Genomic DNA, 72,089 nt, shown 5'->3' on the forward strand with positions numbered 1-72,089 from the left:
GGACATTGAGATCTATACATTAAAGATGCAAAATTAACAACTCTAAAATGACTTGAAAAGAGAAGCAAATTGCAGAGAGCTTCAAAAAATCTAATGAGGACATCAAGTACTTTGAGTAGCTACTGAAATGACTAAGGGAAAGTAATGAAACTCTAGGAGTAGGTTACATTAGCATTAAACAAGGAGAGTCATCCAAAATTATAGAAGAAAGGAGTAAGAAAGGTAACAAGACTTGTCATTTCTGTGGTAAGAAGGGACATACCTCTACTATGTGTAGGAGTAAGAATGCCCATCAACATGATAAACCTAAGAATGCAAGTCATTGTCATAAGTGCAAAAAGCAAGGACATCAAGAACATGACTATAGGACTAGGACTATCAAAACACCAAAATTTGAAGGTCACAGCTGAAATTGCAAGAAGTATGGACATAGATCTTTTGAGTGTAGATCAAAACCTATGTAGAAATAAAATCAAACAACAAGCGGAGGTAATCATGGTCATCACTACAATTGGGACTACAACACTTTGTATAGTTGTCACTACTATCAAGAATATGGACACATTCCTAAAAATTGCATAAGAATACATTTTATAAGGAACTAAAATAGATGGCTGAGTCAAACCACATGTTTAAGTTGCTTGAAGATTGGTCATATCAGAACAAATTTCCCAACCAAGTCAAAGGCACCCAAGTCAAAGAACTATAAAGGTAAAGAGAAGGTAGATGTTGAACACATCAAAGGAGAAATAAACAAGACATGGAAGAAGAAAGATGGTTGTATCACATTAAATGAAGGGATCACTTCACCTAATAGGTCAAGTGGTCACAATTCATCAAACTAAGCAAGAGAAGGCATGAGGGACTGATTTACAAAGTTTTAACATACATTAGTTCCTAGACAAGAAAGTACTAAAAAGAATATATTAGCATGAACAAAGATGCAAAGTCAAAAGTTCAAGATTTCACAACTATTGTTGACTTTCCCTTTGATGCCGAGTAAAAATCTAGTAAAAGCTAAGTTGATTATCAATATTATAGGAGTTGAATAATTAGTAGAAGTTGAGTTGGTAGAGGAAGCCAAGTAAAGAAGAAATCTCAGTTGAGGCCAAGCAAGTAATACTCCAGTGGAAGCCAAGTTGTGGAAAGACAATGGAAGCTAAGTAACATAGAATCCTTCAGTAATTGAGTGGAGAAGTGTAATAGTATTGAGAATTATATGCAATGAAAATAAGGTATATTATCATATTTTCAATCATTTTTCCTCATTGTGAATGAAGAGCAAAGATAAGAAACAGTGTAGAGTGAATCTAAAGTAGAGAATCTAGTGTATAAGAAGATTTCAACAACATTCTAACATGATTCCATCAATTTTAAGGTATTTACGACTATGTCAGGCTTCGTATTCTCATGTTTACTTCATGTTAAAACCCTAGATTATGTAAAATGGCTTCTAGGTCTAGAAAAACTTAGGAGAAGGAAACATTTGAAGTCCAACTAGTGTCTAATGAGGTTAGATAACTTGAGTTATGTCCAATACCTAAAGTTGCTTATAAGAATGACAAAGATGGAGCCCTATCCATCATACCGCCTAAGGTTGTAATGGTTCAATATGTAAGGAAATGCTATAATTTCAAAATTAGATCTATAAGTGACATGGAAATGAGGGAGGCATATGATAAATTATGTGAAAATAGAGTGTTGAAAGAAGAGTACAAAAATTGTTGAAAATAAGGGTTTAACATGTGCCCTAGAATTCCCTACAATATTCAAGATAGACTGGATTAGGCTAGTATTGAGAAAAATGCATGATGGTAGCTTTTCATGTCCCCTTTTCAAATAATTAAAAATAATAATCTTTGCTAAGGTAGGCAAGCCCAAAAAGGTGAAGTTTCAACAAAGGGGGATAATCTTTGGAAGTGAATGGACTAATAAATGAAAATTATTATTAAAATATGTTTCATTAACCCCTCTTGGACGTGAGTTAGGGTTATGCCCTCTTTGAAAGGGTTTGGAGGCATTTTGAGCTCATTCCAGAACTTGATTTTGCTCATTTCTTTGTTATTCTTCAGAGGCTGCCAAACCTGTGGAGGAGACCCAAGAACGGGAGTTTGCAGGTTATAGGGAGACCCAATAATGGGAGTTTTAAAGTTTCTAGGAAGGCTAAGGATGGTAGTTTGAAGCCATTCCATGTGCATGCTCATGCAGAGTTTGCCTTTGTGCTGAACAGTGCAGATTTGTGAGTTTTCGGGTGTATTTTTTTTGTAAGAGTTTGGTGTTTTCGGTTGAGTATTTCATATCAGTTTGGTATTCTGCTGTATATTAGACTTTTAAATGTTAAAATAGAGCTGAAAATATGTATTTGGATATGATTATACTTCTATGATAGATTATTAAGTTTTTGTGGTGATTCTGGGCTATTTTGTGCTATTTTCGGGAGCTCGATGAGTATTATTTTTGTCCTCCGTTTGGGAGATATTGTGTGCATGTTATATAGGTCTAGAAATTTTATTTTATAGGCTTTTATTCTGCTGAAATTTATATAAAAATTTCCATTTTCAGATTTATTAATAATAGGTGAAGCTGTGAAGCTTTTGGCACTATTTCTAGCATACCCGATTTGGGGTTTCTTGAGAAATTTGGTGGATCTTTGTGATATTAGTTGTTTGATTTTGAAACTATGATTAGAGGCATGAAATATCATTTCAAATCAGTAAAAGGATATTTTAGTGGTATCAGAGCCATGATCTTTCCAGCTTGAGGGTTTGTAGAAGTTTGCATGTCAGTTTTGACAACTACCCAGATCTTGCATGTCATAATTTATGGTTGCATGTTGCTTCTAATCAGTTGCATGTCAAAATATATGGTTGCATGCTACTTCTAATCATTTGCATGTTAGTTCTTGGTGAATTTGGTTGTTGCATGTTTCTTGTAATCAGCTACATGTCAAAATTTATGGTTGCATGCAACTAAGTGAAAGAGAAAAGAGATATTTACAGCGAGAAAAGACTAAAGAAATTTTATCAAACCTCTAGTTGAAAATAAAAGTATAAAATACAAGGAAGGAAAAAGTATGGCTAATCTAGATGAGATGGCAAATAAATTCTTTTAAGACATCAAAAATACTCAGAAGCAAATAGTGGATAGTTTGGCAGAAACTAGAGAGGCTTTGCGAATATTGACAGAAAAACTACAAGGAGTTGCATCTATTAATGAGAAAGGGAGCACTTCAAAGGAGCCAAGAAATCTGAAATCCACACCATCTAAATCAACCAAAACTATTTTCTTGCCTGCAGATGAGCCACCAGTACCAAATCCAGTCATTAATCCTGTGGAAGAGGTTACAGGTAACTTGATTACATTAAGAGCTACTTACAATAGCTTAGATGTTGACTTTCATAGTTTGGTTCCTTTTAGAGAATATGTGGATATGATGAACACTTGGATGCCCAAGAAAGCATACAGAACGGAGCATGACATAAGTGGAAGAGAGCTCAAAAATAAAATAAGCAAGTTTATAGCACCTACTTTTGATGGAACAAATAAAATTTCAGCTAGAGCATGGCTACAAAAATTACAGACCTTCTTCACACTTAACCCCATGAAGGAGAGTGATGTTGTTCAAATTGAAAGTCTACACTTGGAAGATGTAGCCTATGATTGGTGGTATCATGGAATGACTACTCAAGGTCATGATCAGGTAACTACATTTGATAATTTTAGTCAAAGAGTGATAGATAGATTTGACCTCAAGGATGATGATTATGAGGATGTTGTTGTGCATGATGGTGAGATACCTAGTAGAGATGAGCAGACATTAAGCATTCATGACTTTTTTGAGAGGGAGTACCAGAAAAAATTAGATGCTTCATCACATGAGGTTGAGGCTAGTAGTACTTCACATGATTTATCCCACTAGCTGATGGTGAGTGAAGACAATATTGTGACTACATTATCTCATCATGACAGGTATGTGGAGTTAGTTGGTATTGGTCATATTACTCAGGTGAGGAATTTTTTTGAGTTACCAACTAATTATAGTTTACGTATATGGACTTGAGATTGTTATATTGGCATTTGAGATTCAGTTGACTGGAAATCTTTAACACTTTTTGGTAGCAATGATTATTTGGGTGCTATCATGGATTTGATTAGCAGATTGCATGGTGTTGTCTTTTCTTGTGCCAGGAGCTTATCCAATGTTGGTATTAGTTTTTATACACTAGTTTTGGGCTTTGTTCATATATCCATTCAACCATACTTGCTGGAATGTGTTGATGATCTTTCATATTTGGCAGTGTGTACAAATGAGTTCCAGGATCATAGTGGCATTGATGACATCCAGGAGGATGCAGTGGGCAGTTTTGAAGACTTAGTTTCCTTGGGTGCAGAGGAGTTGGAAAGTAGTGCTATAGTTTTTGATACTCCATATGTTGATATGAGCTTTAGAGTTGATTCACAAGATATGGATGGTAATACTCTAGAGACTAGTAACTTTGAGGATACTCCTTTAGACAGTGCATTGGAGGAGTTTTGTAGGAGATAGTCAAGCCATTGCCATCATGTGTCTAATCAGTTGAGAGTTAGTGACTAAGACATTGCTATCACTTGCCAGCATTTCGATGTTGCTCATCAGTTGTTATTAGTTTATGGATTGGGGTTCTCTTACTAGTGATGAGCAGGGAGGCAGTTATCTTTCCTTGACAGAGTTCCACTCTTTATGGGAGGCTATCCAGATTTTGAGATAGGATTATATGCAATTGGTAGCTGATAGAGATTATCTTATGGAGAGGGTCAGTATAGCATATGATGCATTGTTGGACAAGGAAGATAAGATGAATGAGCTTACTCAGTAGCTTGAGGTGACTTTTGAGATTCTTGAGAGTACATAGATGGCTTTCAAGAAGTCACAATTTCATTTGGCTAAGGTGACCATGGAGTTAGAGCAACTACAGTCTTTACCAAATTCTGTATAGTCACAAGTGGTGGTGTCTAATGATCCGAGGATGTCCATGGTCGAGATTGTCAAAGATAGTGGAGATGGGGATGCATCCATCCTTGATACTAACATTGGAATATAAAGCTCATCCCCACTAGAGTCAAGTTTAGTTGAGTTGGGTGCTGCAGCAGATTGTTGTGGTATGCCTAACATGGTGGTGACCTCTAGTACTAATGGCATGAAGACTAGAGATGTTGTATCAAAGACCATGTGTGATGTTGGTGAGATGACAGTTGGCATGGTTATTGCTAGTAATACTACTCCCTTGGCAATGTCTTCAGAGGTAGTAGTCAGTTCCAACTTGGTTAGTGATCGATTGTAGTTAGTTACATATGGATTGTAGTTTGAGCCACTGACTGAGATTGGTGCATTCTATCAGCATTACACTGTGAGGTATGCTCATCAATCTACCTTTGATGACCATGTTGATGAGATGATGATACAGAGATGTACTTTGGTGCCTAGGGATTATCATCAGTTATGGGACAGTTTGATGCCTCAAGATGAGAGTTGTGATGGACATGATATGGTGATAGGTTTTGCAGTTGAAAACTTGATAATATGTGACTTAGAGAAAGAGTATGGGAGTGATGCTTCAGTGGGTGTTTTTATTGATTCTACTCCTTTGGCTATGACATCTCCTGACTTAGCTAGTGATCAGTCACAGTGGGTTATATCACTTGTTCATGGTGAGCTGTTAACTGAGGTTGGTTATCTTAATCAATATTATATTGTAGGGTATGTACATCAGTTAGCATTTGATCCTTGTGTTGAGGAGTTGATGGCAAGAAAATTTGGTTTGGGTTCCATTTCTTGTTGTTTATCTTGTGATGGCTTTTCACCATCAGGGGTGAATGGGAGTTATGGTTATGAGATAGTGGCCGATGATCTACAAATTTGTGTTGACTATAGGAGTTGTACAGTGTGTGGATTCTCCATACTTGGTATAGTTTCATTTGAGAGCATTCACCATTTTTGTAGAGTTGGATTGTACATTCCATATAGGCCAGTGGGATGCGTTGATGGTATTTATTGTGTTGGTAGTTTGATTTGTCCACTTTACTTAGGTTTTGATGTTCTAAGAGTTTGTGTCTCATGGGTTTCTAACTATGGCAGTGGTGATTTTGGAGTTTGGTTGAGCTGTAATTGTCAGTTTGATTATGGATTCCTCTTGGTCATATTGCAGAGTATATTGTAGGAGCCTATGTTAATTGGCAGTTGTATAGTTCATGACTACATTTGGGATCCAGGTGGATTGATTGGTTTATTTTTTAGCCATTTCTTGAGGACAAGCAATATTTGGGAGGGGAGGACTTGTCATGTCCCATTTTCAAATAATTAAAAATAATAATCTTTGCTAAGGCAGGCAGGCCCGAAAAGGTGAAGTTTCAACAAAGGGGGATAATCTTTGGAATTAAATGGACTAATAAATGAAAATTATTATTAAAATATGTTTCATTAACCCCTCTTGGACGTGAGTTAGGGTTATGCCCTCTTTTAAGGGGTTTGGAGGCATTTTGGGCTCATTCCATAACTTGATTTTGCTCATTTCTTTGTTATTCTTCAGAGGCTGCCAAACCTGTGGAGAAGGAGACCCAAGAATGGGAGTTTGCAGGTTTCTAGGGAGACCCAAGAATGGGATTTTTTAGGTTTCTAGGAAGTCTAAGGATGAGAGTTTGAAGCCATTCCATTTGCATGCTCATGCAAAGTTTGCCTTTGTGCTGAACAGTGCAGATTTGTGAGTTTTCGGGTGTATTTTTTTGTAAGAGTTTGGTGTTTCCGGTTGAGTATTTCATATCATTTTTGGTTGCTTCTATATATCAGAATTTTAAATGTTAAAATAGAGCTGAAAATATGTATTTTTATATGATTATACTTCTGTGATATATTATTAAGTTTTTGTGGTGATTCTGGGCTATTTTGTGCTATTTTCGGGAGCCCGATGAGCATTGTTTTTGTCCTCCGTTTGGGAGCTATTGTGTGCATGTTATACAGATCTTGAAATATCATTTTATAGGCTTTTATGCTGATAATTTTTTTATAAAAATGTCCACTTTCAGATTTATTAATAATAGGTTAAGCTATGAAGCTTTTGGCACTATTTCTGGCATACCCGATTTGGAGTTTCTTGAGAAATTTTGTGGATCTTTGTGATATTAGGTGTTTTATTTTGAAAATCTAATTAGAGTCATGAAATAACATTTAAAATCAGTAAAGGGACATTTCATAGCTTGTGATTGGAGGATGGGCCTATAAAAATCACAAAGATAATTGTACATAGAGTGATAGGGTACCCAACCCTAGATCGGCCGAAGACTCTTAGGAGTGATGCCAAGCAGGCAATTGAGAGAAACATAGGTGCTAAGTAGAATAAGAGAGGAATGAAAATTGAAACTATCCAAGATCCTCTAGTTGATTTTTCTATCAAAGTCATTACACAAAAATTTTACCAATCCAGCAAACTCAGTAGTGTGCCTTGCATTGCAATAGATGTAGGATACAAATTAGTGAAGAGAGATCATACCTATAATCTTGCAAAACTACAACTGTAGTGAATAAATGAGAATCTAATAGCTATCAAAAGAACCAAGGGAGTCCAATGTAAATTTGGTTCCATTTTGATATGTATTTTCTTTTGTGTTCAAAATGAATTTCCTTCATTTAGTAAAGTTGCATAGAAATCTAATAGGTCTCTTATAGCTCAAGTCAATGAATACATAGGGTAGATGGGAGCTAATTTCTAGACATTGATGACTACTTATTTTGAGGACTGTAAGAAACCAATGAAGTAAAGGCTTATAATTACTAGTTTCCTTAGTAGAAAAACATGTGAATGATGTATGTTTCCTTGTAGATATATACTATACATACATACAGGCTGCCATACGAAGAGTGAGATGATTAAGACCTCTTGGGTATAAAATAAACATAGATGAAGCATCAACAACAATAACTAAATTATTGGTAGAGGAAATAGACAAGGATGCACTACATTTTGGAACTTATGATTTGGTTAGATCAAAAGTGGATATGAATTTGAAGACTGTCTCCACTTTGAGAAAGAAGGACAAGCTTGTTAAGAAGTTGACAGCAAAATTTGGGGAAGGCACTATAGAAGAAGCTAAAGAAGAAGTTAAGATGCAAGGGTGATGAAGAAGAACAAGATAAAGGGCCACTTACCTTAACACAAGGTATGGGGGATGATGTAGATGAAGAGGAAGGCACTGAGTAGGAGGCACTAAAGGCTGGGCCAAAGAAGATAAAAGCTCAAAAATAGCTAGCTACATAATCCAAGGGAAAGAAGAAGGCTACAAAGCCAAGTCCAATGAAGCTAACTACAAGGGCTAGCACTAGGGTTACAACACAAGGGGCAAAAGAGCAGGAAAAACAAAAGCCAACAGAACAAGAGGGGCTTATAGAGCAAAAGAAAAGGAGAAGATATCTTGCACCCCTAGAATCAAACAAGGAAAGAACAGAGTCTAATTTGGATCAATTTATATTGGTAAGCTATTCTACCACATCTAAATTGGAAAGCATTTGTAACAATATTAGAGACAACGCTGATTTAACTAGTCTAAAGACCATAGATTTCAATAATTTTTCAAAATAACAACAAAACATAGTGGAAGAATCCATCTACACCATGATGGCTAAGTTCAAGACCACCCCAATTGAATTAGATAATTCAATGCCTAAGGAGCTGACCTCATTAGTTGAGAATAAATTGCATTACTATCTCAAAATGGAGAAGGAAATGAGTTTTAGTGATTTAATTCTCCATTATTTACTTAAAATAGAATGAAAAGTCTTCAATCAAGATGAGACACATGGTGCAATCTTATTTATTTTCCACTTGACCTTCTTTACTATTTTTCCTTGTAATCAGAAAAATGTCATGATTAAATGTCAACAACTTCATGGGCCAATGAGATCCAAAGTTCTTGTTGATGATGCCTAGGTCCCACTTGTCATTACCATGTTCAATCACCATAGGAAAGGTCTAAACTATGATTGAATGTGTCTCATTGATTTCTTCTATGAGGTTTTGTAGAGAAATAAATGCATGTGAACATAAGATCTTTCCTTAACATTTTGATACAGTAGTCCCTCCTTCCTCCACATGTTCACATCTCACGTGTTCACTATGAGTGTTATAAGATAGGGTTGTTGTTATACCAAAAGATCAACCTATACAAATGCCTAATACAACTACTAGACTTATAGAACATAGGAGGTGGTTAAGCCATGTCATGAATCTCATAGGATAATGTTGGCAATTAGTCCAACAATCCCCCCCTCAATATTACCCAAGGAGAGTCAAACATGTGACCAAGCTCTAATACCACTTGTTAAAAACAACAGTCCACTAAGATAACTTAAGGGGGGGGGGAGCACTAAATAAGTTATCCAACAGTGAAAATTTTTATCTTCCTTAAATAAACTTAACCATTCAACTAAATTAAATAGCAAGCATACAAATATGCACATAGACAATTACACTAGATATGTTGACTAGGGAAACTCTTAATTAGAGGGAAAATCGTAGTGGGAATGATGCCCACAATATGATGCATTAATATAAATATTCCTTGTTAGAGGATGGACCATATAATGAATCTATTACAACATTCATTACATATGAGGCACTATTAAGAGATTCCAACCATGTTAGGAGTTGTAGTACAATGTATGCAAGATGAGCCCACCACACAAACATGCAATTTGAACTACAAGAAGAGCTCACTACTCAAAAAAGTAATTTACTTTTATGTTCTTCTTTCCTTTATTTTAACCAATTGCTATCAAACCTTTTAGACCAAGTCACAAACCTCTAATCGAATTATCATACCTTGGATCACTTAGCAAAACATTGACAATGAAGTTTCCTTCACTTCAGCTCTACTCTGCTCAACTTTGCATTCATTCTCTCTACTCCTTACAATCACCTCTTCATAAATATCATGATAAAGGAAAATTTCCTTCCTTTATATTTATTCCACAAAACAATTCCCTAAGTTAGTTGTTAGACCTTCTCAATTAATTATTATAGGATCACATTAAGAACACTTTACACTTAGCAATAACATTAATCTTCTACCATGAAAATTGAATAACTTTCCATACACATAATATTACAATAAGAGAACTTATCCATTTCATCATCAACATGTCTTCTTCATATCCACAACCTCAATTTTTAGAATTAAAATTCTACTAGGAGATATAACAAGTTTACCAGAACATGTTTCAGTAAACTCTATCTGAGAACAGACATCATCAAAACTTACATAATTTCTTCTAGACTTGTCATATCTTCTTCCAACATTAACTACATATACTAGATACTTATAATTATCTCCCATAAACTCAGATAGTTAGAATACTCAACTAGCCATCCATACCAACTTGATCTTTTAGTTATTCTTCTATTAGATACCATAGAAGATTGCTATGTTGACATCAATAACAAAATCAGTCATGAATCTAACATATCATTATAGTAACATATCTACAATAATCCCCCATAGGAATATAATTAGCATTCATGCTTCCAACAATCTCTCAACAATCTCCCACTTTGAGATTAATGGCAACATAGATGAAAAACATCTAGTTCGAAGAATACCAATAAAAGATTGTTCATCATACTTTTCAAATCCTCTTCATCAATCATTCTCCCCCATTGATATACCTCAATATGCTTTCCATCAAACTAAAATTTCATAATGTGCTTCTTCTTTATTTTCTTGCTTTCTTCCTATGATTTTCTTCCTCGTGATGTTTTTCATGCTAAACTTCTCCCCCATTGACATAAATGTCAAAGGTTTTAGAAACCATCAAAAACTATAACAATTGATTCTTACTAGGTCAAATATCCAAAGATATTGTTCAAAACAACATCCAACAAGTGTTCTAGATGAATATGTCCATCATAGATACTCCCCCATATAGGAAGCATCAAAATTCAATCAAGACAAATAATGGTGCTTTATTTCACTAGACTGATGCACTCTTGCATCATGTACTCTAATGTAGGAAGGGGCATAAACCCTAACATACCTTGCAAATACTCAAAAGTATCTTTGCAAAGAGGCTTAGTGAATATATCCGCAATCTACTCTTTTTTGCTCACATACTCCAATCTAATTTCTTTTTCTATATATTTCTCTCTCAACATGTGATACTTGATAGAAAATTGCTTAGTCTTCAAATGCAATACTAGATTCTTAAACATATTTAATATGCTTGTGTTGTCAATAGGTTCATTGATTTCTATCCATATATCCTTTAGCATCTATTTCATCCAAATAACTTCATTGCAATTGTTTGTTGTTGCAACATATTCTACTTCCACTATACTTTATTACATAAAATCCTACTTCTTTCTTAACCAAAAAACCAATCTTTCTCCAAGAAAGAAGGCTCCACTAATAGTGCTCTTTCTGTCATTCATACTACCTACCCAATTAGCATTATTAAAATCATTAGATTTTTCATAGCACAATCTAAATTCAAATGTTACTTTTAGATATCTAAATATCCTTTTGACTACTACATAATATGATTCTTTGGGATTAGCTTGAAATCTTAGAATAATTCCAACTACATTTTCTATATCTAGCCTTATGTGAGTTAGATATTATGATCCTCCAATCATAGATTTGTAATTTTTTTCTCAATATTATGTGTCTCATCCTTTGTAGATAACTTGTGTCTAGGTATCATAGGCATTCAAATGGATTTACATGTTTTTGAACCAAACCCTTTTAGAAAATCATTCAAATCATACATTTCTTTCTAGTATAAACTATTGTCTATGTTACCTTTGTTATATCCAAGCTTTGTCCAATGCTTGTCCAACCTCGCATACTAGGTTCTAAGTGCTTTCTTTAAGCCATACAATTCTTTCTTTAGTTTGCACATTCATCTATCAAAAAACAACCTTTAGGCTGCTCTATGTACACTTCTTCTTCAAATGCTCCATTCAAAAATGCTAACTTGACATCCATTTGATACACTTAGAATTTATTTTATGCTACATAGGCTAAGAATAATCTTACTGCTTCTATTTTATGCATTGCACAATAGATCTCATCATAGTCTATTGCTTCCTATTGTGAGTAACCTTTACATACCAATATTTCCTTGTTCCTTACAACTTCACTATGCTCATTTATCTTGTTCCTAAATACTCTTTTAGTTCCTATAATATTCTTGTCTATTGGTGTAGGAACCAATTCCCATGTCTCATTCTTTACTATTTGATCCAATGTTGGATACAATTGATTAATTATGTACTATCTTTATGTTACACAAATATCATATCATTATCAGTCAGTGTATGCCAAGCTCACTTGGGTAGTAAAGACAATTTTTTGTGTCTATCGAGCATTCTTATGTTTTCCTAGTTCAGAAGATAGTATCACCTAAGTTCACTCAAGTGTCAAAGGAGAGATTAGAAAGGATGAGTGTTAAACAAGATCACTCAGTTAGTAAAGAAAATATTGGATATAACTAGTGTTAACCAAGCTCACTCAGTTACCAAAGAATGTTCACAAATATGCAGTGTTAATCGAGCTGTGTTGGGTAAAGAAGGATTTTTTTATTTTGACATATTAAGTTTAATTGATTTATCTATTGAATCTAGCTGACTGAGGAGATGAATAATAAATATTCTATGTTGTATATGAGCCAACTTGACTATATAAATGATATAAGTATAGGGTGAAGTTGAGAATTTGAAAGTGTGTAAGAATGTGAATGCATGGATAATTTTAAAGACATAATGATGTAGTAAGGTAGCAAATTAGAAGGATAAGAAGAATATCCTTGTGGAGTAGAAAAGATATGTTCAATTAGGAAGGATCAAGTAAAGCCAAAATCAAGATCTGCAATTACCAAATTTAGTTGCATTGAAATTAGGACATCCCATTTTTACTCTCTAACCATTGTAGCAATGATCTAAATCTAATAATAGAGTTGGCTTAACCGCTATTTTTAAAACCTCTAACAAGGTGGAAGTTTTGTTGAATTGTCAAAAGACCTCTAACAAGGCCACTCCTAACAAGGTGATTAAATCTTCTAATAGGGTCACACCTAACATTTTTTTTAAAAAATTTTAACAAGGTTGGATCCTAATAGGGCTCACTTCAAAAGAGTGAAAATAAAAACTAGTTGCAATCAGTGGTTTTTTCCCAATTGAGTTTCCATGTTAAATCTTGGTGTCAAATGTGTTCATTCTATTAACTTTTATGTTCTTGCAACTAAATTAAGATAATGGTAATCATAGACAACATCTAGGATTTGCATGTTAAGTACTTACCAAGCATATTTAGCATTTGCCAAGTTATAGAATTTTATGTGTATAATATTATATATATATATATATATATATATATATATATATATATATATATATATATATATATATATATATATATATATATATATATATATATATATATATATATATATATATATATATATATATATATATATATATATATATATATATATATATATAACAATCTATATTTTTATCTTAGTATAATTATGATATTTTATATAAATTATTGATTATTAAAATTATACTCTTTATGTATAATACCTTTTAATTAGTTAATTTATATGCCAAAATGGGGATATCATAGTTTTCCAAGCATCAATAGTATGTAGTTTTCAGAGTTTGTACTGACATCCAAGGGATTTGAGATTTATTTTAGTAGTAACTAATTCAGCCCTTCCCTCTTAGTTGCTCCTCTTATATTTCAAAAAATTGGTATCAAAGCTTTTGGTGCTTATATAGAAGGTTTCAAGGACCTAAGCTAAAGATCGGGATGTTTTACAAAAGAGAGATTCCCAAGCTAAATAGAGACAATTTTGCAGCATGGAAAGGACTTATGTAGTTACATCTAGCTACTATTAGTGACTCAAGGTGCAAATATCTTGATGCTAAATACAAGACTCCCACTAAAACATTATCAATTGAAGATATTATTGAAAAGAAGAATCATAACATCATGATGGTTGATATTGCATCTGCTCTTAATAATGCCAAATTTGAGGAAGTTAAAGACTATAAAATAGCTCATGAGATGTGGAGCAAACTAAAAGACATATATGGAGGAGATGACAATGTAAGAAGAGCTAAGGCTAAAAGTCTTAGAGGTCATTTTGGTCAAATGAAAACAAGAGAGGATGAGAGCATTACAAAATATGTGGAAAGAATTAAAGCAAGTGTAAGTGTAATCAAAGAATCTACAAGAGATATTGAAAAGAAAACAATTGTAAACAAGGTACTTAGAACTCTTCTTCCTATTTATAAAATTAGAGTGTCTAATATTCAAAAGATGAGATGTGATCAAAATAATAAAATATCTTTGGATCCTCTAGTTCAAAGACTAACAACTTTTTAGTTAGATAACTTTTATAACTATGATCCTAGTTCAAAGGTTATTGAGTCTATTGAGTCTACATTTTAAGCTAAACTCTCACTCAAGAAAAAGAGTAAGAAATAAAAATTCAATCAATTCAGAAGTGAAGAAGAAGAATCCAAAGAAACTTTAGATAATGATCTTGAAGTTGTTGAAGTTGTACTTACAAGAAATTATTCCAAAGGCAAAGGAAAGTACAAAGGTAAAATTCCTCTAATCTACTTTTCTTGTCAAGAAGTTGGTCACATTGCTGCAAGGTGTCCAAACAAAGAAAACAAAGATGAAAAGAAAAGTAATAAGCACAAAGGCAAGAAGGATTCAAAGATTTGCATTAACTACAAGGAAAAAGGCAAGAAATCTTGTTTTATGGCTAAAGATTCTGATAATAGTGAAGATGAATCTAACAATGAATGATATAAAATGACACTTATCTCTCATATTAGAAAAAATAATATATGGATTATTAATAGTGGTTGTTCACATCATATTATAGGAGACAAAAAAAAAAAATTGAGCACATAGAATATTATGATGGAGGTAGTGTGAGGTTGGGAAATTTTGAACCTTTTAACATAAATGGAAAATGATGTATTTAATTATCTCAAGAACTTGTATGTGACAATTCTTATTAGGTTGAAGAACTAAAGAGTAATCTTCTGAGTGTGGCATAATTCAATAACACTAGATTTAAGGTAAAATTCATGAATGGAAAGGCCAAACCACTAGATCAAAAAGGAAATCTAGTTAGATCTGGCAAGAAATCAAAAGATAATCTAGTTTGTCTTGATCTTAGTGAATTTTCATGTTTTATTGCTCAAGTAGAAGAAAGATGGTTTTGGCACAAAAGACTATGTCATGTAAACTTTGATAATCTGGTCAAGAAAGTAAACATAAAAGAGTAAGAGGTATTCCTAATTTGAAGAAACTTGACATGGGTTAATGCAAGAATTTTCAAATTGGTAAGATGGGAAAGATTAGTTTCAAAAGAAAAAACTATTAGTTAGAAGAAATTTTATAAATTGTTCATACAAACTTATGTGGACCTATTGGGATAGAGAGTTGCAATGGAGAAAAGTTTTTCATTCATTTTGTTGATGATTATTCTAGAATGATGACTATAATATATCTAAAAAATAATAAGAAGCTTTTCAAAAGTTCAAAGGCTATCTGGCAAGAGTAGAATTGTTTTTTTGAAAGAGATTTAAATGTTTAAGATTAGACAAAGGAGGTGAATTCATCTCCAATGAATTCAATAGTTTTTGCATTGAAAGAGGAATAAAAAGACAAGTATCATCCCCTAGTACTCCCTAGTAGAATGGTATAGCTAAAAGAAGAAATAGATCCATCATGGATTATGCAAGAACATTGATGATAGAAAATAATTTTGTAGTCAAATACTGGAATGAAGCTATCAACACTATAGTTCATAGCTTGAATAGAGTTCAATTGAAGAAAGACTCAAATCAAACCCCTTATGAACTATGGTATGGCTACAAACATATTTTAAGTTACTTGAAAGTATTTGGTAGTGAATGTTATATTTTGAAAGAATCTAGAAAAGGTGATGAAAGGATATTTCTAGGATACTCTTGCAAAAGTAAAGCTTAAAAATGTTTGAATCTGTCTACTCATAAAATCATAGAAAGTGCACGTTTGAGAATTGATGAATTTGTAGAAAAGAGTGAAGAAGAAATCTGCAAGAAGCTAGAGGATTATAGAAGAATTTTTTTACTATGAACTGGATACCCTATCAAACATATCTAAAAAAAAAGAAACTTCATCTCCCAAGTCCCCAAAATTTCTTATAGTTATTGAGTTGAAAATAGTGCTACCTGAGTCATTGTCTAAGGGACCCAAGTCACATTTAGAAGCTACCGAGCTAGTTCAAATCAAGCTTGATAGACCTGAGTCACAAATAGTGGAGCCTATTTTAGCAAGATATGTCAAAAGGCATCATGCACTTGATTAGATCATTGGAGACAAGTCTAATGGAACAATGACAAAAAGAAAATTAAAAAGTACATGATTACTTGCTGAATTTGAACCAAGATATATTAAAGATGCACTAGATAATGAAAGTTGGGTTGAAGTAATGAATGAAGTGATAGAATAGATAGAAAAGAATAAAATTTGGTCTCTTGTTCTAATACCCAAGGATAAAAATATAATAGGCACAAAGTGGGTGTTCAAAAATAATTTGAATGAAGATGGAAAAGCTTCCAGAAACAAGGCAAGACTACTATGAAAAGGCTATTCTCAAGAAGAAGGTATTGATTATGGTGAAAATTGTGCTCCTATAGCAATATTTGAATCTTTAGTAGCATATGTAGTGAACATAGGATTTAAATTATATCAAATGGATGTTAAATCTACATTCATGAATGGAATTCTTGATGAAAAAGTCTACATTAAAAAATCAAAAAGTTTTGTAGATCCTAGAAAAAGAGACATGATTTGCATATTACACAAAACATTATATGGTCTCAAGCAAGCTCTCAAAGCTTGATATGAAAGACTTCATAATTAATTGATATGGATTGGCTTTCAAAGAATAAATTATTTTAGTCATCTGTATATCAAAGAAGGACCAAACAAGAAGATTGTGTTGGTATAAATATTTGTTGTTGATAGTATATTCATAGGAAATGAAGAACTATGCAAATCATTTTCAATAGAAATGAGTGAATAATTTTATATGGCCATGTTTGGTTAAATAAAGTTCTTTGTTGGGTTGTAGATATAGTAGAACAAAATGGTATCTACATTACTCAATCTAAGTATATCAAGAAGATAGTAAAGAAAGTTGGAATGGAAGATTCAAGACTAGTTGAAACCCTTATGTGTATTGGACATAAGCTTTACAAGAATGATGATTCCAAATAAATAGATTAGACCACATACAGATCAATGATTGGAAAATTGTAGTATGTACTGCATACAAGGTCTGATATTGCATTAGTAGTTGGTATGGTGGTAATATTCTTAGCAAATCCTAGAGAAAATCACATGATCACAATCAAGAGAATCATAAGATATCTAAAAGGTACTAAAGACTATGGATTATGGTATAAAATTGGAGGCAATCTAGCTTAAAAGTGTTTACTAATGTATATTGGGTAGACAATATTGATGATAGAGAAAACACTAGTGGTGTAGCATTATTTCTTGGTAAAAGACTAGTCTCTTGGACAAGAAAGAAACAAAATTGCATCTCTCAATCTACAATAGAGGTAGAATATGTGGCAACAATAGTTAATTGTTCTAACATTGTTTGGTTCAAATAGCTATTGGAAGGAATAAAGATAGAGATAAAAGATATAGTAGATATATACTATGATAACACTAGTACAATCAATATATCAAAGAATCCAGTGTTGCATACCAAAAAAAACCACATTACTATAAAATATCACTTCTTAATAGAATTGGTGCAAGATAAAGAAGTTAGATTGGAATATGTAAATACAAAAAAACAAATTCCAAACATATTCACTAAGCCATTACCTAAGGATGCATTTCTATATCTAAGAGTTAAGCTAGGGGTCATTCTCCTATCTGATGCTCACTAAATGAAGTTTAGTAATGCATCAATCAGAGCAAATTGAAGATTAATCGGTTGGTCCAATATTGACAAGGTCATATTGTAAATGAATCAGTACTTAAGGTACATTGACATTAATAAAATTATTGTCTTTAGCATGTGTTATCAAAGAGGGAGAAGTTTACTACCAGATCTCAAATAAATTTTAATTAGAAGAAGTTTGTTGTAAGAGGGAGAAGTTTTCTATCATAGAAATGTCTAAAAGGGAGAATGAACTTGGCAAAAGTTTCTTGATAGAGGGAGAAACCTAAGATAGGAAGAACTCACACTAACAGAGGGAGTTCTCATTGATAAAAATAAAGATATGTTCCTTACTTTATTCTTGTTCCAAAATTTCATTATGTTATGACATGTTGTGTTTCCATCAATTCTAAAGAGGGAGATTGTTGGATACAATTGATTAATTATGTATTGTCTTTGATGTTGTACAAATGTCATATCATTATCAGTTAGTGTATGTTGAGCTCACTTGGGTAGTGAAGATAATTTTTTGTATCTACTAAGGATTCTTGTGTTTGCCTAGTTCAAAAGGCAATGTCTATTGAGTTCACTTGGGTGTCAAAGGAAACTCTACAAAAGATGAGTATTAATTGAGCTCACTCAATTATTGAAGAAAATGTTAGATGGAACCAATATTAACCAAGCTCACTTGTTTATAAAAGAACCTTCACAAATATATAGTGTTAATTGAGCTTCTCTTGGCTAACATAGGAAATTCTTTTAGAGTTAGTGTCTATTGAGATGGGTCAGCTAACAAAAGATTTTCTTATTTTGGCATATTGAGTTTAATTGATTTATCTATTGACTCTAGCCAACTAAGGAGATGAATATTAAATATTCTAAGTTGTATATGAGCTGACTTGACTATATGAATGATATAAGCATAAGGTCAAGTTGAGAATTTGAAAGTGTATGTAAGAATCTGAATGCATGGATGTTAAAGCACAAACCTATGTCACTATTTTGTAAACAAAAAGGCTAACTAAAGTATAATTATTCACCTTCAATGACATAAAATTGGTATTATTATATTGAATTTAGAAATAAAGTAAACTAATGAAATGTACAGAATGGATGAATTTTAGGAGTATAATTTTTATAATTATTTAGAATAAGAATTGATATATTTTCTTAATTTTTATGGATAATTTTTTAGGTGTTGAAAAATGCTAAAAATTAGGGGTCTAGTTTCCACAACAAAACTATATGCAAATAGAATCATTTCCTTTTGATCTCAGACTATATTATAGATAAAATGTATATCTAGAACAATCAAAAATAAAAATTGGCTTTAGAACTATATTTCTCTTTTATAAGGATTGGAATTTCAACTCACCTAAAATAAATAGTTTTCATCTCCCACCACATTTTTCAAAACAAATCTATTCTAACTAGGAGAAAAATTATACATTCTAGAAGAGGAATCTCTCCTTTAGAATGTCATATATTTTTAATATTTTTTAGATATGATTTATTATTTTTTTCTTTCTTAAAACCGATATCTTTTTGAGTGTTAAAATACATGGTTGTGAAATTTTTCAATTTCAAAAATACTATATCTAATTAAAACACCATAAACTCTAGATGAGAATATTCTTGACTCTAAGCTCTATAAAATGGTGTTTATATGTTATTAAAAATATATCATAAAAAATAGTAAGAGTTATTGAAATGCCACTTTTCTAAAATAATTTTATTTTTTTAGAAATTGGATACAAACTAGTATAAAACATGCATTTAATAGATATTTCCAATTGGAAAAGTGTGAGACCATATATATAACTTAGCTAGAATGAATTTATCTAGATCATATGTTTAAAAAAATGAATTTATATAGAAATATTCAAATTCAATAATTCTAATAAGGCAGCCTAAAAGGTGATACAAGTCTGTACTTTTACCCATGGATGATTTTGAAGACCTAATGGTGCAGTAAGGTAGCGAATCAGAAGGATAAGTAGAATATCTTGGTGGAGAAGAAAAGATATGTTTAATTTAGAAGGATCAAGTAAAGCCACAATAAAGATCTATAATTAGCAAATTTAGTTGTATTCATATCAGCTCATCTCATTGTTAATCTCTAACCATTGTAGCAGTGATCTAAATCTCTTAATAGAGTTGGCTTAACAACTATTTGTAAAACCTCTAACAGGGTGGTCGTTGTGTTGAATTATTAAAAGACATGTAACAAGGCCACTCCTAAGAGGATGATTAAATCCTTTAAGATGGTCACACCTAATAGTGTGCTTTGTAACCTTTAACAAGGTTGGCTCCTAATAGGGCTCACTTCAAAAGAGTGAAAGTAGTAACTAATTGCAATTGGTGGTTTTTCCCAAATTGGGTTTCCATGTTAAATCTTAGTGTAAAAATGTGTTCATTCTATTTACTTTTATGTGCTTGCATCTAAATTAACATAATGGTAATCACAAATAACATCTAAGATTTTCATGTTAAGTACTTACTAAGTATATTTAGTATTTACCAAGTTACAACATTTTATGTGTATTTTTCGAGCATCAATACTATTGAATTTTTAGAGTTTGTATTAACATCTAAGGGATCTGTGATTTATTTTAGTAGTAACTAATTCATCCCTCCTCTCTCAGTTACTCATCTTATATTTCAAAAAATCTAGTAACTCTTTTATAGCTTGTTTCCAATAATCATCTTTACATACTTCATCTGCATTCTTAGGTTCAACTTGAGATATCAAACATAGTTCTTCATTGACTCTACTTCTATTCTCACACCTTTATCTTTGCTTCAGATGATCTTCTTAGATGAGTGGTTTTTTATCATATTCTTTACCAAAGTAGGAGTTGCTATCTCAACTCTTGGCCCTACCGAATGTTTTGAGCTTTGTTACTACCTCAAGTCTTCTTCATTTTGCAAATCAATATTTGTCTCAAGAAATTTTTCATTATTTCTTGGCATAGTAAAAACATCATCATCTAAATTTTACTCAACTATTCTCTCCTATATCCTAAATTTCTCATCAATTCTCACATTTTCACTTTCCATAATAGTCTTAGTTCTTAGATTATATAATCTATAAGCCTTGATTTTCAATGAATAACCAATAAATATACATTCATCTCTTCTAGAATTGAACTTACCAATATCATTATCTCTTTTGATATAACACTTACTCCCAAAAATTATGAAATACTTAAATGTAGGTGATTGACCAAACCACAATTCATAAGAGGTTTTGTTTGTGTCTTTCCTGACTTGTATTCAATTCATATTCTAGACTATTGTATTCATAGCTTCTCTCCAAAATATCTTGGATACATGATTCTTATCTAACATAGCTCTTGTTTCTTTTGTAACTTACTTGTTCCTTCTTGATGCAATGCTATTCTATTCAAGGGTTATTAGAGGTTATAATTGTCTTTTGATTCCATTTTATTTTCAGAAAATATGTTAAACTCATTTGATTTAAATTCTCCTTCTCTATCTAATCTTTAACACTTAATATTCATACCAAATTCATTCTCAACTCTATACATAAATATCTTAAACTTGTCAAATACCTTAAATTTTTATTTAAAAAACTCAACCCACATTATTCTAGAAAAGTCATCAACTAGACTCATAAATTACCTTTCACCATAGAATCCTTTAGTCTTCATAGGACTATCAAGATCTGTGTGTACAATCTCCAACTTTGTTGCAGTAGTAAACTTCTTGCAGAGAAAATAAGTTTTATTATGGTTTTCCAACACACATTCCTTGTAAATTGTGTTAGTAGGTTTTATAATCTTAGTCAAATCTCTAAATGCAAACATACTACTAGTCTTCACAATACTGTCAAAGTTTATATCACAAAATATCTTATGCCATAATCAACTGCCATCTACCTTTGCATCCAAACTTGTCATTTCAATAGGATTCAACGAAAATAAATTACCTCTAGATCTAGCTCCTATTCCAATTACCTTTCCATCTTTGTCTCTAATCATGCATGTCTTCTCTATGAATTGCAATTGATAACCTATTTCCACTGGTTGTCCAACAATCAAAATATTGTGTTTCAAACTATCAACAACGTATACATCCACATTGTTAGTTTTACCATCAAGAGTTAAGATCCAATCCCTTTAACTTGTCATGATTCATTGTTTCCAACTCTGACAATGCCATCATCCTAACTTTCGAAGTCAAAAAGTTTGTTCATATCACTAGTCATATGATTTGAACAACCACTATCAATTATCCAATTTGATTTCTTTTCAATTTGTGATACTAATGCTACTTTTTCTAGGCTTTCTTCTTTAATTTCCACAAATCCAATTTCATCATCACTAGCACTTACTGCTTGTTTATTAGAATCATTTTCTTGATTTTCATAGAAACACTCTATCCTTTCTAGATTTGTAATTCCTTTTATACTTTGTATCTCTTTTGGGACACTTAGATGCATAATGACCACATTCATCACAAGTCCAACATTTAAAGATTTTCTTACCTCCTTTTTCTCTTCTTACCAAAAGGGCTACTCCTTCTTCAATCTTTCTATCCTCCTTAGATCCACTACTACTAGCAAAATCTCCTCTAGAACTTGTGCTCCTTGACAAACTAGGCAATATATTCAAGGTATTGAAAGTTGTCTCTATTTTGGTCAATTCTCTAGATTGTCTAAGCTCATTCTCAACTACTTCAAGTATTCTAAACAATGTTTCCTTTTTAAAATCTTTGATACAAGATATCTGTTGGGGCTCAAAATTGCATTCTCATTTTGAGCTTTTTTTTGTGATTTTGAGTCAAATCATGCCCCATAAATACTTTTTGATGTCTACGTACCTGGCTATGCCTTTAAGGCCTAAGAGGTGTTCAATGCTTCTAGCACCTTCCATTCAGCCTAAGCATTCCATGAAGTTAAATTGAGATTCTGAGCCATTTCGTGACATCTTGTTTTAAGCATTTGTCAAATCTACATTTTACCCTAAGTGTCAAACAGTGACAGGAGGCTATGTTTGCAAGTAAATATCTCACACCTAGAAATGTTTCATGATTTTCTGATTTGTAAATGTCTAGTGTCCATACTTGAGAGCCTATGTTTCATATTTTGAGCCATTTTGAGTCCGTTTGACTAGGTTTTGAATCCCTCAAAGTTGGTCATTTAATGTTGTCATGCTGATGCAAAATGTTTGGAATTCTGGGAAGCCCTGTTTGACCTATAATAACTTTTGATCTATTGATCCAAATGTTGAAATTCCTTTCGTGTTGCATTGTAGACATTAGGGACTTGTTATGTTTCAAGTTTTAGCTTACGACGAATCCATTTGATTAGTTTTCAAATGCGATTCCAAATAGAATTTCTAAATTTTTACTAGTGTTAGCATTTGTAAATTATTTTTTACCCCTATTTGGGACATCATAACTTGAAATCCATGACAGGTGAGATTCAATGAATTGTACCACTATATTTTCCTCTAAAAATACTCTAAGTATGTTAGGTTTCAAGTCATGATGCATCCATTTTCACACTTTTTCAAGTCAATTCCATTTGCAACAATTGATTTTCTAACATTGTTTCAATCTACAAAATCCAAGTAGCCTACTTTGATCACTTTCTATTTGCGCCCTATTATTCTTCATGAGCCCAAATTGAGTCTTTATAATGTCTTAATGAAAAAGAACCAATGCCCCAAGTTTCATCTCCCCAAATGTCCATTTGCCTAGTTTTCAAAGCCAAATCCTAACCTAGTTTATTGTTTTCTAATGTGTTTACTTGCAAGTAATTTTGAAGAGGCAACTTTGATGGTCAATATCTTTTGACCTCAATTTCTTCATGAGATGAGATTTGATAGGGTAGAAGTATGTGTAACAGAGAATTAGTATGTTCAATCTCAGGGCCTGGTCAGGTGTTCAGATCAATTTTTAAGGCTAGTCAAAGGACCTTTTGGCATGGAGTTGACTAGTTGCAGAAATATATAAATTAAGTTTAAAATATTGATTTAGTGGTCAAATTTGATTTGAATTTGTATCAGATGGTGAATAGATCAATCCAAAATTTCAATTGTCTGAATTTTTTTTATTTTAGTCAGACCCATTTTAGGGGCCTGACTAATCTACAACAGATTTCTAAGAGGATTGATTTCATTAGCCATTCTAACTACCTTGAAGAAGCTTTAAATATATCATCAACATGGTAATCAAAGCTGCACCTGTTGTGTAGGTGTATTTGTTAGGTGCCTCCAGATGTCGATAGGTGGAGTGATGTTCAAAGGATGAATAGAAATTAGAGGACAAGTATTCATAGATAAATAGTGTCATCAATTCCCCCACACTGTTAATCAAATGAAGATCAATATTTGACATGCCAAATTCACCATATAAAGGGTTGATTGTGTTTCCTAGAAAATCATGTACTATCTACAGACCTTGAATTTAGAGGTTTGGATGATACAGAGCTTGAATCCACATACACAATGAAGAATTTTAATTATGGATAATTAACTTTGAGTTAAGGGAATGGGGGTGTGCTATAAGTGTTTCTATAGGGAATCCCTTTTTAAAAAGAAGTATTCATATTCCTTACCTTTTTTAGATAAATTAAGCCCATAGAAAAAAGGCACAGGATGACTTCTAAAGGAAAATAGGGAGCATAAGACAAAGTCATAGTCAATGCTAAAGGTAGGATAGTGCAAAAAGAACACCGAGTGTTTGAAGAAGACACACAGGAAGAGATAAAGATTCAAAAGTAGTCTAATACTAATTTGGACCTACAACTAAGGAAAACACAAGAGTCCAATATGGAATTTATTTTCACTCTCCAAGAGCTAGAGGAGACAATATAGTAGACAAAATAAGCATTCACACCATAAGAAGACAGTTGAGTAGATGGAAGCATAGGATTACCAAGAAGACTCATGCAATAAGAAAGAAGGATTTTTTGATAGGGAAGGTGTGTGTAGGGTAGATGCCATGGGAGGAGGAAAATGTAATAGAGGCAGCATGCAAGGTTAAGAAGAAAAGCTCCACCCAGAACAGCGGTAGAGCCCGTAGTGTAACAAACAATAAAAACTTATAAGGAAGCACATGTATTCAAAAGGCACCACAACATAATAAGATGATGGAACTCTCACAGATTCATGAGAAAAAGATGCCAATCAAAGTTCAAAGTAGAAATCTCCATGCCAAATAACAAATGCAAGTCTCCACATTGAAGAAAAGGGTAAACGACAACTGAGATAGCAGATCCCATATTAAGAAAACATGAAGAAATTGAAGGAGTAGGTGAGGCATGGAATCGAGAGGGAAGCCATTAAGTTGAGGAAACATGAAAGAGAGCCCTTCACATCAGTATAAAATGCAGAAACAAAATGCCCATGCAAACTAGGCAAGGCAACTAATTAAAACAAAGAACAGGCTGAAAAAATGAAGAATGTGGCATGTGAGAAGGAAGCCACCATAGTTTTTAAGCCAAGGAGATGCCATTAGGAGGAGACCCTACACAAAAGAAAAGATGAATCTCACACCATGTATGAAGGAACAAAGCAACAATTTTTAAAAAGGAGCCACTCACACTTGAAGAATGCCCACAGTGCAAAGGAACCCATAGGCTAGAGAAATAGAGAAAAAAACATTGAAAACCAGTTATCCCACATTGTTTACATAATAAACCTTTCGATTTTTTAAATAGCCCAATGCTTAGTTAGCAACTGTCTTAAGATAGGCTACCTTTTGAAAGGCAAGTTCACATGGGGTCTAGTGGCTGACTTGGGATGTGAAAGATAGTTAGAGGCACATGAAGTACAATTTTGAACTAACACATAGACTTGAATGATGATGTCAACATGGATAGCCAAGACCAAAAAAATAAAAAATTTGGCTAGTTGCTACCTTGCTAGCCAGAAAATCTTGGGTTTTCTAGCTAGCAACATAGCGAATCACCAGAAAGTTTCAAACCCAACAAGAATTTAATAAATCAGTGTGGGTCCTAACTACAGGTTTGATGGTGAATTGGGTAGTGCCAAGTGGTAGCCAGGAGATGAGTCAATGATGATCATACATGATGTAGTGTTTTAGAACAATCACTACGTCCCACCTGGCACAAAATTTGAGGCAAGTTGTGATGTGGTGGGTAAGTCTTAAGAATGCACTAGATCGTTCCACATGGTTGATCCAACACACGTCACTATGTCACTAAGGAAAAGTTGTTCACCTATTAGCATAGTGACATAGCGAGTACCTAAGTGGTAGGACTAGCTAGAAATGAGGTGGTGATGATGTGGCATCCATTTGTATAGTCCTGAGCCAATCATGTGATGACACATGGCAATGGGGTCAAACCAAGTTTAATTCGAATGGAACTTGTGAGGGAAAATTCAAAAGTTTTTTAAAAATAATTTTTAAAGATTTTCCTCCAAAATCATGTATAGGTCAACATTTTAAATAATGTTTTATTTATTTATATAGTCAAACTATGTAAAAAGGAATAATTTTTTGCATTTTTAAATGGAAGCCATGAACGGAGACCTGAACTTCAGACGGCCATAACAAGGACTATTTTCATCGAAAATGGGTGCTCCAATATACCACTAGAACTAGGAGAATCGAAATTTTCTATTTATAGAGTCAATTTGTGCACATGTATTCACTAGTTTGTGCTATAGGCTAGTTTGTGTTTTTTGGGGCATTGGCGGCAGAGTAAGCAAGTTTGATCATTGAGCATTAGAGTTGGTTACAGGGTGGATTTGGAGACTTGTTAAGGCTTGAATGTGGTAAAGATAAGCTAGAAAATATTATTTTGCATTCTTGAGGCAATTTCAATTGATTTGTTACTTTTACCTTGTGAATTCATTTTAACATCAAAATCAGTTACCTTCTTTCATCATTATGCTCTGAGATATTTTTGCATTTGGGAGGCTATATGATGAATATTTGATTCACCTATTGAAGAGAGAGGGTAGAAAGAGGTTTCTTCATCTTCTTAGGAATGAATTTTGAGTGGACACATGTTAGTTTGAGATCAAATCTGGGAATTCATTCTTTCCTATATCGTTCTTTCTTTCTTTCATTGTAGGGGGTTGGCAGTTTTCTCTAGGTAATACCAATAGTGTTCTAGTGTTCTTCTCTGAAACCATGGATGTGTTTGGTTTTTATTTTGGTCTATTGAGTGGAGCTCTAGTAGTGAAGGTGACACACCCACACTTGTGTAGATTTTCAGTTCATTCTCATGTATTGTTTTCTGAGATAAATGGAGATTGATTCTAGATAATGTGAATTGTCTAGAGTTTCATTTAGTGTTTCCAATTTGTGTATTTGGTCTTTCCAAGGATAAATACAAAAGGGGATTTTAAAACATTATCTAAGTTCCCTATTTTTGTCTCCTAATACTTCATGTGCTATTAACTTTGAGATTAAATGGATAAGGTTCATTTGATTTAAGACAACTTGGATGAGTTGTCTGTCAAAACTTTTGTTGCTTTTGACTCAAGGAGTTAAGTAAATGCTTAATTGTTCTGATAGGTTTTCTAGGTGTATGAAGGAGATATTGCATAAGAATGGGATTTGGGGATTTTAGTTGATAAACTTGATTGTAATACAAGAAAGTTAGGTCATCCTACTGGTAATGACTCTATGTTTCAATGGATAAGGCACTGATCACTAAATCAAATGCAAGCTGATATGAATGTCATTTGCACAAAATTTTTTATTCAAATAAATTCAATTTTTCATGTCTTGTAGTGGGCTAAGAAGAACTAGCCCTCACTCATCTTGTGAGATTCATAGATTTGCATTTAGCTACTATACATCTATGTCATTTCATGAGTGATTAGGAGATATAAGGGGTTTTCGTCTATAGTAAATAGGTTTAGATTTATGGTTTAATTGCACTAGTACCATTCTTTAGAACCTCAAGGTTAACTTTCCTAGCTCTTATAGAGCATAAAGTGAAGAAGGAGTTATGTCTTATAGTTGGCCCAAGACTATAGTCAGGTGAATTCATCATAAGAAGTTGCTAGCCTTAGATGCATTGGTCTAGTTTCTTGGTTATTTATGAAATTGTTAAATTAGGAGCGAACAATATGAATAACTATATCATTTGAACTACTATCTTAAATGGTGGTCTTAAGCTCTTTAATATCTTCCATATAACTTCATCATCTTCTTTGGTTCCCCCTTGAGATCTAATCCCTGTAATAATCTTTGATATTCTACTTACAAATTCATCTTCCATCATTTTAGCATCTTGAAATGCGCAAACCTAACTTTGTACCCTCAATTTCTAAGAATGTTCATCACCTTAAAAAAAAATTCAAGGCTTTCCAAATCAAATGTGAAGTAGTAAGTGAATTTACCTAATTGTATTCAATTTCAGGAAGTGTGCTCAATAGTGCTTCAATAGTTCTCATGTCACGCATAAAAAGATCTCTTTCTACCTTGGTTTAAGTTTTGAAATCCTTTTGAGAAATGATTGTCTTAACTGATTTTGTCAAGATCCAATATCCTGGACCCATATACAATAGATGTGTCTTCATCTTTTTCTTCTAGTTGTCATAATTTGTTCCATTGAAGTTTAGACTATCTTTCCTAAACATGCTCACCATGGATCTCCCAAAGTTGTTAAACTTTATCTTCAAGCACATGATGCTTTGATACCAATTGTTACAAGCTAGGATTTCCATTGCACCAAAAGAACTACCTATTAATGGCTGATACAACCACTAGACTTATAGAACATAGGAGGTGGTTAAGCCATATAACAAATCTCAAATGGTAACATTGACAGTTAGTCCAACAATGAGGAGCTATCAGAAATAAGATATAGCCTGGGTCATTGGATCTTTTAACCTTTATCATATGCAAAGGGTGGGGGCCCAATGAGAATATTTAAAACTTAGGATAAAGTAGGGATAACCAATTCTTAATGAGGGTAAAAGCACAAACCTAGGTCACTCTTTTGTAAAGGAAAAGGCTAACAAAAGTATAATTGTTCATTTTCAATGACATAAAGCTAGTATTATTATTTGGAATTTGAAAATGAAGTAAACTAATGAAATGTGTAGAAATGGTTGAAGTTTCAGATTATAATTTTTAATAATTATTTAGAATAATAAATGATATTTTTTTCTTATTTTTATAGACAATTTTCTAGTTGCTGAAAAACACTAAAAAAAAGGGGTTTAGTTCCCACCACAAAACTATATGGAAATAAACTTACTTCCATTTGAAGTCAGAATATGTTATAGATAACACATATAGCTAGAACAATCAAAAATAAAAATTGACTTTAGACCTATATTTTCTCTATTATAGTGATTCAAATTTAAACTCACCTAAAATTGATAGTTTTCATCTCCCATCACATTTTTCAAAACAAATATATGCTAACTAGAAGAAAAGTTATACATTCTAAAAAAGGATTCTCTCCTCTAGAATGCCATATAATTTTTAAATTTTTGATATGATTTAATATTCTTTTGTTTCTCAAAGTCAACATCTTTTTGAGTGTTAAAATACGTGTTTTTGAAAATTTTTAATTAGAATATACTATATCTAATTAAAACACTATACTCTATATGAAAATATTCTTGACTTTGAGCTCTATAAAATGGTGTTTAAATTTTACTTTAAAAATATTATATAAAATAGTAAGATTTATTGAAATGCCAATTTTATGAAATAATTTTATTTCTTTAGTAATTGGATGCAAACTAGTATAAAACATGCATTTAATAGACATTTCTAATTGGAAAAGTGTGAGAACATATATAATGTAGCTAGAATGAATTTATCTAGATCATATGTTTGAGAAAAATTGATTTTATGATAGAAATACCCAAATTTAGTCATTCTGATAAGTCAACTTGAAAGGTGACACAACTTTGTACTTTTACCCATGAATAAAAGGAAACATGGGGTCAAGACTTGAGGTGATTAAACCTAACCCACAGGGATTATCTTAAAAGGAAAAAGGGATCACATGGCTAGGAAAAAAGGTAATGATGAATTAGAAGAGACTTACAAAAAAATTAATGAGGGTTCATCTCTTCTACATAGGGCTCAAAATTTAGGGTTTTTCTAGGGTAAAATCTACACATGAAAATTACAAACCCCAATTACATAGAATAAAAACTATATTTTCACAATATAATTCTCAATATCTAAAATAGGTAAAAATACAAGCCAATACAGAGATTGAAAACTAAATGAAGCAATCAAGCACTCTGAAGACATGATGAAGTCACCTAGAACAAAATATACCTCTTGACTTGGATACATCAAGCAATCCTCATCAACTAAAAAGGGATAATCATCCAAAAGTGGAGAACAAATGAATACAAAATCAAAATGCAAAAATACATGTCATTGTTGTGAGAATATAGGACATACAACTAAAATTTATAGGAGCAAAAATGGTAAGAATAATCCTAAACCTAAGCATATTAGGATATTTTGTTCTCCAATATAATTGAGATTGGGGGGGGGAATAAATTAGTTATCCAACTATTATCAGAATTATCAACCTTAATAATCCTAAACCATGTGAATGAAATAAAAATAAACCATAGTAGTAAACTCATTCAAAATAACACTAGATTTGTTAACTAGGGAAACCCTTGATCAGAGGGAAAACCCTAGTGGGGAGGATACCCATAAGATGATGTAGTAATATTAATGTTCCCTGTTAGAAGATTTACCCTATTATGAGTCTATGAATACATTTAGTACATATATGAGTCCCTATTAGGAGACTTTGAATCCTTGTTAGGAGATTCTAACCCTACTAGGAGTTGTTCCAACCTTGTTAGGAGCTATGGAAGACAATTAGACCAAATGTCCAGATAGCTTCAGGGCAAGACCAATAAACCCACTATCCAAATTATCTCTATCGTATCCATTTTAGAATAATAGATGTGAAATGTACTTCCTTTATCTCTATCCTCTCAACCAAACCTCTTTTCCTTCTTATCTAGTAATCGAATCACCAATATCACATTCAATAATTGCTTGGATCACTTTTACACATTCAATCAAAACTCTTCACCTTCTCATACTTCATAAATACAATTTAGTAGATACTTGATACTCTTTACAATGAAGGAAAACATATTCCCTTTATAGCATATCTTCATAATAATTCCTTGAGTGTCATGCCCTAATTTTTACAAGGCAAAACACAACCAACAAATTTTATTTTTTTTGACAACATTTAAATATACAATATAGATTTTTCATTAACAATGAAAATAAGTTAAGGAGTTAATACTAGCATTAGGTTAAGGTTTTCCTATAATTTTGACTATCATGACTAAGAGTGCAGCTATCAAGTTTCATAGACTCATCGGCCATTGATTGAATGCCTCCCAAGAATCACAATCATCATATATACATCAATCAAAATGGCGCAGAACTTTTCAATACATCACTAAATAATCTAATTCTTACATTGAATATGATCATGACAATGAGGTAAGTCTCATATGGTACCTTCAAGTCTATTCCTAGAGATAATGGGTTCATTCATTTTGCAATAATCTGACTTACATTTAGTATAGCAACTAACACTAAGTGATCCTATGAGGGGTGCGACCCTTCTAGTACTTTATCATTACATCTTCATTGCAATTGACCTATCATAATTACCAATTTCTACTATAACCAATACCTAGTACCATAAGGTTAGTCATTTGTTCTGCAATGCTTGTCAATAAGTTCGTATCCATAATCGATTCTAATTATACATTTTAATTTTGGAGGTAGGATAATGTAGATGACTTAGAACCTTTGACTCAAGAACAAGATATATATCTAGTTCATATTGGAATCTTTAACAAGTATTTTAATTTCATTGTTATATGCATAAGTGGAATTGAGTTTTGCAAGGCATAAATACCTTTACATATGATCTTCTACATAAAACATCTCAATGTTAAGGTCACAAGTGGAATTCCTATATAGATATAACTAAGCATCAATGGTAATTAATCCTTATGTGATTACTTAGATATATATATACATACATGCATATATACATATATATTGATATATATACATATATATAGATATATATACATATATATATATCCAGATATATATATGCATATATATACATATATATATATATATCACAATTTCTATTGCTACTATTATTATGTTATAATTATATTTTTATTTATTTATCCCATTTAAATTACCTTTACCTACCATCCTTATTATATAACTTTCATTTAAATCATTTAACATTATGTTTATTTATTAATATATAAAAATTACTAAATTAAATAATAACGTTAATAAATAATTTGATAGTACTATCATATTATCCTATATCTTCCTCTCCAATAGAACATCCCATCTTACTTGAAACACATATCTTCATTTTACTATTAAATAGTGATGACTATTAAAATAAATGAAATAGATGATTACCACGAAATACATAATCCCTATATTTTAAATTAAATTCTCACTTACCACTCACTAATTCTTATTTGCGTGAATTACTACCACACAAAAAAAGATTCAAAACTTAATTATGAATCACTATCTTAACACAATTTGTTAACTTAAAAGAGTTTAACTTTTAAATTCTCTAATTCAAGAGCTAATATGTTTTACTAAATTATACTTGATATTCACATTGAATGCTATTATCTTATTAATAAAACTCTAACTCCTAAAGAACTAACGTGATCCTAGACTTAGTTAAACCCTATCTCACTTCCTACTACTACCCTCTCATCCCCATATACATGACTTTCTATCTTATTAAACTAGTCTCCCTAAATTACAACTAATAATAATTGGTAACTACTTGATTTATAGTACTCTATTATCTTACTACTTCCCCACTCACCTAACTCATCCCATTTCCAAATTTACTTTATTAAGACCTAGACATATTTTATTTAAAATATAAATACTACCCATCTCTACTACCCATGTGAATTGACTTGACTGCCACCTTTTTGGGCACCTATACACAAGGGTCACCTCAAAAGATTAGGTTGTAGTGTTTCAAGAAAGTGGGGAAAGAAAAATCAAATCTTCTATCATAGGTTAGAATGGATATTAAATCCCATGTGAATTCCCTTTGGAAGGTGGGGCCTCCAACGTGTGTGGAGGTGGATCCCATTTAAAGTACCCAAGTGGTTAGCCTTGGGGTGGACTATAATACTATGTGCAAACTTCATCTTATTCCTAACCATATACTTTAAACCATTCATTGAACTCTCCCTTCAAATGTTGATACTTTTGAAGAAAGGGTCTAACTTATGTTAGATCATAAAAAGGAGTCAACATCACATTTTTTGAATGATATCAAGGGGTGATGTGATTAAGACCATCTAGTGGGCTAGTGCCTCCTTGCTTTAAATGTAGTCTCTTCCTTCATAAGATGGTCACCTAGGTAAGTGGAGGCAAAGATAGGCTAAGTCAAGATTGGCCTATTTAAAAGTTTCTTTAATTAATTTTTTTAGTGTGATACATTTATTAGTTATTTGTCTTTTCTTGTATGCTTGATTATATATATATATTAATATCTTTTAGTGGTGACTTGGGCAAAACTCAGTAGACCTAGGTGGTGTTAACAAGATTTCTATTATAGCCCTAGGTCTTCTAGGCTACTATTAGGGGTATCAAGCATATTCCCTCAAATATTTTATTAGCCTATAATTGGGATGGAATTTAATTGTCCATCCCATAAAAATTATAGAGAATAAAATGGGCACCTATGGAAACTTTATTTTCTATGCTCTTAGACATTCTATGTCATTTATTGAGTTTCTATTTCTAAGGTTCACAATATTTTTCTTAGGTTATTACAATGATAATTTGGAGTTATTAGACTATATATATAGTCTAGAATGGTAATTCATTTAACATTCAAACATTAAAATTTATGCAATAGATATACATTTCATCACCAGGTTACATATGAACTATCAAAATTGATCTTGTCTAAGACTTATGAAGTTAGAAATGATTTACATAAGGATTAGCATTGCACTCCCATGCAAGTTTCAAATAAATACACATGCACAACTATTTTGCATTACAACAGAGGTGATAAAAAGAAATGATCAATAAGATAATCTTCCTATCAATACAAACTTTTATGATATCAAATTTAGTTTGACAATCCTTGCATACCACTCAAGGAACATCAAGTATTTTTAATTCTCTAATTGGTGTTCCTATCCAGGACATTGAAATAACAACATTATTACAATAAATTTCTCTCCCATGATACACTCATGATACACAAAAGGTGGTTAAATCAACATATCAAAATATATATACACAATGAAAAATACTTTTACTACATATGAACACTCACAAGCTTTCCATTTGAAAATCAAAATAAGATAGTAGCTTCCTCTTACAATAGAATTAGACTCACATAACCAGAAGGAGTTTACCATCTATCTCATCTCAATACAATAATGTCTTCTCCTCCTATGCACATGGAAAGGCAACTAGAGATCCAAGTTTCCAACATCATCAAATAAAACCTGCAATGGAGAGATAACAATAGGAAACCATGGAGGCTTACCTCCCAACCTAGGCCTCAAGGAGGCCACCCACTGCATTAGGAGAAACAAGGCTCAACTAGTGTATGCTCAAACAACATGACAATAAAAAGAACCAACATGAACACCATAGTTTAACAACGCATCTAAAATCCCCAACCAAGGATTACACAATGATTTATATATGGAATCATAAAAATTGGGTGAAGGTGTTCTCTTCAAGGAGGAGAATACCATATCCTTGTGAAACAAAAAATCTTTCAATTGCAATATTTCAATAAGGCTTCCAAGAAACATGCCACAAAAAGGATATCAATAATACATGCCTCAACAAGGCTATCACCACTTACTCCTCTTCAAATATCCTAACTTATACCTCCCATAGAAAAATAGAAAGGCATATGGCTTCAATGGAGTGTATACTCCATGAAAACTATCCCCTCTCTAAGAGAAGTATTTCTCAACTCCAATGTAGAGCCCAACTAACCCCTTCACCCCAAGGCTTATCTTTCCTCCAAAAGGTGAGTGAAGCCTTAAAACCCAACACAACATTCAATCCACAACCTCAATCCAATAAAACAAAACCAAATGCAAATAGATTCAACATGCTCACTCACATGCACAACCATTTACAACACATAGATCCTACAAGAAACATTCTTACAATTTCCATCTTCAACTTTCATGAAATGAAAGAAAACATGGCATGAAGCACTAACCTCCCTCCAAGCTATGGTTATGAAATGGTGATGAAGATCCTTCCTTCCTTGGCTTCCAAGCTTCTTCTCCCAAAACCCTATCTATCTCTACAATTAGAGAGTGGGTGAACAACCACTAAGTTTAGCAGAAGCTCCCTAAAAAGACCTCTACTTCCAACCCCACCTACCCCTCTTACACCCTTGTACCTTTCTACCAATAAGAACTTAACGAAGTGGAGGGGTGAGGAAGACAGTCATGTGACACTTTGATTTTCGAATTTGCTTGAAAATGACTAGTTTAGAGGGTCTCCTAAGTCCCCTAGGCCAACTTATGGTGATATTTATTCCCCCAACCTATACTAATACCATGTGGGTGACTTATTTTCAGCAATATAACACTTTGGGAACCCCTTTTAGGCTCTCTAAAGTTCCTATCAAATTTAATTTGAATTCCATCATGTAGGTGACTCATCCTAACACTCTCCAAGGTGGGTTAACTTAATTTCACAATGGGATTAAGTTTAGGTTAAGTGACTTCATGCCCAAAACCCTATATGACATGTTGTTTACACACAGACAACATAAGTGTCAAATGACACACACACATTAAAACACTTTACACATCATGATGACATGTGTCTAATTAATCATGATCTTTAAAATTATAACACCCATGCACCATCACATTACAAAATAAACACATTACAACGAGGTTTTGAATCTTCCAAATATTCATCTTGGATTTACCGTGTTCACTTAGGTTTAAACCTTATTTCCCCAAATAATTTCAATGGTTCAATTTTCCTATGCACTCAACTTAAACATCTGTAGCCTAATGAAATAATATAGAAATACATACAAATAAGTGCGAAATAATCGACAATCACATAATTCACATTAACATGTACAATTAACTTTCATCTAATCATTTCCATTTAATTTTCAAAACATTCAAATATCAAATATGTGTATCAACAGTTATCTATCTTAACATAACCAATTATCATTCTAAATATTATCACAACTCTTTCCAACATAACAATGAAACTCTAAGGTCCTCTTTACTAAATCATGAAAATATATCAATTGGACCTTAGCTTATATGTCCTAAGTGAAAATCACTAATATGTAGACTTGTTAAGTAGCATCCTTCCAATCAAGTTATACATAGTGACATTCCTAACAATATCCCTTTATCGCATTATGAGGGGTTTGTGTGTGAGTTTCTAGGGTTAATTCCTTAGACTATTAGAATGTTCCCATAATTATGTCATAATAATTTAAAACCTATTTTTTAATGTAACCATATGTCTTGTTGTCATTATAACCTACATTCATTGTCATTCTCACTAGAGTGGATGTTAGTTTATCTTTCCTAATTACCTTGTAGATCATACCCTGAATCTTGTGACTAGGTTCTTAGCTTAAACATATTGAGTTTCATTTCATGTGGTCTTGTCTTATCAACCTAATGTTATTGGATATGTTATCATCCTTATAATAATCAAAATCAACATCAGTCTCCAATGGGATCTCATAAATCATTATTAATAACAAAAATGTCAATCATGCCCTAATTAATTCCTAATCATATTCATTCCTTATGGTTTAAAATAGGATACGAGTGTGGGTCATACATTGAACTAGCATTGATGCAATCCTAATTAACTATAATAAAATAATTAATTAATTACAATTATAACAGCATTATTTTCTAATGGTCTAACATGAAACTTCACACGTGTGACTTCAGGACTTGCACACTCAATGATGTCACCACTTGAGTTTCCTCTATCACAGGTTGAGTCCACAACACCTCATTGCATCTCATATGTGAGATAGAAATTAAAAATCAAAATGTCGTTCTCCAATTCTCTATTTTTGTTCTTCTCTTAGTCAATCAAATATAACTTTCATACATCATTGACTTAGACTCTATGCATTAAACCATGTCATTAGGACATAGTCTACCTTAACTATCTGGCACTAGACAGTGAAACCATTATCCATACCAACAAGATCCATGTCTACTACGTAAGCACTCTTCATATAATTAATACTATGTTGAGATCAATGAAAAACATAGTCATGAATGCAACATGTCAATACTCTCTAATGATTAGGATACTTCCCCAAAGTAGTATCATAAGCATTCATGCTAACAATCTTCCCCTTTGGCATTGAAGGCAACATAGATATATCATCTTAAAATGGAAGCGCTTCTATTTGAAGAGTGTTTATCCCTTAGAGTAAGTGGTATGGGGTCATGTAAACCACCTTGAATAGGTCTTTGCATGGATCTAATAGTTTTTCCCCTTTTGGCTTCTCTCTCTTAATTTCTAGCCTATTTCTAACACCTTGTGCTATGAATTTGAGAACTTTGACTTTTTGGGTCAAGGATGACCTAAAGGGTCAATGTCAACCTAGGCCCTAACCTAGTTCAAGGATGACCTTGACCTTGAACTAGGGAAAGGTTGACCTCATCCCTGACCCTAGGTCCAATTTTGAAGTTCTAGGAGTTTTGGGATATCGGGATTCAAAAAGTTTTATTTCCCACTTCTAAGTTAGTTTTTTTGGGTTTCAAAATGGTAGCCTCTTAAATTAAATTTAATCTAGGACTATTTCTAGGGGTTATTTAATTGGGGATTAATTTTCCAATGTCAACTTCTCTATAATTTTTTTCCATAGATCACTATATAAGGAAACCTTCTTCCCTCATTTTGATACCCACTATCTTCTTTCTATCATTGACCATCTAGGAGAAAAGTTATTATCTACCTTATGAAAGCATCCTCGCCCATCCATTCTTACATGTAGTTCAAATCAACTATGCATCAAGCATTCAAGTGTTCAAGCTTTCAAGCATACATGATCACATTCATCAAGGAGGCCCATTGTCAACCATTGAAGGATTGAATCTATATGGAGCCCTCTTGTTGAAAATTTCTCCATCGACATTCATTCAAGCCTCTTCTTATGAAAAAATCTATTCAAAATTGGTGTTGAGGATGTAATTTCATTGATTTGAGACATCCTACATTCATTTGGAGCATTCGTACTTGTGGATTCAAGGATTTGAATCCCCTACAAGGATTTCAATATAGGAAAGGTGAATTGTTTCATTTACTTTGTTTACATTTATTGCAATTTCAATTAGATTTCAAGGTTGATTCCAAACCTCAATTTGACCAAGGAAAACCCCCATCCAAACAAAAAAACAAACTTTTTTAGATGCAAGTGTGGAACAAAAAATTAAATTGCAATTTTGGATACCCTTTTCACCAAATTCATACGATCCATGAGCAAAATTTTCATTGGAGTAGTGTAGGTCAAGGTCAAATTTTTGGGTCGCAATTTTTTGCTAGGGTAAGATTGTGTTTGTTTATCTCGGTCAAGGTCAACCTCCCTTCAAAAGGAAAAAATCTTTTTGGGTTTTCTCTATCTTGACATTTCAAGTCCAAAATAGGTTGTAGAATTCCCCATAACTGCATAAAGACATCAGAAATCAACATTTTCTAGACTTATTCAGCTTCAAGATTAGTATTTTTCTTCTATTTATTAAATATTTAGAACATGCTCAATAAATAGCCAAATTATAGGATCTCCTCCTTTCTTCATATTCTTCATTATTTAATTCATTTGTGTATTGATCTCTTCCTTGTGATTGATCAATTTGGATCATTCCTTTTGGGAATTTGGGTTGAGGATAGGTCTTATTTTCTTCCTATTCAATAGATTAAAAACATCTAACTTCAAATAATATCAAACTCTACTCTATTGCTACCACTTCTCCTCAGCTTCTCTAGGATTGACAACAACTGTTCACAATAAACAACTCACAATAGCTTCTAGTTGCATGTCTCCCCAATAGAGATATTTCTCCTTTTCATACATGAATCTTTCTAAATCTCCCTAACAAATATCTCTCTACCATTTTCATTTCAATAGGTATTTTCCATGTACATATCTTTCCCCCATTAACATCAATGTCAAAGGTATTAATATTACATACCAATTGTTACTATACTTGTTCCAAATCTTGAATTAGCTCAAGTGTCCAAATACACTAATCAATACCAAATACCAAATACCAAGAGTCCTCCATGACTCAGCACATCATAGATACTCCCTTATATAGGAAGCATCAGAATTCAGTCTAGTGTAACAATAGTGCTCTGTACCACTAGATCGATGCACTCTTTACATTGTCTACTCTAAAGTAGGTAGGGGCATAACACCTAACATAACTCTTAGGTACTCAAATGTATCTTTAGCAAAAGGATTCATAAAGATATCTACAATCTGATCTTTAGTATTCACATACTCTAATATGATCTCTTTTTCTGCTATCTTTTCTCTCTAAACATCATACTTAATAGATATATGCTTAGTCTTAGAATGTAATACAGGATTCCTAGACATACTCTTTGTACTGTATTATCATAGTAAATGATAACTGGTTCTAAAAATTCAATTTTAATATCCTTCAACATTTTCTTCATCCACATAACTTGATTATAGTTATTTGTTGTTGCAACATACTCTCTCTCACCTATACTCTATGAAATACAATTGTGTTTCTTACTCAGCCAAGAAACCAATGTCCCTCCAAGAAAGAATGCTCCACCACTGGTGCTCTTTTTTTCATCCATACTACCTTCCCAATCCCATTAGTATATGCACTTAAAGCAAGATCACTTAATCTATCATACCAAATTCCATAATCAGATGTTCCATTCAAATATCTAAATATTCTCTTTACTGCTACTTAGCGATACTCCTTAGGATTATCTTCAAATATAGCTACAATCCCAACTACATTTGCTATATCTGCTATGTTGTATGTTAAATATTGCAATCCTCCAATAACGAGTCTTTACTTCTAAAATATAGATGTCTCATTTGGGCATATGCACCGAGTTGTGGTGCCAAAATGGTGACAAGGAATTTTTTTTTCCTATTTTAAAAAGGACGTACGCGCTTTTAAAAATTAAAAAGTATATATGATGGGCTGCAAACCCACAACCCATCATTTTCATCAGCATTTTCTTCTACTCCTACAGCGAGCAGCGCATACGCGAGTTGAAGACTCAACATTTGCACCACCATTTGCCAAAATGCCTCCTCGTCGACAAAATCCAAGACCACAAGCGCACCCACAACAACACCGTAAGTGATATAAACCTAACTTTGCATTTTTTGATATATTTTTCATATTGTTTTGTAAGTTTTTTATATTCTTTTGTAGGGTTTTTACAAATTTCATTTAGATTTGTTTATTTATTTGAATTTCAATTGATTTTGTATCAATAAATGTTCATAATCAACCAGAAAATACACAAGAACGTCAAAACCCTCAAGAACCCCAAAACCAAAACCCTCCTCAAGAAGAAGAACAAATTCCACATCCCGAACCAATTGCAAGACCTCCTCCAGGCACACAAGAAAATATAAGAAATGAAATAGAGAGAGGCAAAACTGAATTAGAAAGAATCATTGCTCGGTTGAAAGAATCCGGACAAACCAATCCAATGAGGGCTCAATTTGCATCATCCCTCGAATCCATTAACACTTAGATAACCTTATTTAGTGGTCAGTTAGATATTTGGTGGGCTAAGAGGGATGAATAAAAAAGATTTTATGCAAATAAATTGTCATATGAAGATGTTAGAAAAAAGGAAATACCAAAAGGTAGTATATGTGCATTATTTAGAAAACTCGGTGAGAAAAATACTATTAGAGAGGGTACTAAATGATTCCCCATCCATTGGTGCATACATGATGCTATTATAAATAATTTTTGGGATAGATGGTGGATGGTTTTTGATGCCCCTCCTTGCAACAATCACAAGGTCCCCATGTATTTTTTGAAGAAATTATATTGTGAGTTTGTCCTTGGGGAGATCCCCAATTATTTTGATATGTTAGACTCCTAGGGTAGAGGTGGGGGGTCATCATTTGAGAGGCCAGGAGCACGTCATGACCCTAATGTAGTTAGGGCAGCCGTGGTCCATCCACAGCGTGAGCATGTGATTATTCCTTCAGTTGTGAAGGAACATGTAGAGGCCAGCACTCTAGGGACCATTAATGCTTTGATGTAGACCCTCATCCATTCCACGAGCCCATTAGTTGAGGGGGAGCCTTCTATACGTCATGGTCACATGTGCACTTCATGTGGATCCCTATGCACATTTGGCACTCATGTCAGAGATGGTGCAGATGATGGGCTTGTCATCGATCAGTTCCTGAACGAGACATTTGGCATTGAGACATAGGTAAATTACTAATTTGATCACATTTCATATGTATAGTGAATGATTAATTAATTAGGATTTATTGATATTGTTCAAAATTTAGGGTCAAAGTGTTCTTGGGCCTAGCAGGGATCCTCCAAGCCCATTTTTTATCCCTTCGACGAGTCCTAAGGTATGTATCAATTTAATCATTTTAATTAATACATATATTTATTACATAATCATATTAAGGATTGACCAAAAAAAATATGCATGTGCATCAGTTCTCCACAGGACCCTCAACCTTTACCACAGACATAGAGCAGAGACATCATACGAGCTTCACACAGTTACAGTTGTTTCATGTTAATTTAATTCATTTGATTATATTTATTCCATGTTTCATGTTATATAACATGTATTGTATGACATGCAGCTCATGATGTCAGACACACCTCCTCATCTACGACAGTCTGTTGATAGTGGAGTGGCTACAGATGTGGCTAGCTCACAGCCACTGACGGAGGTATGAAAGAATTTTCTTCATTTTAGTTGTTGTTTATAATAGTTAATCTCAAAATTTCTAATGTTATTTATAATTGATTATATTTATTGAATTGTTGTAGGGTCTTGTCATGCCTGATCGCCCACGAGCATTTGAGGTGGACTTACAAAGTGACTATTTGTTGGCGGTAAGAAAATAATTGATTTTGTGAGTACATATATTTGATTTCAACGTATAATAAATATTGATTCATATCTAATTTCTTTGTATCAGTTGGACCTGGAGAAGAGCCTCAACAAGAGGTCAAGTGAGCGTGTCAGGAGGGCCCTGTCATCTCCACTGTCTCCCTCCACATGATGGTAGAGGACATCAAGAGACTTGTTTCCTTCCCCTCGTGGGAAGGAAAAGATGTAGTTGAGATATTTGATACATATATAGAGAGACTTTTTTCCTTCCCCATGTATATATATAGGCATCTGAGAGACATAATGGATACACATTTGATGTACATATGACATTCTATATTTGATGTATGCCATATTTGATGTATGACATTATTGGTTAATATATGATATGTTTGTTCATATATGACATTATTGGTTATCATAATATATTATGTGTTTGTTAATGTATATGACATTATTGGTTATCATTTTATATTATATGTTTTTTCATGTATGATGTTAAATTAGATATGCTTGTGTATTACATTAAATTAGATATGTACATGTATGAAATTAAATTCAATTGCTACAGAGTTGCCATTATGTCTACCAACTAGTAGATGTTCTTTTTTGCTTTATTAGTATTTCTCAAAAACTACAAAGAAGTTGTTTCTGGTGAACAGTTGTAAACAATTGTGATCATCGACTTCATGTACTCATGGTTTTGGCTGTGAACACTTGTAACTTTGGCTATAAGCATCCATGGATTTGGCTATGTACACTAGTGGCTTTGGCTGTGAGCATTTATGGCTTTGGTTGTAGGCACAATATAGCCTTGGCTGTAGGTTGTCTTTCTTGCTGCATGTCAAAATTACCTTCAAGAATATCATTAGTCTAAGATCATTACAATTAAAATACTATGACATAATACCTTGTAAATAATAGTCTTTAACCCATTACTTTATTTCTTAAAACATCATGTACTATCTACTGTAGTCCTTCTACTCAAATATGTTTTCAAAAATACTTAGTATGGTAAAGAAATGTCTATGGAAAGCTTGTCAAATAGGATATTGAAGAACTAAATGTGGATAGTCATTAGTACCCATCAATAAGAACACAGACATCTTTCTCAAGCAAGCCATATGACATTAGCAGGTAATTTATAAATTTCATTTGCAAATAACTAGAAGATGCTATGAATCTTAATATAGAGTTAATCACGAACTCATTATTCCATCCAGGAAGAATATATCACCCTAAGCCAATTAACTGACAGGATAAAAATTAATTCAATTTCATCAAAATTTTGAGTATAACAAGCATCTTAGGGATTCTTACAAGAATTAACACGATGTTCACAAGAGCATTACATTACAAGTTCTTGTAATGCTATTTCACATATTGTAATCATATTCAGTTTTGTATGGCCATTTGTGTTACAAGCATAAATGTTCTTTAAGGTCTTTTAATTCTAGAAATGAATTTTATTATGAAGCATTTTTATGACAACCCACTCAATGCATATATTGTTGTTCCAAATTATGCTAATTTGACTTTCATTGGTTGATTTGGGTCTAGACATGACGTTATTCACTACCTTTTTTATATATTATTTTTTTGTAGTGAGGTTCTGGCCTAAATGAATGTCTTAATCATCGAAGTTGTGAACCTTGGTCAAGATCCTTACAAATATATTTTCAAATTGGACCTCAAATAGTTTTCTCACTCACCCCCTATACACAGATACTGAAATTGTAGTTAATTACAAAATTAATACTGAATTAACACAATTTTAATTGAGAAGTATTATGTACCTCAATAGGCTAGATTATTATTGATCGGGAAGCTTTATCTTAGAGTAGTTGGTTTCCTAAATCTTTAGCACAATGACAGTCTTATGGAATGTGGAATTAGGTCTGCTAGCTAAGGAACATTCTTTAAAAGATAGAGGAAACTCAAGACTCACGTGTTTCCAATCAATATAAATGTTTAAATCGCTTCTCTAATTTTTTCTATTTATGATCTTCTTAAAACTTAACTTTCTAAATGCATTGATGGGGAAATAAATATCTTCTAGGAACTAAAGGCTAATCATGTTTAATACTTACAATTCTCTATTTTTATCTAATAATTTAAAAAAGATTGTACAAGTGTTTTCAAAGAGCAACACTTGTCACTAACATCATAAGAAGGAATATCCAAGGTGACTTACCACTGATCCCCCACCACCAAATTCAAGAGAAAACAAAATTCCACTACTAAAGAGATAGTACCAATGATCATCCCTAGTCTCTCCCTTATCACAAAATGATTACCATCAAAATTTGCATTTCTAATTTCGTCATGTGCGTTGAAGCGATAGTAACATTTTCACTCTCTTACCTAATGTCTCCCATTTCTAAAACTCTTGGGGAAGGGCAAGGCCATCTTCTCAGTACTTCAAAATACAATGAGTTCCATTTTTTCACATATTGATAATTGTTGACTTAAAGTATAGTCGAAGTATTGACAGCCCATAGATATGCCCCGTCAAAGATCGCAGCCCTGTGGCATTTAGTGACCCTTAAGGACATTCTGGTTCAGCATGCTTGAGAATGTTTGAGCACTGAAGACCCGGCCACTCGAAGCTTATGGAGCAGATAGTTTGATCCCACGATGAAAGATGAGAGAGATTTGGCAGTTGGCAACTTTGTACTGGCCAACACTACAAGTTTCAGCATCACCCAAGATGGTATTGTAGAATGAAGGAATGTGATCTCCAAAAAGTGAGAGAGGTTATTATAGGTCTCTACAATATAGTCCTGTAGGAATTGGAATCTCATCCATATCTCGCACAAGCTCTAAGATATGCCCCATCAAAGATTGCAGCCCTATGGCATTTAGTGACCCTTAGGGACATTCTAGTTTGGCATGCCTCAGAACGTTCAAGCACTAAAGGGGAAAATAAAAGGTTGGGGATAGGGTTTACCTGGCCACCTGGAGCTAATCAAGTAGATAGTTTGATCCCACGATGAAAGATGAGAGAGATTTGGCAGTTGGCAACTTTGTACTGGCCAACACTACAAGTTTCAGCATCACCCGAGATGGCGTTGTAAAATGAAAATGAAATGTGATCTCCAAAAAGTGAGAGAGGTTATTTTAGGCCTCTACAACATGGTCCTATAGGAATTGGAATCACATCCATACCTCACACAAGCTCTGAGATATGCCCCATCAATGATCGCAGCCCTATGGCATTTAGTGACCCTTAGGGACATTCTAGTTCAGCGTGCCTAAGAATGTTTGAGAATTGAAGGGGATAGGAAGAGGTTGGGGATAGGGTTTACCTATCCACTCAGAGCTAATGGAGTAGACAGTTTGATCCCATGACGAAAGATGAGAGAGATTTGGCAGTTGGCAACTTTGTACTGGCTAACACTACAAGTTTCAGCATCACCCGAGATGGCATTGTAGAATAAAAATGGAATGTGATCTCCAAAAAGAGAGAAAGGTTATTGTAGGTCTCTACAACATGGTCCTATAGGAATTGGAATCTTATCCATATCTTCCACAAGCTCAAAGATATGCCCCATCAAAGATCGCAAACCTGTGGCATTTAGTGACCCTTAGGGACATTCGGGTTTGGCGTGCCTGAGAATGTTCAAGCATTGAAGGGTACAAGAAAAGGTTTGGGATAGGGTTTACCTAACCACCTGAAGCTAATGGAGTAGACTGTTTGATCCCACGATGAAAGATGAGAGAGATTTGGTAGTTGGCAACTTTGTACTAGCCAACACTACAAGTTTCAGCATCACCCGAGATGGCGTTGTAAAATGAAAATAGAATGTGATCTACAAAAAGTGAGAGAGGTTATTGTAGGTCTCTACAACACAATCCTGTAGGAACTAGAATTGCATCAATACCTCACACGAGTTCTAAGATATGCCCCATCAAAGATCGCAGCCCTATGGCATTTAGTGACCCTTGGGGACATTTCGGATTGGCGTGCTTGAGAACGTTTGAGCACTGAAGGTGATAGGATGAGGTTGGGGATAGGGTTTACCCAGCCACCTGGAGCTAACAGAGCAGACAGTTCGATCCCATGATGAAAGGTGAGAGATATTTGGCAGTTGGCAACTTTGTACTGGCCTACACTGCAAGTTTCAGCATCACCCGAGATGGCATTGTAAAACAAAAATGGAGTGTGATCTCCAAAAAGTGAGAGAGGTTATTATAGGTCTCCACAACATAGTCCTATAGGAACTAGAATCACATCCATACCTTACACGAGCTCCAAGATATGCCCCATCAAAGATCGCAGCCCTATGGCATTTAGTGACCCTTGGGGACATTCTGGATTGGCGTGCCTGAGAATGTTTGAGAACTAAAGGGGATAGGACAAGGTTGGGGATAGGGTTTTTCCAGCCACACAGACATAATAGAGTAGACAGTTTGATCCCACAAGGAAAGGTGAGAGAGATTTGGCAGTTGGCAACTTTGTACTAGCCGACATTGCAAGTTTCAGCATCACCCGAGATGGCGTCTAAAATGAAAATGAAGTGTGATCTCCAAAAAGTGAGAGAGGTTACTATAGGTCTCGAAAAAGAGTGTTTAAAAATGAAAAAATAGTGGGGGGTCCTTTGTATGGTTTGGGAGTTTGACCATTAAAACTAGAAATTGTCCTAGTAGTAAGTGCTGATAATAATTTTGAAATTTGATTGTTGAGTGTTCAGAAACCTCAAGTTTGGGATTTTTCTTTTGGTTTGAGTCTATAATAACCATTTCCATCTAAAAAGTCAAGTGTTGAAACCATTTAAGAAGTATTTGCATCATTTTCCCTAAAATTTGAGTGCATAAAAAGGGGTATGTGATTGCTCCCAAGGTGGATTTAGTGTTTTCTCCAAACAAGAGTTTCATTTTATGTTTGAAGTCATCTAATATAACCAAAGTGAAGGTGTTTGAACCATTTTGGGGTTCTAGAGACATTGCAATGTAAGAGTTCTAGAAAGCCCTAGGGTAAAGGGGCTAGAAAGGAGGGTTTTGTAAAAACCATTGTAAAGTTGACCATGAGACCAAAAAAATAGAAGAATCCTTTCATTTGATTCATGTATTAAGACTTTTTTGGGTCATGGGAGTTCCAAAAGTCAAGGAATTGTCAGTTGCTTTGTAAATGGCCTCAAATTAGGCCTAGTTGCCAGACTGAAATAGCCAGTTTTGAGTGATATTTTACAAAACAAGTGTAGTTTTTTTGGGAGTATATTTTAGAGTGAGTAAAAGGGTATTTTAATAACCCAATATTTTAGGAATTTGTGTGGAAAATTTTGGAGAAAACAACAAATTAGTGATTGGCAAGGGCTAGTTGGAACAAGCCTAGAAGAGGCAAAATTGAGAAAGTGTAAGAGATGAGTTGCTGAGAGTGTGCAAGGAGTTGGAATATGTTAGATGAGATTTTTTGAGATGATCCAAGGTGTTGATGCCATGATATGATGCCAAGGATGAGTTTTGGTACTTGCATAGGGTGTTCCAACCAAGCTACAAATGCATGGGATAGGACCTTGTCAGGTACTTGCAAATTATGGTTCTAATGCCGACAAAATAGATCTCCCACCAAACTTGGAAATTTACCTTATCTTTAATGTCAAGGACTAAGTTCAATATAAAGGGCCTACATTCTTAGAAGGAAAAACAAAATCAAAGGTTGAAGAAGTCACTATCCCATTATAATCTCAGCCAAAAGCTGAAAAGGTTATGGATTCAAGAATCAAGAAGAAGACTTGTCATGGCACCTATATGGAGCATCTTATCAAATGGAAGGATCAACCAGAATCTGAAGTAACATGGATAGATGAGAGTGATTTTGGAAAGAAAGGTATTCCTATGAAATTCCTCCAGATTTATCCACCATTAGTTCTTTGTCACATGGGGAGAATGGTGCAAGAGCACCTAGTGAGTTTGAAAATTTTGGCCTAATTGGGGCTCTAGACCTAGTAGGTCAAGTAAGAAAGAAAAGGACATCTATAATTTGGGTTGGTGAGTGGAGTCTTCTGATGATCAGGAGAGTTTGGAAATATCAAGTTGAGGACCATATAATAACCCTAGATATTGCATTGGGGTTTGTGCCCAATTTTTCTTAGTAGAGAGAAAATGCCTTCATTTGAATATTGGGGTGATTGAAGTTGACATAGTCAATTGGTGTGCATAGATCCTAGGGAAGGGGATAGTTGGGAGATATCCTCTTGGGAATAGGGTCAGGAAGAAACCCTATAGGATTAGAAGAAGTCATTGGTTAGTTTGGGCATAGTGGCCTAAACTAGCAGGGTGGGTCTCCTTACATTACTGTTGGTTAGAGAATTCCAATTTTTATTTGTTCAAGGCTAAGAGACATATAAAAAACTACATTTTCAATTATGATCTCAAGGCCTGCATGGCAATCCAAGTACATGGATGGATGATGAAATAATTATTCTTGAATTGGCTAGACCACTTTATAAGAACAATTCCATGTGGGGTGTTTCTCTCAAAAAGGTGTCTTCTAGTATTTGATGATCATGGAATCCATATGACATGGAAAATAATTGATAAAGCAAAGAAGTTGGGCATAGATGGTGTGTCACTTGTAGCGTATACCATCTATAGGTGTCAATCATTGGATGTTAGTTTTTTCTCACCATTAAAATCTTACTTAAAACATATTTGGAATGTGTGGTTGGCTAGTAACCCTCAAATCAATATTGTTCGTGAGGAGTTAGGAATGTTATCCAAAAAAGCCTCCGATTTGGCACTTACACCCGATAATATAATGAGTGGTTTCCATAGGATAGGGATATGGTCTTTGAATAGGGAGGTTTTAGTGAATGATATAATCCCTAGAAAGTGCTTCATTGTTGACGAGGATGGAAAATAGGGATCTAAACCACAACCCACAAGTAGTGGATCAGAAGAAACAACTACTATAGATGATGCAAATATTGATGAGTTGTAAAGCGACAGGGAGGAAATCACTATTGAATCCTTCATAAAAATAAATGGCTTATTAGATGAACCAATTAACACTTTGTTGAGGAGTTATGGACAAAATATGAAGGGGCTAGGTACAATTGCACCTAAAAATACCCAACCAGAAAACCTAAACCAGCCAGTGGACTATTATAGGAGATAAAACCTTGAGCATACAACAAACATTGATATTAGATTAAGCTTGCTAATGCAAGATTCACAACCAGATTGGTTGTAGGAGGTTGTCACAAAGCTTGGGTAACCAAATACTTGTGGGGATGAAAATGTTTCCCTTTTAATTCCATCCCCACCACATGTTGACCCCAAGGACGTCATCTAATGCTTTGCAAATGGTGGCAACCATGATGAAATAAATAGTTAACAATTTTTTGATACCCAGGCCCAAAATGACTATGATGGAGATGTTGATTCTATACGTTACATACCACTAGACAGAAAACAACATAGTGGTTTACCTAGTAGATTCCTATAGCTACCAAAGAAAAGGATACAAAATTCTAAGGAACAAGAGAGACTAAGAATTTATTTGAGGCTAATGCACTTTACATGAAGGAGAAGATCAGGGATAGGAAAGATGGGAGAGAGGAAAAGATTGCAAGAAATGAGATCTTAGATGCTATAGAGAGGGGAAAATGAGTTGCGGAGAAGGTTGCACTAAAGGAATAGAAGAGGAAAGAAAGAGAGTATAATCTAAATGTTTGAAAGAGATATAGACCAAATATTGGAGGTGCACCTTCAACAACTATAGAAATTATATTTACAACACTAGTGGAAGGAGATGTAATTGCACTAGCCCTAGAATCAATTAGTATGCCCAGCATACCTCTTCTCCCATAGCATAAATCACATTCTGATATGTTCAATGCTCTAATCCCTAGATTAGGAAATATTCTTACTTAATAAGTGTAACCGCAAGCATTGTCACCATAGTTGGAAACAAATGGTGAGAGTTCCAATCAACTAGTGAAAAAAATGACTAAGTTGATGGAGCTGAATCCTACATTACACACATCTCCTAGTAGTGGATAGGAGGATGTTGGGATTGGGAGCATAGCACCTATTCCCTTTCCCAGTTTTATGGACAATTGATGGGAACTCAAGTAGATGGGAGAAATTCCAATTTTTTTGAAGCGATAAAGTTTTGTGATGTATTTAGAATATCTAAGATAGACTTATTTTTTATGTGAACTAAACCATTCTTACATTACTATTTAAATGTATTTTTATTGTTATAATAGTTTGATTGTTGGTCATGGTGTACTACTAGCATACCTAAAATTTTAATTTTTTTTTTTGGTAAATTAAGTCGAGAGATATCTAATTTAAAATATGTAAAGTTTAGAAATATAAATAGTTCATCATAGAGATATTATAGAATTAATTTATTTTAAATAATAGAAATAATCATAAGAAATAGATAGAAATAAAAAATAATAATTTTATACAAAAAGTTTTATTTTATTTTAAATAATTAAATAATAGAAAGATCATAGAATTAATAATTTAGTATAATCATAAAAAATAGACACTAAACAATCCCAAATTCAAACATACGAAGGTCCAACTAGAATAATGACTTTAAATAACCAAATACCAAAGCCAAACAAAGGAAATGGGACTTTTACCTTAAATGAATAAATTACATGAAGAAGCGTGGCTGGCTGTTTGGAAATCTACTTATTTTTCTTCTCTCCCTCTTGTCATCCAAGAGAACATGTAATGAAAGAAAAATATCATCACAATAAGAAAATATGAAAAATATTGTTCTAGCTTTAAAAAAATTAGAGACATCAAAACATAAAATCTATGATTTAAACTAAATCTCATCACTTGCACATCATAACAATACGGTCCATCTTAGTCATGTGAACAGTCTTGGGGAAGAGGTTGTAACAATGTATTTAGATCTAGTTGATCACTCTTTCTCTCTCTCCCTATCTCTATATTCAATCTAATGAGCCAACTGGATCTGCTCGACATTTGAATGTCTCAAGTATTGCCTCGTGGTCTAACTCGCGAACTTTCCAAAGATTCTTATTATTTAGTTTTCCACCATATTTTATCAAGTGGACATTTGATGCGACAACAAGATTTGAATAATGAAGAATCTTCCTCTCTGTTTGCCAATCCTCAAATAACCACAAGTTAGGGTTCTTCATAGAATATCGTCTAAGCCATGTGTTGGTTACAACCACCACACCGACATGGTACTCTAAACCTTCACCATCTATAACCGAGTGACCCAATTTTTTTTTGGCTTGAACACAACGACACAAATAATAGTCTGTCCCTTGTTCATTGTCTTTAGGTGCAATAACAACAAAAACATGGCCTGTAGTGACAAATGTACAAAATGTGGTCATTAATTCAGAAAATACTTGCGTAAAAGTTATAAAGTTACATATTGAAATTACAAAGATATATAAATATATATATATTACCAGGTTGCACTAGATCAGACAAGTGGTCAAAGTCAATAGAAGATTCCATCTGTACCATTTCCAATGCTTGTGTAGGACGATAGGTGTCAATTGGGTCCAAAATTAGTATATCCCATTTGTCCACCCATTCAGTCGACTCACAGTCATCCCAATTTTCCTCTGCACATGATGGACAATACCATGCCATTTTTCATGTGTGGATACTCCATGAACGTGCATTAGAGCTTCTAAAAGAGTGCAACTCACTAGATCTTGTTAGTGTGCAACAATCCTGATATGGTGCAATGTTAGTATTATCTATCAACCAAAAGAATCTATGAACCGTAGACTCACCTTCCTTACCTGGACCCATTGTAGCATTACACCACTGGACGATGGATTTTGCATCTGTCAATATTGCTCCATCTTTGTACTTTAGTTCTTCATGAGCTAAGGCTCTTTTTATGAATGCACCTACACCATAAAATCTCGATAAAATAGTTGGAAACAACCATGTACGAACTCTGTAGAATGTGATCGATCATCGGTGATGTAAAAATGGTACTCTCTCAAAATCTTCCTTTCATCCTCTGTACTTGTAGGTGAATGCATGAATGTTATGTGAACATATATGGAAACCTATTGAGAAGTATAATACTTTTCTTGTACCTCATTTTGTGGTTGTAGTGTGTAGCTCTCTATGAAATCTACAATTGAAACAATGGTATCCAGTTGAAACGTATCCTTGCACAACTTGAATTGCAAATCCAGCCATCGAGCTCTATGGGTATGCCTTGCATACTTGTAAATAATGTTTTCACAAAAAATCTTCATGAACTCATACACTGGAATCTTTTCAATGACTAAATCACATCTTTTACCATGTTTCCCATCTTTTAGAGCATATGTCACTGTCTTAAATTTTCCGTAATCTACTATTTCATTTCCAATTGCATGTGTACTATCCATATGTTGACAAGTTGATAAAAGTTGCAAAGAACCACAAAATAAGCACGTACCATCCAAGCATGATGTCTTGTAAAATTGTTGGCCGTCCTTTATTTCACATAAAATGTTGGATATGAATTCTCTTGAAGATCTTGGTAGCTCATTTATGTAACAATCCTGCAAAACAAACTGAGAATGCAAAATTACGCATATATGCCTAAAAACATCAAAATGGTTAGAAAATTCAATATGTATCCTACAACAACAAGTTGTGTGTGTGTGATTTATCTTCACATAAAAAGGTTTACCCACCTCAAAAAATCTTTGACTTATTCAAATTTGAGGATACATACCAATAAATTTTGCAAAAAATTGTGTCTGAGTTGTGTCCAAAAAATATTTCGCATGTGGCTCGCAATTTTGGCTACCAATCCTCCTTCTTACAACATCTCTTTGATTAGGGTAAACACATGTGTTATTTTTCCAAAAATCTTCGATCAATGATTTCAAGGCTTCACTAATTTCTTTATCCTTTTGCGGTAGTCTACCGCTAAATGTCCATAACTCATTTTTTGTTGGATCTTCCAATCCCTCATGCCTTAGCATTGCTCTCCTTAGAGTACCTCTACCAATTTTTAATGTTTTTCTTGTCTTTCTCATGAGTTGAGCTTTCTTCATTTGGCTACTTAATATTGTCGATGTAAGTACTTGTCTTGTGATATTACTATCTTTGGTGCGTGATTTAGAACCCACTTTGTCATAAGCATTCATTAGATTCTTTACAATGTTTTTTTCATTTGAATCATCCATCATTCTTAGCCCAAGAATCTTCATGATAGGCCTAAATTTTAAAGTCCTCATCATTTCAACAAATAATTGGCATTGACCTGTAATATTTAATTCATCAAAAAATAATCTCCACATACGATTAACTTTTCTTTGACAAGTACGCTTGCTAATCTTGTCAAGCATTGATTTCAAAATGTTACAATCAATATCAATCAAATATTTTGGTCTTCTAAAATGAATTCTAGAAGGTGTTATAATATCTTCAATTCTCTCAACATTTTGAACAACAACATAAGGTTGAGTGTATTTCATACCTTGAACCAAAGCTGATGTGCCTTGGCAATAAGATGCAAAAGATGGAATATCACCTACTTGATGTGTTGGTGTTGTGCCTTCAACATGACATGATGGAGTGTGTATATCGTCGAATCTACAAATTGATGTCTCTTTAACATGAGAGGACGATATGACTTCAACATTGGAAGATGGTGTAGCGGACGATATGACTCCAACATTAGAAGATGGTGTAGCTTCACAATTCAATTGTCTTCTTGAGCGTAACAGTCTCATTCGTTCTCTTTTTCTTTCCAATTCTTCCTCTTTGTTTCTTGGTACCGGTGGTTCTTGATCCTCTTCGAAAGTCAATTCTTCATTATTTCTTTGAAATTTTCTTTTCTCATGTAGTAATTTCATTTTATCTCTTTTAATTGCCAAATCTCTCTCCCTATCTTCATTTGTTTGATTTTTTGGTTTCTTCCTTGGCATGATGATGATTTCTACATGTCAAATTATTCAAACATTTGAATTACTTAAAATGTGTAAATTATAAATTATTCAAATACATATAAAAATTATAATTATTTAAATGAATACACAATATATATATAAAATGACTTATCAAATTTCTAACCATTTCGAAATAACATTTCATTGAAACATACAAATTTCAATGAATTCACTATATATTAAACAAAATGTCAAATTATAGTCAAATTTGTATCTATATATCAACAAACAATATTTAAAATAGATTGCACTAACCTTTTCTATATAAGGAATATGCAAAAAGTCTTCAAATTGTGTATCCAATGATTGAATTTGGTGTTTGCTAGCTTCCAAAAGTGTTTGCCACCTTGAAATAGTGTTTGTTAGCTTGAAATAGTGTTTGCCACCTTGAAAGAGTGTTTCCTATGTTGAAACTTGCAATTTTTGTCAAGATAACAGAGTGTAGAATAGAACAAAAGTAGAGAATGAATGAAACGGGCCCCAAAGTTTCTTTTTGACCATTTTTAGGTGATTTCACATAGTGCGTACGCGCTATAGCGCATATGCACTATGTGAGAACACATCACTCTTCACCCTCCCTACTCTCTCTCTCCCTACTCTCTCTCTTCCTACTCTCTCTCCCCTCTCCCATCCCCTACACTCTCTCTCTCTCCCCTCTCCTATCCTTTACTCTCTCTCACTCTCCCTCTCCCACCACCTACTCTCTCTATCTCTCTCATCCTCTCTCCACTCCCATCCCCTACTCTTTAGATCTCTCACACACACTCCCATCCTCCCTCTCCCACTTCTTACTCTCTCTCTCTCTCTCCCCCATCTCCCTACTCTCTCTCACACTCTCACATCTGCTACTTCTCTCTCTCCCATCCCCTAAACTCTCTCTTTTACAGATACACACTACCATCCCCCTCTCTCTCTCCTCTCCCATCCCCTACTCTCTACTCTCTCTCTCCCTACTCTCTCTCACACACTCTCTCCCATCCCCTACTCTCTCTCTCTCCCATCCCATTCTCTCTCTCTGCCATGTCCTACTCTCTCTCACACTCTCTCCCATCCCCTACTCTCTCTTACACACACTCCCATCCACCCCTCTCTCCCATCCACTACTCTCTCTCTCTCTCTCTCGGGCTGCACGCTCTCTCTCTCCCCTCTCCCACCACCTACTATCTCTCTCTCTTTCCCTCTCTACTCTCTCTCTCCTATCCCCTACTCTTACTCTCTCTCTCTTTAATCCCCAACTCTCTCTCACACTCTCTCCCATCCCCAAATCTCTCTCACACTACCTCTCATCCTTTTACTCTGTCTCTCTCATCTCGTACTCTCTCTCTCTCTCTGCCACCTCCTACTCTCTCTCACACTCTTTCCCATCCTTTCACTCTGTCTCTCCCATCTTGTACTCTCTCTTTTCCACCCCCTACTCTCTCTCACACTCTCAGACTCTCTCCCATCCCCTACTCTCTCTCTTTCATAGACACACACACACACACACACGCACGCGCACACACACACACACACACACACACACACACACACACACACACACACACACACACACACACACACACACACACACACACACATGCGCGCGCACACACACACACACACACACACACACACTCCCATACCCACTCTCTCTTCTCTCCCATCCCCTACTCTCTAGATTTGTCACATGCACTCCTATCCCCCTCTCTCTATCTCCCTCTCCCTACTCTCTCACACTCTCTCCCATCCCCTACTCTCTCACACTCTCTCACATCCCCTTCTCTCTCTCTCACACTCTCTCCCATCCCCTACTCTCACTCACTCTCTACCCCATCCCATTCTCTCTCTCTCTGTCACCTCCTACTCTCTCTCACACTCTCTCCCATCCCCTACTCTCTCTTACACACACTCCCATCTGCCCCTCTCTCCCATCTGCTACTCTCTCTCTCTCTCTTGGGCTACTCTCTCTCTCCCCTCTCCCATCCCCTAAACTCTCTCTTTTGTAGATACACACTTCCATCCCCCTCTCTCTCTCCCCTCTCCCATCCCTTACTCTCTAGATCGCTCACACGCACTCCCATCCCTCTCTCTTCCTTTCCCACTCCCTCTCCCACCACCTACTATATATCTCTCTCTCAAGTGATCTCTCTCCCATCCCCTACTCTTACTCCCTCTCTCTCTCCAATCCCCAACTCTCTCTCACACTCTCTCCCATCCCCTACTCTCTCTGACACTCTCTCTCATCCTTTCACTCTGTCTCTCTCATCTCGTACTCTCTCTCTCTACCACATCCTACTCTCTCTCACACTCTTTCCCATCCTTTCAATCTGTCTCTCCCATCTCGTACTCTCTTTTTGCCACCCCCTACTCTCTCTCACACTCTCACACTCTCTCCTATCCCCTACTCTCTTTCACACACACACACACACACACACACACACACACACTCCCATCCCCCCTCTATCTTCTCTCCCATCCCCTACTCTCTAGATTTGTCACATGCACTCCCATCCCTCTCTCTCCTCCTCTCCCACTCCCTCTCCTAGGTCACCTACTATCTCTCTCTCTCAAGTTCTCTCTCTCCCTCTCTACTTTCTCTCTCCCATCCCCTACTCTTACTCTCTCTCTCTCTCTTCCATTCCCAACTCTCTCTCACACTCTCTCCCATACCCTACTCTCTCCCACACTCTCTCCCATCCTTTCACTCAGTCTCTCCCATCCCATTCTCTCTCTCTCTACTACCCCCTACTCTCTCTCTCACTCTCTCCCATCCTTTCACTCTATCTCTCCCATCCTTTCACTCTGTCTCTCCCATCTTGTACTCTCTCTCTACCACCTCCTACTCTCTCTCACACTCTCACACTCTCTCCCATCCCCTACTCTCTCTCTTTCACAGACACACACACTCTTATCCCCCCACTCTCTTCTCTCCCATCCCCTACTCTCTACATATGTCATGCACACTCCCATCCCCCCTATCTCTCTCCCTCTCCCTGTCCTACCACCTACTAGATCTCTCTCTCAAGTTCTCTCTCTCCCTCTCTACTCTCTCTCTCTCTCTCATCCCATCCCTTACTCTCACTCTCTCTCTCTCTCCCATCCCCTACTATCTCTCACACTCCCATCCCCTAATCTCTCTCTCTCTCTCCCATGCTGTACGAGCTCTCTCTGCCACCACCTACTCTCTCTCACACTCTCACTTTCTCTCCCATCCCCTACTCTGCCTCTCTTACACACATTCCCATTCCCCCTCTCTCTCTCCCTCTCCCACTCCCTCTCCCACTTCCTACTTTCTCTCCCCCATCCCCTACTCTCTCTCTCCCCTCTCCCATCCCATACTCTCTCTCTTTCATAGACACACACTTCCATCCCCCCTCTCTCTCTCCTCTCCCATCCCTTACTCTCTAGATTTGTCACACACACTCCCATCCCCCCTCTCTCTCCCTCTTGCACCACCTACTATCTCTCTCTCTCAAGTACTCTCTTTCCCTCTTTACTTTCTCTCTCCCATCCCCTACTCTCACTCTCTCTCTTCCATCCCCTACTCTCTCTCACACTCTCTCCCATCCCCTACTCTCTCTCTCTCTCTCTCTCTCTCCCTCTCTCTCTCTCTCTCTCTCTCTCACCCCCATCCTGTACAAGCTCTCTCTACCACCCCCTACTCTCTCTCAAACTCTCACACTCTCTCCCATCCCTTACTCTATCTCTCTTCTACACATTCCCATTCTCCCCTCTCTCTCTCTCTCTCACTCCCTCTCCCATTGCCTACTCTCTCCCATCCCCAACTCTATCTCTCTTACACACTTCCACTCCCCCTCTCTCTCTCCCTCCCACTCCCTCTCCCATCACCTACTATCTCTCTTTCTCTCACTCTCTCCCTCTCTCTCCCATCCCCTACTCTCACTCTCTCTCTTTGCCACCCCTACTCTCTCTCACACTCTCACACTCTCTCCCATCCCCTACTTTCTATCTTACACACACTTCCATCCCCCCTCTGTCTCCCTCTCCCACTCCATTTGCCATTGCCTAATCTCTTTCTCTTCCATCCACCCTCTCTCTCCCTCTCCCACTCCCTCTGCCATTTCCTAATCTCTTTCTATCCCATCCCCTACTCTCTCTATCTCTCTCTCCCCTCTCTCATTCCCTACTCTATCTCTTTCACGCACACGCATTTCCCCTCTCTCATCTGCCATCCTCTACTTTTTCTCTCACTTGCTCTCCCTCTCCCACTACCTACTCTCTCTCTCTCTCTCTCTCTCTCTCACTCACTCTCTCCCTTTCTACTCTCTCTCTGCTACCCCCTACCCTCTCTCACATTTTCACACTCTCTCTCTTTCTCTCTTACACACATTTCCATCCCCCCTCTCTCTCTCCCTCTCCCACTCCCTCTCCCATCACCTACTCTCTCTTCCATCCCCTACTCTCTCTTTCATCCCCTACTCTCTCTTCCCTCCCCTACTCTCTCTCAAGCTACTCTATCTTCCCCCTCTCCCATTCCCTACTCTCTCTCTTTCACACACATGCACTCCCATCCTCCTCTCTCTCACTCTTCCTCTCCCACTCTGTCTCCCACCACTTACTCTCTCTCCCCCCCATCCCCTACTCTCAATCTCTCTCTCCCAACTTGTACTCTCTCTCACACTTCCTCTCTCTCCCATCCCCTACTTTCAATCTCTCTCCCCCATCCCGTACTCTCTCTTTGCCACCTCTACTCTCTCTCTCACACTTCCTCTCTCTTGCATCTTGTACTCTCTTTGCCACCCCTACTCTCTCACATTTCCTTTGTCTCCCATCCTATATTCTCTCTACCACACCTACTCCTTCTCACTTCCTCTCTCCCCTCTCCCATCCCCTACTTTCTCTCTATCTCTCTCACACACACAAATAGCCATTCCCTCACCCCACCCCCTAGCTCTCTCTTGGTTTTGGTTTGCAATTTAGATCTCAATAGTGCGTGCGTGTTATAGTGCACCTCAAATTCAATAGCATTTTAATAGCACGTGCACGCTATAGGGTGCACGCGCTATTAAAAGCTTTGCATTAAAACCAAGACTAAGGCTTGGTTTTGCCTTAGAGATCCAACCCAAAGGTTTGGAGTTTATAAATAGGTCTAAGACATGTTTTCCAACAAACATACAAAAAATGATCAATTTTTCTTGTGTGCTCCCCTTCAAGATTCCTCGTGATTGGGTATCGATAAGATCAGGTTACATAACATTATAGGTCTCTATTTTAGCTATCTAACCATATAATTTATTTTTAATTTGAACTATTTTAAGTCTTTCATCTATAATTTCTTTTGAATGTATGTTCATTTTTTGTCAAAAACCACCATGTACTAATTGGGATGTAGATTTTAGCTCATTCATCGAATTTTGTAACAACTTAGTTTTTTAGAAACTAGACTCCATTCTACACACTTTGAAACAAAGAAGTTTTTATTTTAGATTAGTTTTCAATCATTTTTAGGGGGAGCAAACAGATATTTCACATTTTTGGGATGGGTCTAATTAAAAAATTCATTAAAAAAAAATACACATTATAAAATTACCCGAAAAATCTAGGATAAACTACATAGTGTTAAGTAACTTTTGATTGGAGCGATTAAAGAATTTCAAAAATAAAGTTAAAATTTTAGGGGGGCCACACTTTGTACTATGTTATGTTTTTTTGGAATAAATAGTACCACTTTCTGTGGCCCCCTTTTTTAAGGTTCTAAAACTAAACCATTTTGAAAAAAAATTAGTAGTTTAGAAACTAGATTCAAAGGTCTACGACCTTTGTTTTTGTCATATCTTAAAATTTTGAGCGTAACTATCTTCAAATTCTTTTTGAAGTCTAGAATTTGCTGATTTCAGGAAAAAGGTGTCCACTTATACCCCCCTTTTGGCACCACAACTTTGTGCACTTACCCATCTTTGTCAAATAACTTTTGACCAGCTATCACACGCATACCAATAGGTTTACAAATTTCTAATCCAAACCTCTTCAAAAATTCTTATAGATACTTAGCTTGTAAAATAAAAATACAATTAGTGTTCTGCACAATCTGCAATCCTAGGGAAAACTTCATTTCTCCTATCATTCTTATTTTAAATTCATTCTTCATCTCATCAATAAACATATCACTAGCTTGACCATTACCTCCAAATATGATGTCAACAAAAAATATTACTATTATCAACAAAACATTCTCTATTTCTTTTAGATACAAATTATTATCTATCATACCTTTAGAAAATCCAAGATTTGCATGTTTTTCCAACCTTGCATACTAGGTTCTAAATGCTTTCTTCAGACAATATAGATATTTTTTCAATCTACATATCATATCCTTTTCCTTTGTCAAAGGAAATCCTTTAGACTACTCAATATATATTTCTTCCCATTCTCCATTTAGGAAGGTTGATTTAACATCCATCTAATATAATTTTAAATTCTTATTTGTTGCATATGCCAAGAGAATTCTTACTGCCTCCATTCTTTTTGTAGGTGCATATGTCTCTTCATTATATACTCCTTCTTGCCATGAATACCCTTTACAAACAAGTCTAGCCTTATTTCTCACAACTTCTCTTTGTTCATTCATCTTGTTTCTAAATACCCATTTGGTTCCTATCATATTTTGGTCTTTAGGTCTAGGAACTAACTCCCATGTATCATCCTTCACAATCTAATCCAATTCTTCTTCCATTGCTTGAATTCAATGATCATCCTTACATTCTTCATTTGCCCTTTTAGGCTCAACTTGAGAAACCAAACATAATTCCTCATTTACTTTGTTCATTTTCATCACACCTTTATCTTTGCTTCCTATTATCTACTCTAGTGGGTGTTTCTTATTGATGTTTATTTTTTATATAGGAGTTGCTACCTCAACTCTTATCTCTTCTCATGGTCCTAAACTTTCTTCTCTTCTTTGTTCAACAATTTGCACATCACTCTTCAAATCATTGTTAATCTCAAAGAAAACTTCAAAATTTTGTCTAATAGTTCCAAAATTATCTTTCTCTTCATCTAAATTATAATCTACCATCGTTTCTTTGGTTGTGAACATTTCATCAATCCTTACATTTGCACATTCAACTATCATCTTGATTCTATGATTGAAATATCTACATGGCTTGATTTTCAATCAATAGCCAAGAAAAATATCTTCATCACTTCTAGAATCAAACTTACAAATATAATCATCTCTCTTAATGTAACATTTACTTCCAAAATTTTTGAAATACTTAACTAATGGTCAGTGACAAAATGATAGTTAATAAGGAGTCTTGCTCATATCTTTTCTGATCTCTACTCTATTCAAAATGTATAATGTTGTATTAATTACTTCTCTCTAGAATTTTTTTGAAATGTCATTCTCAAGCAACATCACTCTTGCTACCTCTACTACTGACTTATTTCTTTTTTCTCCAATCCCATTTTTCTTAGGTGTTCTAGGTGAAAATAGATGTCTAATGATTTCTTTATCTTCACAAAAGAAGTTAAAACCTCTAGAAGTGAGCTCTCCTCCTCTATTTAATCCAAAACACTTTAACTCCAATATCATTCTCAATTGTATTCTTAAATATCTTAAAATTCTCAAAAGCTTTAGACTTCTCTTTAAGAAATGCTACCCACTTCATTCTAGTGAAATCATCAACAAAATTCATAAAATACATTTCACCATAGAATCATCTGGATCTTGAAGGACCAGTTATATCTATATGAAAAATCTCCAAATTCTCTTTGGTAGATAACTTCTTACTAGGAAATGATAGTTTCCTCTGCTTAGCCAAAATAAATTCTTTGTAGACAACATTAGTAGGCTTAATTATCTTAGGTAGATCTCTTACTACAAGCATGCTACTAATCTTAAAAATATTATCAAAGTTTATATGACAAAATATTCTATGCCATAACCAATTGTTATCATCTTTAGCTTCCAAAATTTTCATTTTAGTAGGATTCAACTCAAACACATTACATCTAAATCTAGTTCAATTCCAATAGGCCTACAATTTTTATTTATGATAATGCAAGTTTTCTCTATGAATTGCAACAAATATTGCTTGTCTAAAAACTATCGAACAATCAACAAGTCATGCTTTAAAAAATTAGAAAAATCAATATCATCAGTGTTAGTTTCACCATCAAGAGTAATGGATGTAATCCCTATTATATGATAGGCTACATTATTACCAAGTCTATCAATACCCCCACCATGGTTTTTGAACTTAACAAACTTATAAATATCACCAATTATGTGATGTGAACAACCATTATCAATTATCTAATTAGATTTCTTTTCAACTTTGGTAACTATAGCTCTTTCTTTTCTAATTTCTCCATCAAGATCATCTTCCTTGATAGCCACAAATCCTAGAAGTCATCATCACTTTCACTTTGTCCTTTTTCATCAGTTTCTTCAGCTTCATTAGCATACAAACAATTTCTATCTCTTCTAGGTTTGAACTTTCCCTTGAACTTTCTCTATTTTAGGATATTTAGATGCATAATGACCAAATTCATTAGAATTTCAACATTTAAAGATTTTCTTACCATCTCTTTCTCTTCTCACAAGAAGGGATACATCTTCCTCAATATTTCTATCCTCATTAGGTCTACTTCTATTGACAAAATATCCTCTTATGCTCACAATCTTCAATAGACTACATCAAATGTTTAGGGCAATGAAAGTTATTTTGAATCTGGATAGATTTCTAGACTATCTTAGATTTACTTCTATTGACTCTAATCTTCCAAGCAATGTTTCCTTTTTAAAATATTCAGTGTAGGGAATTACTAGCTAGATCATCTAAGATACTTTCTTGAATGGTGGTGTCAAATTTTCAATGTCTTCCATATAACCTCATCATCTTCCTTATTTCCACCAAGATACCAAATTCTTGCAACAATTTATAATATTCTACCAATATAACTTCGTACAAATTCATCTTTCATCATCTTAGCATCTTGAAATGCACATATCCAATTTTTTAATCTCATTCTCTTTACATGTGTATCACCTTCAAAAGTATTTTCTAATTCTTTCTTGATTTCATAGGATGTTTGAAGTGACTTTACCTAACTGTATTCATTCTCGAGAAGAGCTAATAGTATTGCTTCTATAGTTCTCATGTTACACAGGAACATGTCTCTTTCTACCTCACTATATTCCTCAAGCTTTTCTTCTTCCACAATTGTCTTCTTACTCTTTGTCACAGTAGATGTGTCTTCATCTTCTCCTTCCAACTATCATAGTTGGCCCAATCAATTCTAGGACTATCATTACTGAAATAATTCATCACCGATCTCCCAAAGATGCTAAAATTTCTCTTCAAGGAACTCAAGCTCTAATACCAATTTTTAGAATATATTGTCCACCAATACAACTAAGGGGGGAGGGGAGAGGGTGAATCAATTATCCAACTAATATCACAATTATTGACCTTAATAATCCTCAAGCATGTGAATGACATAAACATAAACTACAGTAGTAAACTCATGCACAATAACACTAGATATGTTAACTAGGGAAACCTTTTATTAGATGGAAAACCCCAACATGGATTATAGCTAGAAGCTGATGTACTGATATAAATGTTCCTTGGTAGAGGATGAACCCTATTAGGAGTCTATGAATACATTCAATAATAGCAATCCCTATTAGGAGACTTTGAATCCCTATTAGGAGGTTCTAATCCTATTAGTTGTTGTCAAAGACACATGGACCCACTTTCCAAATAGCTTTAGGGAAAGGCCAATGAACCCACTATCCAAATGATCTCTATATTATTTGTTCTAGAATAGTAGATGGAAAATGTACTTCCTTCCTCTATCTTTGTCTTATCAACTAGATTTTTTCTCTTTCTAATCTTGTAACCAAATCACCAATCTCACATCCAATAATCCTTTGGATCACTTATACACATTCAATCAATAATTTGGTCCTCTTGCACTTCACAAATACAATACAATGGATACACACTTGATACCCTTTACAAACAAGGAAAACATCTTTCCTTTATACCATATCTTCATAATAATTCCTTGAGTCAGCGTTGAGGCTTTCCTAATTAATTATAATAAGATAATTAATTAATTACAATTACAATAGTATTTTCAGCTAACAATCTAATACAAAAATTCACACATGTGACTTCAAGGCTTGCACACTCTCTAACATCACCACCTGACTATTCTCTATCATTGGTTGTCTATGCAACTCTTTATTACATTTGAGATATAAGACAGAAATCAAACATTAGAATGTTTTTCTCTAATGTTTTGTTTCTTTATTTCTCTCTAAAAAATAAAATATAATTTCCATAGATCTTTGACTTAGACTCTGATCACTTAATGAAGTCATCGAGACATATTTTAGAATATGTCCTCATATATACATCACCAGACAATCAAAATATTATTCATACCAACAAGATCTCTGTCTACTACTCAAGCACTCCTTATAGACTTAATGCTATGTTAACATCAATGAAAAATGCATTGATGAATGCAACATGTCAATACTCTCCAATACTTAGGATATTTCCCCAAAGTAGTATGATCAACATTTATTCTAACAAAAAAAAGTGGTACCTATTGAATCTAGATCAAAGAGCAATGACTCAATCAGAAAGGTATCTAAATTCCAAGATCATGAATTCAAAATGGTCACTTGAATAACAAACTCATACAAAAAGGAAAGGGAATTTCTATTATTGGGATTATAATACATGGTACAATTGTCACTATTATAGAGAATATTGACACATTCCAAACAATTTCATCAAAACACATTTTAAAGAAAATTACAAGATATAGATAAATGGATAGATAGTATGTTTTAGTTGGCTCAAAGTTGGACACATCAATAGGAACTGTAAAACAAAAAGACTAGGACCAACTAATAAGTAATAGAAATGAAAAACTTGAAGGAAAGAAAACATGGATAGAGATAGTAAATGTTGAAACCAATAGAATAGATGAAACTATGATCAGATAATCTAATGGATCAAGTGATCAAACTACATCTCACTAAAGAAAAAGAAGGTATGTAAGAGTTTTATGCTCAATATTATATTTTACTTGAGTTCCTAGAAAAGAAGTGATGAAAATTCTTATTTACATAAATAAATATGCTTTTAGAACTATTAGAAATTGCAAATCAGAAAGTACCAAGCATTAGTGGTGGATTCTATATTGACCAAGCTTTGTAACACAGACTGAGTGATCAAGATTGTGTGAACTAGTTAAGCCCAAGTGAGTAACCTTGTCCAAGATAAATTGAGACCAAGCTAGCTATAATAAATAGACTAAGTGTGAAGAAATTAATTGTAGATCTAAAAATGAGATATTGAAGGTATTTATCAAATTAGAACATTATTTTTTATTCACCAAGTGATGAAAGATCTCACAAGAAGATTTCAAGGTGATCAAATCAATGTTAGCAACCAAAGAAAAGAATCTTAGTAGATTATTAGTAAATTTGTGAAGCAAATTTGGTACCACTCTTAGTGTTGAGTAAAATATTCAATAAAGACATTTGTGGAAGTTTTGTTTAAAACCTTAGTTCTAAATGGCATCTAAAACTAAAATGATGAATTATAGTATAGCACAAATCATAAGGAATGATGAAATTCCTCCATCAAACTTCAAAAATTTAGTTAACATTGAATATAGTATTGATGATATTGGAGCTTTATAATTAATTGTTCCTAGAGTCTTGACCTTTTAAGATCTAAGATCGTGTTATCAACACAAAGTTGGAGAAATTTGAGATTTTCAGATTAGAGAACCTATGAGAAGCTATTTTTTGATGGAAACCTAAAGGATGAATACAAGATTGTGGTAGAGAAATGACTTACCCATGTCCTAGGATTTCCAAAAAATTTCAAGCATGAATGGATGAAGATTGTGCTCAACCAAGTTCATGATATGAAAATTTGGTTAGAAAGTGCATTGATCAAGATCAATAAGGAAATTATTTGCAAGGTAAGTGGGTACCCTAGTATGGATCAACCAAAGAGAATAAGGAGTGAAATGTATAATGAGATTGAAGATATGATCAAGTCAATGTGGAATTGTCATGTTATGTAAATTGATGGTATTGAGGAAACATTAATTGAATTTATTGTTCATGTAATTCTATGCAAATTTTGTCAATTGATCAAATTGAGTAGCATTCCATATGTAGCAGTTGATTTAGGATACAAAATTTTGAAGAAGGATGATTCATATGATGTTGCCAAGCTGAAATTAAACCAACTTATAGAGAACCTAGATGTAGTGAGAAAAGAAAAGAACACCTCTTTTAAGTTCCATTCCCTATTAGTTTTCATGTTTTTCGATGTATAGAATTGATTTTCTACCATTGGTACAGCTACATGGGATAGGAATAGGATTGCTATGGACTAGCTAAGTAGCCTAATAAAGAGGTTGGGAGAGAATTTTGAAATAGTAATGGGACAATTTGTTTGAGGAATTTAATGTTAAGATGAAAAATAGAATGAGAATTCCAAAATCATTTATGGATAGATAATATGATGAAGTATGTTTTATTATGAACAAAAAATTTGTATATGCATAGGCAATATTACCAAGGGTAGCATGGATATAGAAAATAACCTATGAGGTAAATGTAGATGATGTAACTATAGTAGTTATTGTACTCTTAGGAGAAGAAATATATGGTAGTGTCAAGAAATTTGAAACATATGAAAATGTTATTAGCAAGATGACTATCAAATCTAGCACACCTAAGGTAGGAAAGAATAGGAAAAGAAAGGTTTCCAATGTTTGTATTTAAGAATAAGGAGAAGCCTTAGAAAACCCCACCAAGGTAGAGGAAGGAAAAGGAAAATAGCTTGTAGTTGTGAAGCCTAGGGCTACCAAATAGAAAAAGGTTGATGTAATAGAACCTAAAGCAAAGGTATTCCTCAAGAAAGAAGTACAAGAAATGGTGACACCATAGAGGCCAAAGGGAAAGGTGATCATCACTAAAAATAGGTCAACACAAACTCCTTTCAAGCTATTAATATGATGTCTATTAAAGAAGAGGAAGTGGGCAAAAGATCAAGCAAAGCCAAAGAGTAAACTAATCATTGTACAAGAGGAGGAGGAAGATGAAGAGAGGACTGAGCCTGATGAAACTAATAAACTTTAAGTACTAAAGAGACTCCCTCCAATGACTTTGGATAAGGTATTTACATAAATGATAGAACTAGAAAGCATAGTGAGATTCCAACACATTCAATATGATTCCTTAAATAATGATGATCAAGTTAATCTTAAATATACAATTATTAACGTGATGATTAAGTTTAGGTTCACACATATCAAGTTAAAAATTGGATTTCTAGTGGGATTGTACAAAATAATGGATGCCAAGTGGAAATGGGAATTATACACTAAAAATAAAATAAAAGAGATAGTATTGGCACAGGTTATGCCAAATTTAGGGAAGAATCACATGTCTATATCTCTTAAAGATTTTTTCAATAAGTTTATGTCAATAGATAGGACATATAAAGTTTTGAAAAATAAAGCTCATGAAGTTGAGACATATAGCATTAGAGTATGGAAAGAAGCATTTTGGATTGCTTAATCCATCTATAGAGGTAAGGGAAGGATGAAACACTATTAAATTTCTAGATGAATATAAGAAAGAAATGGAAAAGTTGACTAAGGAGATTCTACAACTTGTCAATAAGTATGAGAAAAAAATACTATAATAATTGAAGATGATAGTGACATCCCTATGCCTAATCCAAATATAGTGACAGAAGAAGAATTTTAAGGTTTAATGAAAGACTGAAGTAAACTTTTTACTAATCCAATTTTTTTACAGATAGTTAAATATCCAAAGCTTGAAGTCAAGAATATTGATGATGTTATTGTCACATTAGTTACAAAGGCTACAAGTGTCAAGCAACTTGGTAAGTCACTAATGGTATATACACCATTCAATTTTATGCAAATTTTTCATAAGGATGAAAATTTTGATAAATATTCATGCACTCAATTGGTAGAGGATGAAATAAAATAGAAAGAGAAAGAGACTACTCAAGATCTTATTTAACTATTGAGTACAAAGGATTCAAAATCTATAAATGTGAAACCTATGCAACATGTAATATCTACACTAGTACAACAACCAAAGTTGAGATGAAGGGAAAAGGGGAAACAAATTCAACTATCACTACCAAGCGATACACCCTCATGATCTTAGGATATGACTCATACAGAAGAGGAAGATGATGAGTTAGTAAACCTTGATGAGGTAATTGCATTCCATAAGTATGATTTGATTGATCTTACACTACAACAAATGCAAGAGTTAGTTATCTTGTTGATTCACAAGGAAAAAAAAAAATTGACGAAAAGAGAGAAGAGGAAAGACATGTACTACATACTGTCAAAGTTATCTTTATAGATGTATTTGAGACAAAAGATTTGAACAATCAGCATAAAGTCTTGGACAAGCTAGTGTATTTAATTGACAAGATTCAAATAGATGATATAGAGACTGATGAAAAGCTACTACAATGGTCTGAGAGATGAATGGAGCATAAAGTGTTATAGAAATTATCACAAGAACTTGTACATAGACAAGCTAAGCTTTCTACATCAATTACATAGTTGTAAATAATTTTGAAGACCGTCAATTCTTTATACTTGAAATTGTGTGATATATATTTCTTTAAAAAATATACTATATGCTCATTAGAGCTATTACATGTAGAGATTAGATATAATATTATCACATTGCGCAAGAATGAAAATTCTAGCTAATCCTCTTATAGTGAACCAATGTTTAGTCAAACGAGGTTAGCTAAGCTCACAACTAGAGATATAAAGATAAAGCATAAGTTGAAATTGATTCAACTTCAATTATTGCCACATATAGAGATAATTTAGAAGGTAATATTTGTTACTAGAGATATTTTGTGGAAAGAGACAATTTTTTCATAGATTACAGAATTCATTAATCTAGTTGCCAAGCTAGAGATTCAATTTCAAATTTTGGAAAAGGTACAAGAAAAATGGAACAAAGGCTATGACAATATTGTGGAAAGTCGTCAATAATTATTTGATAAATATAAACTAGCCCCAATAGACCCAAGTTCTATCAGTGAAAAAAACAAGGGGGAATGAAATATTTAGAAAGGGGGAGACATGAAAAAAATGAGGAGATATAAATTAAAATGGGATATTATAATAAGTCACTACATAGATTAAAGATTAGATATCATATTGTATAGTAGTATTCATTTTTGAACAAAATGATTTCATGTGAAAGTGTTTTTTGCCACTAATGTCAGAGGGGGGATTGTTGATCTCTAAACTTATGATGTCTATTAGTGTCCAAGAAGTTTGTCATTTACTAGGAAATATTACAAGGTCATTACTAAGACTGAGTTATCTAGTAAAGTCTAAGCATACAAAGCTTATATTGAGTGAGATAGTGATTGTTGATTATTTAGTAGTGACTGATAAATATAGTAAGAGCCAAGAACTATAATGAAGACTAAGCATATAGACTAGTTATCAAGTGTAGAGGAAATAGGTATGTAGAAGCTGAGTAACAACATGAAGGTTTATACATGACCAAGCATCAAAGCATTCAAATGCCAAGAATCTTTTTTTGACATACAAGTTTGTAATTTAAAAACCTCATATGCAAACCATTTTGGAAGTTGATTACACATCTTTACAAAAGGTAATGATTCCAAGGCATGTATTTCAACCAATTAGAAAATGAGATATAAATGGAAAAAGATGATGAAGTGTAAACCATTGATCAATATCTTGAAACCTTTATAGAACGTCCATTTAAGGAGGATTCTATGTTAGAAATAGATAAAACTTAGAGGGGTAGGGAGGTGAATTAGTATTCTACAAACTTTTGTTCCTAATTGAATATTGTTAATTAATTTATAACATGCATATAAAAGTAAACCAAAAATGTTGAATAATAAATATAAACATGCAAATAGAGAACTCATAAGACCATTTTTTGTTAAATAGGGAAGCGTTGGCCAAGGGAAAACCCTAGGGGGGATGATACCCATGAGATGATTCACTAAACAAAAGGATCTAGTTAAGGATATTAACCCTATTAGGAGTTTATGAAGTATATATAGTGTCTTGAGTCCTTGTTAGAAGCCTCAAGCCTATTAGGAGTTGGTAGAATGTAATTACAATGCATGCAAGTAGATCTCACTTCTGTAACATGAAATTATACAATAATCTTTCTTTACAAGAGTAGGTATACATATAAGACTTTCTTACTATTGTAACTCAAACTTCCTTTGACATACATAAGATTTCATATCATATAAGGCTTACATATCTTTTAAGCTATCTATACAATAGTTCACATCACATAAAACATTCACATTATCTGTGCAAGATAAGATATTTACTTATACCTTCCACATTCAAAATTCATTACTCGTTTTATGTGTTCACATGTTTGACATAATATGAAATAACTTATGGATTATTATGTAAGGAAAAATCAATCAAATATAACAAATAATCATAATATTCTATCATTCTTTTCTAACTTTAATTAGAGGCTCTCAATTTTTCCTTCATCTTACTAAACACAGTCATAATGATGCCAATATTAACATTATAATGATACCAATCTACATCTATGACTCCACAATCAACATTGAATATTACTCACCATTCAATATACAAAAATTCAAGATACACTATGATACCACATCCCATTCTTTACTTTCAATCACATATCATTACCTATAATCCACTAATAATACAGTCCATAACCATCCATATGAACCAACCATGAATATATAATAATATACACCTTCTATTATCGAGTTCCCCTATCCATACTCTATTGTTCATTTCTACCATACTTTTTCTCTTCCATCTATACTCAAGAAGGATAAATATTGTTTCCATATCATTATCCAAGGCTATCTCCTTCTCTTTCTTTCTATCAATTTTCCCATGATTCTCAAACCCAACTTATCCTTAACTTATAGCTTCTTCAATTTGCATGTAAATATCGTTCTCATTGCTCCTTCTTCTATAAACACCCCTTCTATAATTGGTAACACCCTTTCCTATTCCTTACATCCTCAACCTATACCATTACTTCACCTTGTTGTGCTTGGGTTTCCTCCAACATAGGAACCCAAATGCTCTTCTCTCTATTAATTCATTCCTAACTTGTTGCATATCAAGTTGGTATATCATGACCCAAGCTATGTCACCACCTTTCCATCTCCATCGACATCCATACCTATCACTCCCATGTTAACTTCTCTCCTCAAGTTGACCTTTGAAAACACCTTTTCATGCACATAATAGATATAGAATCCGCCACCTTCTACCTCTAATATGTTGCTATAAATTTCACTCTCTTTCTATGGCTATCTTTTCTTTAATATGTAGATAATGAGTGATTTTATAGGTTTCATTCCACCCAGTGATTATCGCATTTTTCCATCCTTACTGTAATTACTCATTTAACCTTCATGTGTTCACATGTTTGACATAATATGTAATAACTTATGGATTATGATGTAAGGAAAAATTGATCAAATATAACAAATAATCATAATATTCTACCATTCTTTTCTAACTTTGATTAGAGGCTCTCAATGTTTCCTTCATCTTACTAAACACAATCATAATGATGCCAATATTAACATTATAATGATATCAGTCTACATCTATGACTCCACAATCAGCATTGAATATTACTCATACAACAATTCAAGATACACTATGATACCACATCCCATTCTTTACTTTCAATCACACATCATTACCTATAATCCGCCAATAATATAGTCCATAACCATTCTTATGAACCAACCATGAATATATAATAATATACACCTTCTATTATCGAGTTCTCGCTATCCATGCTCTACTATTCATTTCTGCCATACTTTTTGTCTTCCATCTATGCTCAAGAAGAATAAATATTGTTTCCATATCATTATCCAAGGCTATCTCCTTCTCTTTTTTCTATCAAGTTTCCCATGACTCTCAAACCCAACTTATCCTTA

The sequence above is a fragment of the Cupressus sempervirens genome, chromosome 8 (genome assembly GCF_028749045.1).
Source record: "Cupressus sempervirens isolate cs-2001-9-10 chromosome 8, ASM2874904v1, whole genome shotgun sequence".
Classification (NCBI taxonomy): domain Eukaryota; kingdom Viridiplantae; phylum Streptophyta; class Pinopsida; order Cupressales; family Cupressaceae; genus Cupressus; species Cupressus sempervirens.